Below are 72089 nucleotides of genomic sequence, written 5' to 3'. Positions count from 1 at the left end.
TATATAAATTTGGATCTAAACCATGACAACGTAACCAAAACCATAACGAATTCTAGACTCTTAACTTAACCATGTCAATCGCTTAAGGTGGTATGGATGTCTTTCGTTTTGGATTGTAAAAAACAGAGAATCTAAGGTCCATATTTTCTATCAAGTTTTTGCAAAATTTGCTGCAGGAATGCAGATTTTTAATGTGAATTTTCATTTTAAAGAACCAATTTATAAGAATATAATTTATAAATAGTAATATTTTTACAAGTGTAGATTATTTTTGGTTGTTTTTTTGAATATTTTCAAATTGGCAATTTAAGGGGAGGTAACTCTAAAACAGTGCATTTTCTGAAGGACTCTACATGAAATTTTCCTATTTTGTATTTTAGCCGGAAAAAACGTACGGTGACCCTATCTTTTCTTTTGATAATCTCAAAGCATTGTCTGAAAGCAATCTTTTCCTAATTTATTTTACAATTCTATCATTTTGTTTAGTTTCTATTCACAAAATGTTGTTTTTTTCCTGTATAATCCTTACAAAATTTGTCATTTTGTCACAACCTGTAGCTTGAGAAAATGCGCGGTGACCTATCATTTTATAACATTTTTGAACATGTATCAATAGATACTACATTTTGACAAAGTATGGACAAATGCTATCATTTTTATTTTAGACTCCCATACCACCTTAACCAAACTATACCAATTTGGATATTTAGGTTATCCTGCGTTAATTTCTTTAAAAAAACAATTTCAGTTTAGATAATTTAACTAACAATATAGGTTCAAACATTTAATTTGCTTTTTATTTGTTCATTTGAAGAGAACTGAGGCAATCGTTTTTGGAACTAACATAACGTATCCATGACCAACTGAACCAAACTATGACAACATAACTGTACTAAACGCTCCTCGATATGACAACCTTACTACCCGTATTCATGCTGATCTCTAATTCCTTGCCCAGCTTTGACTATACTTTTTTTTTTATTATAGATCTTCATCTTTTGAATAAGCTTTCGATGTTCAAGTATGTTTGACTCAATCATCACTGAGGAGACATTTATTGACAAAAAGCGCATCTGATGCAGAAACATTGGTACCGTTAATGTTATTCGGTATAATGTGAGAATGCGAGAACTTATATATAAAAAAATGTTGATGCTTGTTTGTATTATCATATCATCGATACTTGATAAGTGTTTAAAACATAAAGTCATTAACTTTACCTCTTTTGTCCGTTACATAGTCCCTTAGATGCATATCCAACATCATAGAATACGAAAAACAATAATAAATATGTGTTCATATCAAAATTATCGTTTATTGAAACAGGAATTATTTCAAAAAGTCAAAGTATGTGTAAATAAGGAAATTATTACCCAATACAATTACATTGTTTAGAAATAGAGTACATGGCAAATCATATTTCAAGTGGCTTCACTAGTGTAAAAAGATTTAGTATAAAAAAAGTAACTACACTAATATATAACCTTTTTGCTATGGTAACAATTTCACAACAACCGTCTTAATTTCCATTTATAGTTTTCCGTTATGAAATTTAGTGTTAGTTTAAACTCTTAGAATTTCTGGGCATATAAACATGATAAACGTTTAAAATATGTCACTCAGCCCTATGTTTTGACCTTTCAAGGAAATGATTTTTTTATAAACTTCATAGTAAAAGTTCAATTTTAGCAGTAAAAGTAATTCCTAAGGGAAATTGCAAATACATCGTTTTTTAGTGTTAATTTTAGGTTGCATTTCTGTAAATATTGACATTGCAATTTCCCAAAGGAACTCCTCATACGGCTATAACTGTATCACTTTTACTATGAAGTTTTGAAAAATCTTATCCTAGAATTGAAAGTTTATATGCACCACAATTTTTTTCAAAGGTCAAAATATAGGGCTGTGCAGCATATTTTCAACGTTTATATGCCCTGAACTCCTCAAAATTTAAACTAACCCAAAATTACTTGACTACCCCTACCTTGAATGAAAGGTTACCACAGATTCCAATGTTCACAATATACACATGTTTATTTACTGGTAACATTCCCATGTTATGTCTCTGTGAGATGGAACACAGAGAGCATAACTTGGAACCATTATGCTAACAAAATTAATTTTCTATGAATATTAATTATCTCCCCAAATGTAAACTTTTGAATGTCACAAGGAGTATTTTTAAATATACACATAGAAAAAAGTAAAATTCAAATTCAAATTAAAAGAAAACTAAAATTTTGTTGATACATAATTTGTTGAAATAGAACTATTTAAACACTATTTAAATATCACCTGAGTTTAATCATTAAATATCGACTCTATTAGTTCTTATCTGCAACTACTGTTCCCATAAACACTAAAACAGATGTTTAACCTCATTGTTTTCAACACTTTAATAACCACGTTTATAAATTGATGTGATTGACACCTTGTAATTGGTCATCCACAACTCATAACTTTAACAAGATGGCAGATAATCAGCATGCATATGAGGAAAGCAGGTATGTCGCTGTAACAATTGCACGTATTGTTGGTCATCACCATTCCACTATAAGTCGTTTTGAGAATAAAAATCAGTCAAGAAACGATGTTAAAGACCTTCCGAGGTCAAGAAGACCCCTTATAACATCTGCTTGGGAAAATCAAGCATAATGAAGGTTGGTCAGAAGGAAACCCATTGGAAACATAACAATTTTAAAAAGAGAGTGATGATCATACAGGAGCCTTTAAACCCGAACTGTTCGAGATCAACTCATCGCTACTAGTTATTGTGCGATAATACCATTTCAGGGACCTTTGTCTACGAACAGACACACAGATGCCCGTATCCAATATAGTGCAGAGTTTGCCAAAAGTGGACATTAGCGTCGTGGAGGAAGATCCATTGTTCCAGTGCAATTCGGTTTATTTTCCTTTGCCGGAATTTGAACCATATCGAGCATATTTTGGACACTTTTGGGCGAAAAGTGCACGAAAGAACACCCCAGTTCAAACACGTCATGAAATAAACAATACCCTTCGTCAAGAATGGTTGCTGCTTCCTTAGCAACAAATTAGTCGACTTATGGCAGGAATCAGAAGACGTTAAAATGCGGTTATTCGTTTGAATGGAGGCTGCACACAAAGTACTAGTTCTTTGGCGTATAACGATCAACCATGATGTGAACAATCAACTAAAGATTAATTTTGTAAAGTTCGACTACAGTAGAAGCTGTAAAATGCATTTTTTTTGTACAAAAAACACTTCATTTTGTTATAAAAATTTTGGTTGAAAAAAAAAATTTTTTCATACATTTTTTGTTCGTTTTAATGCCAATGTTATCAATAACTACGTTTCAATATTATTTTACAAATATTTTATCATATTCCATCCAAAATAAGAGACTGATTTTTAAAGTTTTAAAATATCAAGGTGTTGCAATACTTTTTTCAATGTGAATATATTAGTAAATTTAATTAATACCTTCTGACCTCTAGAATTTAGCTTGGGTCATTGCGGGCAAGTTGGAAGCTCCCATTTAAACTAAATAAAACATATTGATAAACAGACGCAATATTATTGTCGGTTATGGAAAATCTTCTTAGCTGTATACTTAAAACAAAAATATTGACTTTCCAAAAACGCAATAAGGATTTTACAAAGTATCATTTCCAAATAATTTGACATGTTTGTAATAATTTATACGAACTTTAAAAATGATGATAAATGAGATGAAAGCTTTATTATCAGACTTTAGTGATAGTATTATATCAAAAGCCTGTCAATACGTATCTAACGCATTAAACAACGAAAGTCAAAAGGTCTTGGGTGAATTAAAACGTAGTCGCAAGCAAGTTCCAATATCAACCAAAGCAAGCCGGGAACAAGACATTACTGTACCTAAGTTAGTCACGACAACCAAATTGCTGACCTAGATAATCAAATACATAATGATTTATCTGACTCGTTGGTTTACCTCTGTCTCACGCAAAATGAACCGATAGACATAGCATGGAAATTAGTCATTGCATCGACAATTCAGATGATTGCGTGACCGATTCACCTTTGCCAAGATCTTAATAAAACTCAAAAGCCTACCAAATCTAGCGGAGCCGACGAAATGGCTAAATGCATTTGCAACGCTTCTAAACTAGAGGCTATAAAGAGCCTGTGTCGCTCACCTTGGTCTATGTGAATATTAAACAAAGGATGCAGATGGATTCATGACAAAATTGTGTCTTGGTGATGTTGATGTGATTGTACATCTTACTTTACTGAACATTCTTGTTTGCTTACACTTATTTCTATCTATAATGAACTTGGCCAAGTAGTTTCAGTGGAAAATGTCAGTAAAAATTTACAAATTTTATGAAAATTGTTAAAAATTGACTATAAAGGACAATAACTCCTTAGGGAATTAATTGACCATTTTGGTCGAATTGACTTATTTTTAGGTCTAACTTTGCTGTACATTATTGCTGTTTATAATAATATTCAAGATAATAACAAACAACAGCAAATTCCTTAAAATTACCAATTCAGGGGCAACAACCAAATAAAGGGTTGTCCGATTCATCTGAAAATTTCAGGGCAGATAGATCTTGACCTGATAAACAATTGAATCCTGTCAAATTTGCTCTAAATGTTTTGGTGTTTGAGTTATAAGCCAAAAACTACATTTTACCCCTACGTTTTATTTTAAGCCATGGCGGCCATCTTGGTTGGTTGGCCGGGTCACGCTACACATTTTTTAAACTAGATACCCCAATGATGATTGTGGCCAAGTTTGGTTTAATTTGGCCCAGTAGTTTCAGAGGAGAAGATTTTTGTAAAAGTTTGTTAAGATTTATGAAAAATGGTTAAAAATTTACTATAAAGGACAATAACTCCTAAAGGGGTCAACTGACCATTTTGGTCATGTTGACTTATTTGTAAACCTTACTTTGCTGAACATTATTGCTGTTTATAGTTTATCTCTAACTATAATAATATTCACGATAATAACCAAAAACAGCAAAATTTCCCTAAAATTACCAATTCAGGGGCAGCAACCCAACAACGGGTTATCTGATTCATCTGAAAATAGATAGATCTTGACCTGATAAACAATTTAATCCTGAACAGATTTGCTCTAAATGCTTTTGTTTTTGAGTTATAAGCCAAAAACTGCATTTTACCCCCAATGTTCTGTTATTAGCCATGGCGGCCATCTTGGTTGGTTGGCCGGGTCACGCCACAAATTTTTGAACTAGATACCCCAATGATGATTGTGTCCAAGTTTGTCAATTTGACCCAGTAGTTTCAGAGGAGAAGATTTTTGTAAAAGTTAACGACGACGGACGACGGACGCCAAGTGATGAGAAAACTCACTTTGCCTTTTAGGCCAGATGAGCTAAAAAGGCAAGATGGTACGGTGCGACTGGTGCCGAGATTGGATTCATGAGAAATGCATGAACATAACAAAAAAAGAACGAACAGATTGGTTTCTGTGTTTGCTCGGTTTGAAGGACATCCCGATGTCGATCAAACGTATCGAGTACCAGTTAAACTCTGTAATTTTGAACAATATGGACTTTATCAGTGACGTAGCTTCCAGAATTACGCAGATTTTTGATAATGACCGCCTGCAGACCCTTTTGAAGGTCAAGTACATCCAAAGTTTCGACTGCCTAAGCGTGCTAACCGGCGTAAAGGTAAATCCAGAAAAACAAAGCAACTGCTTCGAAAGTCCCCGAAGAGAATTGACGAGAATATTATGAGTCGATTCAACAGTATTCTTACCAAAGAACCTGTGAGTGACAATGAGGACCTAGTGGAGATCTCCTGTGACGACCAACCTGGTTCATCGAAATCATCCAGATCGCTCAAACCAAAGGAATCAAAAAGATCGACAGGAACTTTACTGATAGGTAGGTCAATTATACGGGATAATAACAAGAATTTTTGTTATCCTAGATACTGATCCTATAAGTGTCCGTGGAGGTAAAATATAAACCATATTGCTGAACGTCTATTGGGGCTTCCTGAAGATACTGAGCTTAAAACATTATTATTCAAGTTGATAGTAATGATTGTTGTAGCCCCAACTTTGAAAGTGACACATTTAACGAAGACTATAAAATAATTGTGGCCACAGCAAAGTCTGTCTGTGAAAATGTAGTAATATCTGGTATGTGTCCTCGCTTAGATGATAGCCATGGAAACATTTTGAAAGGCATCGAACGTATAAAACAAATAGCTCATGACGAAAACTTTTTTATTTATAGATAATGAATTCAATTTTAGGTTACTGAATAGTGCTATTAAAATTTCTCTGTACAACAGAGCTAGGGTTCACTTGAACACGGTGGAATTTGAATATAGTCCCAAAGGAAAAACCTAAGATACAGGATGATTTGAGGAGAACTTCTGCCTATCAAAAACCGAGAAGACGAGAAAACACCAACTCAGGCTATGCTCATTCCCATCGTACTCAAAAACGAGTTTGGTAAACTCGTGGGCGGGTACATCCCCATTTCGGTGACAGCAAACCATCAATATCTCAAGGGTAAAGCAACAACTCAAATGTGTCAAACAATGTTAAACTATGTTGGTATTGTGGTGAGAAAAATCACCTTTCATCTGTGTGTCGGCCTGGGGCTCCTGTCATTTGTCACAGTTGTAATGGTGAAGGTAACAAAGATAAATCTTGTCAGATGCATTAGGGCATCGGGCAAGAAGTATGCGCCGTAACTGGCGATAATTCATGTGAAGCAAAGGTCGGTAAGAAAAAAAACCGTAAACATAAACGGGTTCAACTTGGTAAGTCCAAAGCTAAGCTAGTTTCTAAAATAGACTTTTTAAACATCAGAGGTGTTACCAGCAAAGTTCGTGAATTAAATATTCATCTTACTAAGGAAAATGTAAGTATATTTGGTATGGCTGAAACTTTAAAACTAATAAAAGACCTGCAAAGCTTGATGATACGTACACATGGATCGGAAAAGCAGGAACTCAGGTAAAGATAAAGTGGGTATAGGTATTTGCTTAAAATCAGACATTCCCGTTCTAGACGATTATGTTCTAAATAGTAAAGATGATAATCATGAGCGGATGTGGGTATTGTCTAGAATAGGCAATGCTTAAACTGCTATAAGAAGTGCATAATTTCCGAATGATGTTATTGATCGGGATACAACCGATATTGCTTAAAAACTGCTTCAAGTTAGCAATTTCCTGTTAAGAAATTTAACTTATGGATGACTTTAACGGAAAATGTATCGAGAAGTGTCAAATTACAAATTTTGATATCATGCGTGATTTGGCATCTTAAAATGGTAAAAAGCTTCACCAGTTTATAGAAGCAAGTGAGATAAATGATGTTAATTGCTTCGCGATTTGCAAAGGATTGTATACGCGTTTTCTTAACAACCAGAGGTCCGCGATAGACTATATTCTTCCTTAAGCAGCCATTAGTCGCAACGTTACACGTGTTATTATAGATGAAGATAGTATTTTCACAAATTTCACGTTACTACAATATCGTTCCCCTTTTACAAATGTGACCTACCGGATGAGAATTTGATCCAGGTTAGAAATAACACGAACAACACGCCGGGTGCTGCATGTGGAGCAGGATTTGCCTATCAATCCTCAGCATCAGAAACTAACCCCAGGTTTGGTGGGGTCGTGTTGTTTAGTCTTCAGGTAGCACTCCACAGCTAGAAAATAAAATTAAAATGAGCCCCAAAATGTTGTATCATCCCCTATTCCTTGATTTCTAATACATTAACCTAACTGTTTGTGTTGTACATGTGCATATGTATGTAATCAGTATCTTCCATAGATTCAATTTTCTAAAGTTAAAAGGATGAAAATTAATTCCTTTAATGCAACATTCTGCATTTATTTACCATAACATATTGCAAAAAGGGGGGTGAACATGTCATATATCCCCCAAAAATTTGGATCAAACTGGAATTTCAATGCCTTTGAGTGATACCTTTTTAAAAACTGTTTTCTTAAATCTTCCTAATGATAAAATAATAAATGGGTGTCTTTCGCCTCATTTTTTCGTAATATCCAATCACAAAGTTCGTGCGATAAAAAGTTGGAAAAAAACATTACAATAATTGCCGGAACAATGTATGGTATGGACATGCAAATACGGACTGGCATACAGAAAATAGCCTATATTACATACATTACATAACCTTGATGTTCATATAAACCCAATACAAAGGCTATTTTAATACTCAGCTATCCAAAAATGAATTTTATTGCACTCTAGCTCTCATATTTGAAAAATCCACAGGGGCCAAAATGCGAAACTACACACTTAACTGTAGAGTGCTACCTTAAGGTGAAAATTTTTCCCTTCTGTCTCAACTTTTTTAAGTTTTCTGTTTTTTACTAGCTGTTGCGCTGAAAATGGTACCTTAGTTTTTAAAATTGGTTCAGTAATAAGGATTTTATGAAGGTTTCAGTTGATGTTGAAACGCGACAAAAAGTGATTTAAAAATAAATGCTGGATCATAGTGAAGAACTTCAAGTCTGTCTCATTTTTGGGGTAAATTTCTAAAACTTTTACCTTTTTTTTATTTGAAATTATAAAATTACCTTAAAAGAGGACAAATTGTACAAGTTTTATGTGTTTGAAAGCACTTATAGGTAATTTTTGCTGTAAATAGAATACCTAACCTTGGTTTAGAAGCTCTCAAGCAGGGTATAAATTTCTCACAGTACTGGCATCATTAAATTTAATTAATGCCAAATTATAATATAAATCCTGCTAAAAATGTTCATTTGACTTATTTGCATTCAAAAATATAAAGCGATACATTCTGAGATTATCATATAAAGCGCAATCTTTGGTTACAAGGGCAAAGCTTATGGAGTACAAATTTATGCCCGCAACATGTCTAAGTGTCAAAATGTGTATATTTGGTTGCTTAGGAGAGTAAACAATAACATTAACATAAATTGCATTCCTAGCAGGTTTTTTTACCTTCAGAACTAAAACAAGAACATAAAAGACTAAGATTTGTGGTCAATTTTATCTTTAAAACTGCATTTCTGTGCTTTCTGATGTGCCATAAGGTAGCACTCCACAGTTAGAAAATAAAATAAAAAATGAGCCCCAAAATGTTTTATCATCTCCTATTCCTGGATTTCTAATACATTAACCTAACTGTTTGTGTTGTACATGTGCATATGTATGTTATCAGTATCTTCCATAGAATCAATTTTCAAAAGTTAAAAGGATGAAAATTAATTCCTTTAATGTGTATCCATGGCAATATTCTGCATTTATTTACCATAAAATATTGCAAAAAGGGGGTGAACATGTCATATATCCCCCCAAAATTTGGATCAAACTGGAATTTCAATGCCTTTGAGTGATACCTTTTTAGAAACTGTTTTCTTAAATCTTCCTAATGATCAAATAAAAATTGGGTGTCTTTCGCCTCATTTTTTCGTAAAATCCAATCACAAAGTTCGTGCGATAAAAAGTTGGAAAAAAACATTACAATAATTGCCGGACCAATGTATGGTATCCCATTTACAGATCAAATAAAATTTGGGATTCTGTAATTCCACGCCTATCGGCTCTAATCTATATGAACACGTTGTTAATCACTATCTTAGTAGTTTATCAAAAATAAGTATGGAATTTAAAGACCGGGAGCATAAAACAAATGGATTGTTACGCTGATGAAAAATGCAAGTCATTTATTTTCAAAATTTTCAAATAGGTTACGAGGACAGACGACAGATGACGACAGACGACAGACGACGACGACAGACGACGACGACAGACGACAGACGACGACGACAGACGACGACGACAGACGACGACAGACGACGACGACAGACGACGACGACGGACGACGGACGACGACGACAGACGACGGACGACGACGACAGACGACGGACGACGAACGACGCCAAGTGATGGCATTAGCTCACATGGGGATCTCCGGGACCCGATGAGCAACAAAAAGAAGACGTGGTATGATTGCAAATGAAACAATTCACCAAAAGAAATCAAATGACACGGGGATCAACAACTGTAAGTCACCGTATGGCCTATATTTAGAATAGCTGATTTCTTTTTTTTTTCTTACAACTAAAATTGTTTCTTCAAAATTGAGAATCAGGTCACAGTGTGAATTCTTATACGGTGTGGAACCAACTGATGTTAAACTATTGTTCTTTTTGATATGCCTTCACATGAATGTGCTTGCATTAGTGTTACTTAAGTGTTGCATTATAAATACTAACTCAAGCTATGTAGTTGAAATTATAGCGATGAATTGATTAAACTGGCAGTCGACTTTTTCATTTTGGTATATACATTTTTTCAACCTAAACAAAATAAAGGGAGTGATCATTTTTGCCTTCAAATAGTAAATAATGAGGTCAAGAATGTTTTGTAAAACCCAAATTGAACACTCAAGATGTTATTATATGTCAAATCAATATCTATAAATGTATTTTAAAACTGGTATTTAAATAATGCTGTCAATAAACGTACACATATTATCATTGTACGCGTTGACGGAAATAAGAACTTGGTAACGTCCTGGTTTTTTCCTTTAAAAGGAAAAGATTTGATCTACAAATAAAGTAAATGGGGTGCAAACAACAACTTTAAAATTAATACAATCGACTCAGTTGTCAAAGTTAAAATCAATAAGTGAGGCTACTAGAAGGGTTTCGTTTAAAAATAGTTAGTTTTCTTTTTTATCATGGTTTGGTATTGTCATTAAAAAAAATATCCGTTCTTTTTCATTTTACATTTTAATTAAACAGATATAAGGTTTGTTAGCTAATTAAACACTTTGTTTTACGTCGAGGATTCTTATCAACACACAACGATCACTCATTTAATATTTATATCGTATTGTATACTGGGTTAAGGTAATCAGTGACCCATTAAAATGTTGCAATGGAGACCTTTAAACGAGATAGCACAGCTGTGACGCAGTATTTTTGACGTGAAATATGTTTATGAAATAGTTAACTGATTTTATTGGATTTATCTCATTTTCTAGGAAATAGTTTAGTAGTTAGTGAAGTATATTGTGTATTCATTGTGAGTATAAATATTCAATAAATATATTTCAACTAGTTTATAAAATGTCGAAGATTTCACTTGACCTTTTTCAACATTTATTTTGTTGAAAGTAAAACCTTAGTAATAATTCTAGCTTCTGATGGATATTGATTTGAGATTCAATATTAACGTTTCTACAGCACGATATTTACAACTCTACAGGGAACTATACAGAATTTGACAACGAAAGTAGGCTAAAGATTGTACCACACAAATTCCGAAAAATAGGGGGTTATCTCAGAGTTACATTCTTCGTTGGTCTGGTTAGTTCAACTTTTAGGCCATATCCAGTTATAATTTGTGGAAGTTCCTCAAACATTCAAATTAACAGTTTCACTAAAGGAACTGATTTTCAAGTTTTTATATTGTTGAGAGGCGAATAATCTTTAGCATAAAAATTGTTCTTTTGCTGATGATATTAAATTTAAGTAACGAATCTTTTACGATAATTAAATATTGTTTTTATTGGTATAAATATTGATTTTATTATCAGTAAATTAAAAGCAAACTAAACATCGATTGTATGTTATATACATATACACATTCATGGATCTACAATCTGTCTATACCTGTATCTTGGCATTGCACAAGGTCATGTTTTTCTCTGACTGTTTATGACGTCTTGACACTAAATCCATTATATGTGGGATGTGTCGAATTGATAATTTAGTCTTAGAGGCATGATTTTTTTAATAGTTGTCAGTGGCTTTGAACTATCTGTCAGATAGCTGCGAGTACTCTCAGATATGAACATAGTGTCTTTTTGATGTTGAGATGTGCAAGTTCCCGGCCACGTCCACTTGTATTGTTGGCCATCTGATGAGTGAAACTTTTTTCAACTGATTTTAATAGTTCGTTCTTATGTTGTACCGTAATACACCTGTACCAGGTAAGGAGGAGGGTTGGTATCCCAATAACATGTTTCACCCCGCCACATCATGTATGTTTGTGCCTGTCAGGAGCCTGTTATCCAGTGGTTGTCGTTTGTTTATTGGTTACATATTTGTTTTTGGTTGGGTTTTTTTTATATACATAGGGCCGTTAGTTTTCTCGTTTGACTTGTTTAACATTGTCATTTCTTGGCCTTTTATAACTGACTATGCGGTATTGACTTTGCTCATTGTTGAAGGCCGTAAGGTGACCTATAGTTGTTAATTTCTGTGTCGTTTTGGTCTCTTGTGGTCATTTGTCCCAGTGGCGATCGTACCACATCTTCTTTTTTTATATCTTGTCGAAGTTTGTTTGTTCACCACTTTCACAGGTCAGGGAATGATTTGCCCCTTCAAACTTGTTTAACCCTTCCACATTCTGTATGTACCTATTACAAGCCAGCAGCCAGTAACATAGTGGTTGTAGTTTGTTGCTTTCAGGTTTTTTGTTATAAAAATTAATCATCAAGTAATTCATGGTATTATTTTTTATTATTATAGCAGTAGAGTCTGGTCAATAATCCACACTGAACAGCCTCTACTGCTATAATTTAAAATATAAAATACTTTGTCTTAAATAGTTATCAAAGGTAGTTTGAAATTACATACAAATCCTGCGCATACCATTCAAATACATTACCAATACAATGACATTTGATATCATGATAACGAATAACATGCAGTAAAATTATATCAGTCAGTGGCATTTCTTAACACAGGAATGAACTAGAATCTACAATAATGTTCATAACGTCAATAATATACGAAGCTGGAGAGCTTTTAGTAGCAAACATTCCACATATAGTGTTTTATAAATAGACAGTATAAAACAAAAATTGACAATCTAGCCTATGTGTAGTAAACAAAAAACAAAATATAAAACAATTTATTGAAATGAAATAAAAGAATGAATATGAAACAAGTTTAAAAATAAAATATTCGATACGATAAACACATTATAGATTTCAAATGTGGTAAAGTTCAAAATATCAGATTTCAAAATTAGGATTAAAGATACACTTCAAAAGCATAAGAGCAATACAAAGCAATTATTGTCCACCATACTAGTAAATAAAAGATTTCATCAATGATCTAAATAGCAAGATGAATAAATACAAAATTTCATACTGTCTATCTATAGACCGCTGCATGTGTAAATGATTGATGACGCTTACCACACTCTGATTGTATTGCTGAATCTATAATGTTTTGTTTTTCATATAATTCACAAAGGGAAACACAGTCGACTATTGATTTATTTATAGTATATTGCAAATCTACATATAGTATAATCTATTTCATTACAATGTATTATCAATGTTATATCATCCTTCGCTAATTAAGTTTGTCATTTAATCATTTTATTATGTTGATACAGTATGAATTGTAGCCTTGAATTTATCAAAATGGTGTTAGTGGGCTGTTATGACAAAAAACACAATAAATAAAATTGAGAATGGAAATGGTGAATGTGTCAAAGAGACAACAACCCGACCAAAGAAAAAACAACAACAGAAGGTCACCAACAGGTCTTCAATGTAGCGAGAAATTCCCGCACCTGGAGGCGTCCTTCAGCTTGCCCCGAAACAAATATATACTAGGTCAGTGATAATGAACGCCATACTAATTTCCAAATTGTACACAAGAAACCAAAATGCAAAATGCATTTTTCAAAGCTACAAGAATTATCTAGAAAGTAACACTACAAATTTTGACTTTTGCAAACAGTGTTTCTAATATGTTGTTGAACTTTTGAAATGTCAATAAAAAAATACATTAAAAGTATTTTCTCCAATTTTAAGGCATAACACTCGTCATTTATACCAGGATGAAATTTGTATATGCGCGAGACCCGCGTTTTGTCTACAAAAGACTCATCAGTGACACCCGAATAAAAAACTGTTACAAAAGCCAAACAAATATGCCAAAGCACTAACAATCCTCATCTTGCAACGCCTTTCCGAACTGTATTAGACAATTGGGAACTGCGGCACCATATGATTACAATGACAAAATTGATGGTATAGGTATTATATGTAGTCCGTCGTTTAGCTCGGGGAATGTGATGAATATTTTCAACTCTTCTCCTTGACGTAGACGCAATTATGGTCATCGTTAGTATACATCACTTACTCTGGATCTTGATGATGTCTATGAATGCTTGCTGTCATTTAAACAAAAAACGTTAGGTATTTCTTACATTTTACATACTTTATTCATTATCCCTTTTAAAACTTCATTTTCTGTTCAACTTATGTTTTGAAACCACTGTTACAAACCCTCATTCAAACCAAGGCAAACTTACAGCTATTTTTTCGGATATTACAAGTCACAGACTGATCAAACCAGTCAGAATCAGAAAAGATGAAAGAGAGAAACGATCTTTCCTTAATCTTTCTTTTGCAAACAAAGGTATCGATCGCGTCAATCTTAGGCAATATCCTTCATCATAAATTAGTTCAGTCAAAAATATTTCGAAGATCAGTCTGTACCAATTTCTTCTTATACCTATACTAAAACTCAAATTTTCAACTAAGCCCCGGTCACAAGAGATCGTACAATTTTTTGTCGTGGAAGATCTATTAAAAATTTGTCGTGCCTACGCCGTGGAAAATGTAAAACAAAACATTTTGAGTGGTCACATCAGTTACGACATGTCCATGATGGGCACACGACAGAGAAAAAACAATTGTAAGTTTACTGTCGTAGGTATGTCGCATGTCGGTCCTGCTACAGTATTACAACAGTCATGAGTTTAGGGCTATTTTCCAGGTCTTTATGTCATGGGATGCGCGTATTACTGTCGTGTCAATGTCGTGCCACTATCTTGAACCATGACAGGCTCCATCCTCATGAATCCAATGGAATGACCCGCAGATCCTTGCTCCAATTCTTGCATCAGTGTAAACTATTCTGCTCAAACATAAGACGCCGCTTTATCCATAGCCTTACCCACCAACGTCGGGTGTTTCGCTGGTTCCTTTGTTGTTCACAGGCTGCTAACAGGACCATATTTTGCTCTTGTTAAAGTCCTGCAAGGCGCCTATTTAGCAGGACGAAGCATAATCGTTCTGATTGAATAGTCATCCTCTTTAAACGGCAGACGGTATGTTTTTACAATTATTCATTCACGCCGAATTGTTTTCTCCTGAAAAAAACAAAAATATGCTGCACGACGAACGTACCACTGTCGTACGACAGACAATCAATGTAATGCGAGCATCGTACGAAGTTTTGTATTCGTGAGACAATCGTGCGACTGTATCACGAGTGTCTTGCGACAGTCGTTGGATTGTCGTACGACAGTCGTGCAACAGTTGTACGATTTTTCTTTTTTTTTTAAATGGTTGATGTTGGTGCCCACGACAATTTGTTTATTGCACGACAGTCACACGACAGTGGCAAGACACTATTACGACAGCCACAAGACATTGACACGATAAAAAAAAACGTAGAGCAAACAAAGGTGCATGTCAAATGTTCGTCCCACGACTCACGACAACGTCACGATGCTCAAAATATTGTGTGACTGTCGTACGATGATCACACATAACCCACGATTTGACTAGTTTTAATGTCGTGGCGCTGCATACATGTGTCGTGGGTTCGTTGTGACCAGGGCTTCAAATTTAAACTTCGTGATTGCACTTGTGCTAGTTTCCAATTCACATATAATTCGGCTGGCCACGTTATTATCGTTGACCAATGACACTTCACTGCGAAATATATCCGGAATATATATCTAGAGCCTAAATCCAACAACTGAAAACACCACTTCAAAATTGTGATTGATTCAGTCAATGTTTTGCAAGGTAATGGGCTAACCGCGAGAAAAGAAAACGAAGACACTCTTTCCGAATGGATAAAGGCTGTGAGGTCGTTGATAAAAGTCAGAATTTAGAATCTGAATGGGTCTATCAATGCCCTTGTTCCGTCAATCTTTAACGACCAAAATGTTGCAAAACAATTATCCTACCTCCATAACAAATCTGTTGTTGTCCCCGCAGATAAAGACCCAAACCTCATCGTTTTTTGTGTGAATCTCATTACATTAAATGCTTGATAAACGAATTAGGTATTGACAATTTACTTAGAAACTCAACATATTCCCTCACGACACTTACCAAAATGGTAAATCTGGATAATCATTGGTCTGTTCTCTATGGCTGACCCAGGTTGTTCTATGTTCCTTCGGCATTTCAACCAAAGATGAAAAACTGTCATCACTGTATTTGATACCTTAGCTACATAAGTGTTTTTACAAACAACGGTATATTGCTAGGTCTTCCAAGTGCTCCACGAAACCTCTTTCGAAATATTCAACATCTATGTTATTAGAAATGAAAGTCGGGCTTCAAAGTTATTCTGAACCAAACTTCTAGAGGTGGGGTAAAAAAATTCTAGAGGTGGGGTAAAAAAATTCTAGAGGTGGGGTAAATCAGATGTGAAACTATAAAACTCTAAAGATCTTTTAAATAACATACAATCTAACTCTCTTTCATTTTGCAGTAGTAATAAAACATTTGACTTTTCTACACTTAACACAAGTATTCTACATTCCAACATAAAAGACAAATTGAAAGAGTTGGTATTGCTTTGTTTCATAAAAAAAAGAATGGCCAACATAGATACAAGTATCTTGTCTTAGGGAGGGATAAATCAAACTTTGTAAAGAATGACTTTGATTCAAAACTGACTGTATCAAGTTGCTTGATTTCTTGATTGACAACATATGTGTAACGTTCGGACGACGTGTTTTCATCAGTCTGTCGGCATTTCAATGGGAACCAATTGTGCTACTCTTCTTGCCGATTTGTTTCTTTCTTATTATGAGGCTGACTTCATACTGGAATTTCTTAGGGAGAAAGATAAGAAGTTAGCAAAATCATTTAATTTTACTTTCCGCTTTAAAGATGATGTTCTCTCACTTGATAATTCAAAATTTGTCGACTATGTTGAAAGAATCTATCCCATCAAACTAGAGATAAAGAATACAACATATACAGTTAATTCCGCCTCATATCTTGACCTACATCTAGAAATTGAGGGTCGTTTGAAAACAAAAGAAAAGAGATGATTTCAGCTTTCGAAGTAGCAATATTCCAGCAGCATCTGCATACGAGATATATATCTCCCAATCCATGCGATATTCTCGTGTTTGTATTTCCTATCATGATCTTCTTGATAGAGGGTTGCTGCTCACAAGAAAGCTATTACACAAAGAGTTCCAAATGGTGGAGTTTAAATCATTAAATTTCCATTACGAGTTTGTTGACCGTTGTAGAATAACCGTTTCACATATGATGTCGGATATGTCCTTACGTCATTACTACAATCACCTTCCATTTCATGAATTTGACCGGATTTGTTATTACATGAACAACATGACGGGTGCCACATATGAAGCAGAATCTACTAACCCTTCCGGAGCACCTGAGATCATTCCTAGGTTATAGTGACGTTGTTTATTCTTTAGTTTTCTATGTTGTGTCTTGTGTACTATTGATTGTCTGTTTGTTTTTTTATTATTTTAGCCATGGTGTTGTCAGTTCATTTTCGATTTAAGGGTTTAACTGGTATGTGTAAAGCCAAGATGACACTATGACTAAAATCAATAAAATGATTGTAACTCATGTTGTTGACAAACTTTGTGCAACGATCAATTTTGTATAGAACTTACACGTGTGTTCTTGTGCTATTATCATTTGTTTGTATTCGTGTCCTTTTCATATTTGCTAAGGTCATTTTTCTCAAGAGTGTCATTACGCTTTTTTACTTATTGTTGTTGACAACTTTATAGTGATTAAGATTATATCACAGTAGTTTACTGCTGTTACTCAATTGTTGACATTTGTACCAAATATGTGTGAGTTGTTCTCGCGCATTTTTATCAATTTATCGAATTCAATACGACTGTCATACATAAGTGAAAGGTTTATCCACCATTTTCTATATAAGGAAATGTCTGTACCAAGTCAGGAATATGACAGGTGTTCAATGTGTGTGCTTGTGCTTTTTCGGTGTGAAATCGGATGAGTTGCGCTTATATTCAATTTGATGTTCTATATAAAAAAAATTATATGTATATATTTATAGCATACACAACACAAAGTTTAACACATTTATTGATGTGCTATAATTTGTATTAATTTCTATTCAAGATTATTGTTTTGATTTGTTTTTAAATCTTAAAATATGTTGTTAATTGTTATGTGCTTACGAATTGGGTTTCAATGTTGGAGACTGTGCATCACTTACAATTTTACCTTCCGCATAGTTTATAACCTTCTTTTTTCCATTTCTCCTGTTTTGGTAATTTAGATGTTACTAGAATATCTGAAAGTTTTTTTGATGTGCAGTAAAAGAGGGACGAAAGATACCAAAGGGACAGTCAAACTACTAAATCTTAAACAAACTGACAACGCCATGGCTAAAAATGAAAAAGACAAACAGAAAAACAATAGTACACATGACACAACATAGAAAACTGAAGAATAAAAACACGAACCCCACCAAAAACTAGGGGTGATCTTAGGTGCTCCGAAAGGGTAAGCAGATCCTTCCCCTACATGTGGCACCCGTCGTGTTGCTTATGTGATTACAAATCCGGTAAATAGTCTAATTCGGTAGGTCACATTCATGAAAGGGAAGCGGATTGTAGTTACGACGTAAGGAACATATCCGATATCATTTGTGAAACGGTTATTCCATAACGATCAACCAACTCATGATGGCGACCGTAAAATTTACGAAGGGATGATTTCAACTTCACCATTTGGAACTCTTGATTTAATAGCTTCCTTGTGAGCAGCAACATTCTATCAAGAAAATCATGATATGAAATGCATCACGGGGAGATATATACCCCGTATGCAGGTGCTGCTGAAATGTTGCTACTTAGAAATGGAAAGTTCAAAATTGGAAAGGTGAAATCATCTCTTTTGTCGTAACGTTTTGTTTTCAACCGACTATCATTGTCAATTCCTAGATGTAAATCAAGATATGAAGCCAACTTAACTGTATCTGTACTATCCTTTATCTCTAGTTCGATGGAATAGATGCGTTCCACATAGTCACCAAATTTTGAATTCTTTAATGAAAGAACATCATCTATTTATATATTATTAGCGGAAAGTAGAGTTAAAGGATATTTCTAACTTCTTATCTTTCTTCCTAAGAAGTTCCTGCGTGAATTCAGCCTCATAATAATAAAGAAACAAGTCGGCAAGTTGAGGGGCACAGTTTGTTCCCATTGGAATGCCGGCAGTCTGTTGAAAAACACGTCTTCCGAACGTAACAAATATGTTGTCAATCAAGAAATGAGGCATCTTGATAATATCAGTTTCAGAGAATTTTTTGTTTGAATCAAAGTTATTCTTTACAAAGTAGGATTGATCCCTCCCTAAGACAAGATACTTGTATCTACGTTGGTCATTCTTTTTTATGAAGCAAAGTAATACCAACTCTTTCGATTTGTCTTTTAGTTTGGAATGTGGCATACTTGTGTAAAGAGTAGAAAAAGTCAAATGTTTTAATACTGTTACAAGATGAAAGAGAGTTAGATTGTATGTACTCTAAAAGATCTTTGGAATTTTTAAGTATCCACATCTGATTCACGCCACCTCTAGAATAGGCAGTTTCACAATAACTACTTTACAGCCCGTCTTTGATTGCTGATAAAATAGATGTTAATAATTTAGACAGGTTTCGTGGAGCACTTGGAAGACCCAGCAATATACCGTCGTTTGTAAGGACACTTATGTAGTTTAGGTATTCAATACAGTGATGGAAGATCTATCTATGACGGAAGGTGGTGGAAAGATCAATTTTAATGAAGTTCAATTCAATAAGATGCCACTGTTTGTGGACATTACATGAACTATTTGTCAGGTCAGGAGAAAAGCTGACAAGAGAAGAAAGTTTATTTGTCTGGGCCGTTTTCTCTTTGTATTTCAGTAACTGTTTCTGTCTTTTTCGTTTGCTTTACCATTAGCTTTTGAAAAGATTTTGTTCTTATAACCTCTTGATTTAAGTTGCTGTTTGAGTTGCCTTAAATGGTTGTTTAATTTTCATAACGATGAGCAAATCCGTTTTAAATTGAAAACTTGACTGGACTTGATACTTTGGGGGCAGTTTTTGTTAGTGACAAATCTTCGGAGAGAAAAAATGTCGTTTCTTAGTTTTTTGGTGTAAAGATCGAATGTCATGACTCTATTTTCTACCTAAAAAATGACATCTCTACGACAGACATCGTTGGCCGAGTGGTTTAAGTAGTTACTACGTATACTGTAATCACTAGCCAGTCAACCCTGAGGTTGTGATCTCGAAGCCCGCTCCCGTTGTAGCACTTGACTCAAATTTTAATTCAGAAGATTGTCGATAGGTTTTTTTCCTGGCACTCCGGATTCCATTACTATTAAAATCTTGCCTCCACAAAATAGCACAAAAGTGGCGTTAAAAACTCAAAAAATCAAATCAAAATCTATGACAGATCCACCGTCAGTTTTAAATAATTTTAACAATACTATTGTGTCTAATAGCTCAATAATATTGCTTTCGCATGAAATCTAACGAATTTACATCATCCAAACAACATCAATAAGAAATACAAGCATAATTTCTTTTAAATTTTCACTCATTTTGAAATTTTAGGGTTTATATATAGAGAATAATACATGGCAAAATCCGTATCATATGTCGTATCATCCCGAGACATCAATATCAGCCCGAGGGCCTTTAGGCCCGAGGGATGATATTGGTCGAGGGTGATACGGCATGTGATACGGATTTTGCCATGTATTATACGCTTTATCATATATTTCAACAGAAGAGTTTTATATTATATGAACTGTTTTATGATCCATAGCAATGGGTTACCTTCAGTTCTGCTTTTGTCTTGTTTCTAAGCTTTAAAATAACTGCTCAATTATTTATACGAAGCACCTAGGTTACCTTACAATCTGTTGTTTTGAAAATATTTTGTTTATTATTGTATATATTTGAGTGTTTTGTATTTTTCATAGTTGCATTTAGTGTGCCAAAAAAATTGTTGTAAAAACTTGATGTTCGTGACGTCACATACAATATGAAAACTTGGTGTTCGTGACGTTACATACCAAACAATGACGCCATTCAAAAAATTGACCTATTTTTAGAGAAAAAAAATCTTTAAAGCAAAAAAAACAAAAAAACCTGACTTAAGTTAAAAAAAAAAAAAAAAAAAAAAAAAAATATGCAATACGGATTTTACCATGCGATACGGGGTATGCGATACAGGGTAGGTGATACAGACTGGAAAAAAGAACCTTTATTAGATATACAAAATAGCTGTATTTTGTACTAAATATATGATAAATATAAATATATATATATACACCGTCAAGTCTTTTTAGAATTCAGTGTTGCGTATTGAGATTTGGTTTATTTTATGAAGTTCAAGGTTTATGATTTGAACAATCGATATTATTGAGCTACTCTAAAAATTTTGACAAGGCTATGTATTAGGCTGAAATATTTGTCAAATCGATTTTTAAACAATGCCTGTGTTTATATAACTATCTTCAATTATAAACGTTGTGTGAATCGTTAGACAAATATCATATAATGATATGTTTTATATATCTTTTCAAAGGAAATTGTTTTAACAAGAAAATGAAAACATTCATCTGGCATTACTTTGTTCAGGTAAATATGAGTATGTCAAGTATGGTTGTTAAGATAATGTTCTCTTTTCAGATGTATGTCATTTCTTCTTACTTGCTTAAACAAAAATACTATGATTCATACACCAACTAGTATATTTTACAGCAAAAAACCCAAGAATGAATCATCATCCGTTAATGTCTTCATCACAGGCTTTTCACCACTCTATAGAATACCACATGTATATAGATATGACTGCTTTTATTCACACACGTTGTGTATTATAGAAAATTTGGTAAGAGCCATATCGTTATTCATTGATTTCATTTGTAGGGAGAACAGTTGTACACGTTAATAAATATATAATTGCACAACCTTTCTTTTAAACGAAATCAAAAATCCTAAATGTATTCTTTCATTTTTTAACATTTAAAATCCTTAACTAACATTTTTTGACCAATTGACCAAGTGGGTTATAATAACGCAAATATGATATACTTATAGATCTACTGTGGAAGTAAATGTTGTTTTTTCGTAATTCTAGTGAAAAATCACATAGTTGTAACAACTTTTGGGAGACATATTTACTGAATAACGAAGCTGTTTTTCAGAAAGATTAATCTAGCATTTTTTCCCTTCTTTGGTAAAGTTGCAACTTCAATTTTTTGAACGAAACAAATTTTTGTTCAGTTTTATGGACTTTACTTTTGAGTTCTGTTTTATTTATTTTTCCAATATTTTTGCAAGATTCATATTAAACACCTTGCTCAGTAAATCCATAGATTACTATCATACCCCAGTAACAGATTTTTGATATTAAATATATAGGTAATCGTTACTTACTTGTTTTAGTCAGTCTCACTACTTGCCAAACTATTAGAAAGCACCTAGTTACATGAGTGTCGAAAATTTAATTAAGAACACATTTTACTTAATACTATGTACAAAATGGTATAAAACCAAAATACCGAATTCCGAGGAACATTTTATAAGGAAGGTACATAAGCAACATTCAAAACCTAAAGCTCATACACATCAATCAAATGGATAACTGTCCCATTCTTGCTTTAGGACAGGCATTTTCGTATGTAGAAAAGGATGGATCAAACCTAGTTTGATAGCTAGCTAAACTTGTATGACAGTCGTATACTTGGCACATTATGTATGACACACTGATTATGTGCTCAAGGAAACCAATGATGAAATATAAAAAGTACTGTTTACAGCATCACCGTAAAATGTATTTATATTGCTTCGTTTTTTTATTCTGCCTCGAAGACCACAAACAACAACTTTATAATCGGAAAAAACTTTAACATCTTGTACAATGCCTTAACGGCATATGATGCGGTAGCAACGGCAGATTATTTTGCAAAAACAAAGAAAGTGTTGTTTTATCCACGTTACTAAAAATGGGCATCCACTATTCTCTAGGAAAAACATTTGTGCGTCATTGAATTGATTGATTGACTTTGAAAGTGTGTGCAATGGGAAACTAATATTTTGTACTTAATCACTCTAAATCTACTAAAGGGGCAAATATTTCGAGGTTCAGCCTTTCTATTTGTAGCTTGAAAATAAGCATATGAAAGGCCATTTTTTTTTTCCATTTACAATCGACTATACCATTTGAATTAGATAATATCGAAATTTAAAGATAAAATCAACGAAAGGATTTTTCAAAAAAAAATTTTTTTGGTGTCATGCTTTTCCTTCATTCTTATTAAACAACTAATCGACATAGTCAAAATGAAGCTGATTTACACAACTTTAGGTCACCGTACTGCCTTCTGTTTATAATTATTTTAATTTCTAACCTTATATATGTGCTGGTAGCATATAGTATTGTTCTTAAGTTCATAATTTGTTTAGTTTCTGTTTTACTACGTGTTACAAAACTCTACAATATGATCCATTTTCCAGGTATTAATACTTGGAATTATAATTTCTGTAACAAGTGGTTTTGATTTGACCTGCCCACATCCATCCCAAAGGGCACCGCGCATTCGAAGTGTATGTACTGGTTTTGCCAACTTATATACCTGCTTATATGATACAAGGAAGGAAGGCTATACCGAATTATGTTCTACCAAAAACGACTATGTTAGATCAGGTACGTATATATTATTTCAACTGAATCTTGAAATATGATTTTGAACTGGATGATTGGATTTCGAGACATTGATTTAGGTGAAGTGAACGCTCATTTTAGAAAATGTGTCATCATGGGAGAAACTGTTGGTAAAGACAAACTTTTGCTGAGACAGTAAGCCTTCCGCAAAAAATAACAAACATATAGCTGGGAATAAATATACAATCTGCAACAAGAGAAAAAAAGACAATTATTTAGTACAATGTTTCTGGCTAGAAAAACTGGTTCACTTTGTTAGTTATTGAGTCATGCATTTCTGGTATTGAATATTGCACTCAAGTTTTCCAATTGCTCCTTTGTTTTCCTCCTTTAGTTCATGGGCTTCCTATGGTTTTAGTTTATATCCCGGATTTGATTTATATCAATCAATTTATGACTTTTGAACATTTATACACAGTTGTCGGTTTAAGTCCCTTATCAATAAGTCCCTATTTGATGAGAGACTTTCCGATTTGAATTTGCTTCGGAGTTTATTATGTTTTTTTTAAATGTAATGGTATTGTTTTGAGTACCAAGGAAAACTCAAATTGAACTTGATAGCTAAAGTATCATAAGACCAAACACACAAAAAAATAAATGTATAACAGAAACCTGAAATGACTAAATAAATATTTATTTTGGTATAAATATCTTTTTGTCAACAAAGCAAAATGAAAATTAATGATCAACGACTTTTTTTTCAACTAAAGTTTCCCTACTTCTTTTTAAGGACTCAAATACGTAATCACTGAGACTTTCAGGAACGTCCTATGTTCAGATGGAAGGTATCAACCAATCCGTTTTTGGTCCAATAAAGACACTGATTGTTTGTTTTCAAAATCGAAATGTACTGATGTTGGACAAATTATGCATGAAAACAGTTCAACTGAGAATGATGCCACTTGTAGATGTGATTACACAAGAGGATATGAATTTCTTACTCAGCCGAAGAATCCTTGTTTCTGTGAACCGCAAGAGGAAGACTGTAGCTGTATTATTAAAACATGTCAAATAAATTCTACATTGTCTCAAGGTATGGATCCTTTTTTTTAAACGTTTTATCAATGTACAGTTGTGACAGATTTTCAGCGTTTTAGTCTTTTTTTAAACATATGTTTAAGCTTATTCTATTCACTTACAAAAGGCAATATAACAGAATAAATTAATAGTGGTTCATGATATGGAAATTGACCTTAGGCTAAAGCACTTACTAGTATATATTTTCATGTAAGGGACTTTGGTTGGATTTGGAAATTTCAAATTCGAAAAAAAAACGAGAAAGGTTAATAGACGTTTTAATATTCTTTTGCATAAGCTCCATTTTTATCCGAAGTAGTTAATGTGTTGAACAAGACTTTAAACAAACATTATCATGTTGTTAGGTAATGGCAACATTAGTATACCCCTGATAAAAGGGAAGAGAGTTAATAGGAGCGGACAGTCTGAATAGTATATCAGTGAATTAAATGTTCGGTTACTGGAACCAATGCAAGAAGGAATTATTAATTCATACTCATCAACCAAACCTTCAAACAAATACAAACATATTTCAACCTTCGATATGTTTGAAAGTTATAAGAACCAAAGTTGACAGCTCACTTAGCTAGAGTTATCTAATTGACAAAAAATAATTGTTCTTATAAATCATGCAGATAATACCTTTCTTAAATAAAGAAATATTTATACATCATTTATTGGAAAACATTTTACATGCTACGTCAATCTTTAAAGACCCAAATTTGCAAAACACCTATCCGACCCCCATGACAAAGCCCCAAATAACATCGTTTTTATGTGTAAAAGTCATTACATAAACTACTTGATAAACGAATTAGGTATTGACAATTCACTTGGAAACTCAACATATACCATCACGACACTTACCAAAGATGAAATCCTCGATATGCATAGGTCTGTTCTTTGTTCTTTTGGAATTTCAACCAAAGATGAAGAACCGGATCTTCCATCACTGTATTGGATACCTAAATTACATAAGTGTCCTTACAAACAACGGTATATTGCTGGGTCTTCCAAGTGTTCCACGAAACCTCTTTCTAAATTATTAACATTAATTTTATCAGCAATCAAAGACGGGCTGTAAAGTAGTTATTGTGAAACTGCCTATTCTAGAGGTGGCGTGAATCAGATGTGGATACTTAAAATTTCCAAAGATCTTTTAGAGTACATACAATCTAACTCTCTTTCATCTTGTAACAGTATTAAAACATTTGACTTTTCTACTCTTTACACAAGTATTTCACATTCCAAACTAAAAGACAAATTGAAAGAGTTGGTATTGCTTTGCTTCATAAAAAAGAATGGTCAACGTAGATAAAAGTATCTTGTCTTAGGGAGGAATAAATCCTACTTTGTAAAGGACCACTCTGATTCAAACAAAAATTTCTTTGAAACTGATATTATCAAGATGCTTGATTTCTTGATTGACAACATATTTGTTACGTTCGGAGAACGTGTTTTTCAACAGACTGTTATCATTCCAATGGGAACAAACTGTGCACCTCTACTTGCCGACTTATTTCTTTATTATTATGAGGCTGACTTCATGCAGGAACTTCTTAGGAAGAAAGATAAAAAGTTAGCAATATCCTTTAACTCTTTTATCCGCTATATAGATTATGTTCTTTCACTAAATAGTTCAAAAGGTGACTATGTGGTACTCATCTATCCCATTGAACTAGAGATAAAGCATACTACAGATACAGTTAAGTCGGCTTCATATCTTAAATTACATCTAGACATTGAAAATAAGGGTCGATTGAAAACAAAACTTTACGACAAAAGAGATGATTTCAGCTTCCCAATTGTGAACTTTTCATTTCTAAGTAGCAACATTCCAGCAGCACCTGCATACAGGGTACATATCTCCCAATTGATACGAAATTCCCATGCTTGCATTTCCTTGATCATGATTTTCTTGATAGAGGGTTGCTGCTCACAAGCTTTAAGGAAGCTATTAAACCAAGAGTTCCAAATGGTGAAGTTGAAATCATCCCTTCGTAAATTTTACAGACGCTATCACCAGTTGGTTGACCGTTATGGAATAACCGTTTCACAAATGATATCGGATATGTTCCTTACGTCGTTACTAAAATCCCCTTCCCTTTCATGAATGTGACTTACTAAATTAGACTATTTACCGGATTTGTTATCACATAAGCAACACGACGGGTGCTACATGTGAAGCAGGATCTGCTTACCCGTCCGGAGCACCTGAGATCACCCCTAGTTTTTGTGGGGTTCGTGTTGTTTATTCTTTAGTTTTCTAGGTTGTGTTATGTGTACTATTGTTTGTCTTTTTGTCTTTTTCATTTTTAGCCATGGCGTTGTCAGTTTGTTTAAGATTTATGAGTTTGACTGTACGTTTGGTATATTTCGTCCCTCTTTGACAAAATAAGTTAAATCACAAAAATATTGAACTGTGAGGAATATTTCAAAGAGAAAAGTCCCTAATCAAATGACAAAATCAAAAGCTCAAACACATCAAATAACAACTGCCATATTCCAGACTTGGTACAGGCATTTTCTTATTTAAAAATGATTGATTAAACCTTGTCTAATAGCTAGCTAAACCGCTCACTTGTTTGACAGTCACATAAAATTCCATTATATTGACAACGATGTGTGAATACAAAAACAGACGCAATAGGTAAACATGTCAATAATAGAGGTGCAGCAGTCAACGTTTTGTCATATATAGTTATCATCTCAATCACTGTAGATACAAACAAATATATTAACAAACATTAAAGATGGCAAAATAACACAATGACGGGAAGCCTAAGTACAAAACCAAGACATATATAAGAAAGAAACACAAAAAAGGCATAAAGACATTGAATATTATATGTCCCTAATTTTCTACTGCTATATGTTGTATTAAATGTAAAAATTAACGAATGACATGAATATTTAAACTTCAAGTACAGGACGAATATTATACGTTTTTTTGTTGTTGTTGTTTTTAGACATATCTTTCTAGCAAAAAGTAAAATCACAAAAATACTGAACACCATTCAAAACGGAAAGTCTATAATCAATGCTTGGTGAAAGCCGATAGACGTATCAGAATAATAGGCTTGAGTCGAGTAGCAAACAGATGTTTAAGGGCATACGATACAGTTTTGATCCTGTATTTACAAGTTCGTGAACATTCGCATATAGGCTATTTTTTACCTGATTAAATCAAATATGTAATAAAAAATATAGCTTCATGTGCTACTTTTTGAGTAAAATGAGGTCGAAATTTTGTATTTTTGCTCAAAATTCAGATTTGTGAACGTAATTTCTTTTTCGAAAGACAGACACAACTTTTTTTTTATAAAAGATAAACACAAATTGTATTTTGTTAAATAATCGGTAACCCCTGTATTTTATAAGTATCCTAACAAATTATGCATTTTTTATTCAGAAATTACTCATTTTTATCAAATGTTCATGAATTGAGGGAAATACGTCATTTTTTCCTGCATGTTTCTCAAAATTAAAACAAATCCTCTATTTACAGTTTTATAAAATTTTGGTCACATAATCTCCCTGCAAAATGAAACAAATTGCTGTTTTGAAAAATAGGGGTCCATGAACTCGTTTTCAAATTAAATCAGTTTGAATGATAAAAAAAGGCAACAGTAGTATACCGCTGTTCAAAACTCATAAATCCATGGACAAAAAAACAAAATCGGGGTAACAAACTAAAACCGAGGAAACGCATTAGATATCAGAGGAGAACAACGACATAACACCGAAACGGACCAAGCATCAGACAAAACACCACGAGAATAACAAATATAACATGAAAACCAAATACATGAATTTGGGATAGAAAAGTACCGTGCCACGTCTTATCTCAATATCTCAAAAATAAGAGAAAACACAAACGACTCAACGTTAAAATGCAACACACACATAAACGAACAATAATATAACAATGGCCATCTTCCTGACTTGGTACAGGACACTTTTAAAGGGGAATAAAAGTGGTGGGTTGAACCTGGTTTTGTGGAAGCCAAACCTCGCACTTTAATGGCAAAGTTAAATATAACATTGAGATGACAACTTAATATTACAGGACTACAATACAAATAAATAGGAGAACATATTAGACAAAGAAAAACATGATTTATAGATAACAAAAAGCATCAGCTTAAAAATTCAATACGCCAAAAACGCGCCTAATATACACAAAAATCAACAGTGACGCCCAGATATAAAAGATCGAAAGTGAAAAAGGTACAAAGTTGTACAGCACTGAAGATCAAAAGTTGAAAAGGTTTTGCCAAATACGGCATTGTTTTTATGCCCGGGATAAGAACATCCTTATTATATAGAACAATTCATGCTATTGCAAACAGTAAATTTTAACAAATGAATATGAAAGAGATATACATAATGAAACTGAAGTATTAACTAATTACAGAAAACTGAACCCGAATACATAATGCTATTAAAGTTTAACACAGAATAGACACAACCGAATCAGTCCAGGCGTCAACGTAATTTAAAAAAATGTGACGTCACATACGATGGCGAAACGGCACAAACGTTATGCCACATTTGAATTTATGAAATTTAGAAACAGCATGACGTCACATATGAAAAACTATCAAAGTGAGATAGAATTAGGATTGATTTAAGATTATATTAGAACTAAATACTGATAATTCATTTAAACAAAATGCATATTGCAATACTTATTAATAGAAATTAACTGTAATATATATATATGTCCAGTTTGTTATGAATCCAACTTCAAACGTAAATAATCGTTCAAATTTAATATAATTAAAAAAGGCGGTGATTAATTTATCTATTCGTAACACCTAAATATAATAAAAAAGACGTCAACACATTTGACAAAATCCGATGAGAATTACAAATATAACATTAATTATGTAAACTAAATACATGAATTTGGGATAAACAAGTACAGAAACACGTCTTATAGTAAAGCGAATTCACATTCAGCAAAACAGTCACAATCGGGAATAAGTCACGTTTGGTAATTAAAAGGTTAGACGACATAATGACAAACCACAATCTACCATGTGGTAAAAATGTCCTTAGCTAGTTTGGTTAAAGAGACATCATATGGATCCACCAATTCGTGATGGTGTCCATAAAATTTATGGAGTGTCAATTTTAATCTGCCCTCCTCATAACTTTGTTGGAGCAGTTTCTGCGTAAGGAGCACACTCCTGTATATGAAGTCCGTATAGTGTGAACAAGCACGTGAATAACGTATCAATTGTGATACGTAAACACCATACAAAGGGGCAGAGGGTATGTTACTGCTGAGTAATGGGAAATTGATAATTGGGAAGTTAAAATCGTCCCGTTTATCATATATTTTCGTGTGAAGTCGTCCATCTACGTCAATATTGAGCAAAAGATCAAGGTATGAAGCAGTCATTCTAGTATCAGTAGTATCCTTAATTTCAAGTTCACTGGGATATATGAGATGTAAGTATTGGCTGAAGTATGGGTTGTTCAATAATAAAACATCATCAATATATCGTCAATATATATGATAAAACATCATCAATATATCGTCAATATATATGATAAAACATCATCAATATATAAAAATCAGTCGAAAATGCATCTTTATAACATTTTACGTTAGCAACTTCATTACCGCCCCTGTAACTGTATCGTATGCCCTTAAGTAGGTCTTTGGAATTTTTAAGAAATAGTTATTTTTGTCGTTTGGTTTCTAACTTGGTCAAGTTTACCAAATTGTTTGGTTTAGGTATGTTGACAATTTACAATTGCCAAACAAAAATATTTAAAAATATTAGACTTTTAAAATCATCTTATTTTGTTTTCAGACTATAAGTGCATATCAAAGAATTTAACAGATCAAAAGTATAACTGCAAACCAATTATTGAGAAGTAAGTAACGGGGTATCGATTTTGCATTTCTGTTACATTTAGAGTGAACAAACTAATTGAATTTATCTTTATACGTGACCTTGTTTTTGTGCCTATAATAGTGAATTAAATATGCAAATCGATAGTGTAATAGTTCTTTTCTGGTCTATTTTTGGACAAAACAAAGGGAAAAAAGCAGGGCAGACAAATTGGAAAAATTCAACGAAAAGTCATGATCAAAATTATCTTGCAAAAATATGTTGGCGTTAACAATAAAGGAACACGCTACAGACGTTTGAAGAACAGAAAACGATACTAATTGTTTTAGGGAGAAAAAGCACCACTATGGTTTGGAATTTTTTATCTAGCTTGTGAAACTCGTCATATTTATGTCGGTGTGGTAGAAAATAATACATCATTCTTTGTAACCTTAAACATAAGAAAACTGAAAATAAATTAACGTCTAGTAAATAAAAATTGTAATAATTTTTCATATTTCAGTCAACTAAACGCTACTGGACATGGGATTTATGTTGGGACAGGTAAGCTTGACTCCATCTATATATATACTCTCTATGTTAAATGTTACTTATAGGTGAACATGTCAAAAGAAATTGCCTTTTCAATGCGTCTGTAGTATGAATTATCAATTATAAATCTGTTTTGATTAAGCTGTTAAATATTGGATGGAAAGAAAACTTTATTTATTTATTTATTTTATTCGGTTTTTGCATTGCATTATTGATTCATTTTTATACTTTCATGGTTTTTTAAACATTTTTGAACATTTATGAGTTTTGAACAGCGGTATACTACTGTTGCCTTTATCTAATTGTTACGTATTTGTATGTTGAAACCTTTTACAGATAATGAGCGTTATAAAACCGAGATGATGTCTGGACGAGGCGATCTATTTATAGTGACAATATTAGTGAATTGTGTCATAGCAGGTAAATTATATATTACTTTAAGTTTGCTATATTTGAAGAGATTGCTTAGAACCTTTTAACCCCGCCACATTATGTATGTATGTGCCTGTCCCAAGTCAGGAGCCTGTAATTCAGTGGTTGTCGTTTTTTTATGTGTTACATATTTGTTTTTCGTTAATTTTTTACATAAATAAGGCCGTTAGTTTTCTCGTTTGAATTGTTTTACATTGTCTTATCTGGGCCTTTTATAGCTGACTATGCGGTATAGGCTTTACTCATTGTTGAAGGCCATGCGGTAACCTATAGTTGTTTATTTTTGTGTCATTTTGGTCTTTTGTGGATAGTTGTCTCATTGGCATTCATACCACATCTTCATTTTTATACTTAATCAGTTGGTTATTTGTTATAGACATTTGTAGGTAATACATTTTGAAATAGTGACTAAATGAAAACTTTTGTGTGCACGGCTTATCTGTCTTACACTAGTTACAAAACGTGTCTTCATATCTTTTTCGATTGAAAACTCCAGAAAACGATTACACGCGATACAAGTTGTCTATCAGAGCGCTTTATCTGTTTGAATCAATACTATAATAATCTGTACTAAGAATTGCATTAAAAAAACAACATATAACCAGGACGTTTCTGTTAGATATCTTTCTGTTTTGCATTCAACTGATAATCATAGGTTTTTTTTCTCATGTTGTAGTAATGCACCACTGTCACATTGTAGGAGAGTGCCAGCACCCTCAAAATAGTTTAACCTCAACAAATTCTATTGATGCCTGTTCCAAGTCCATAGCTTTAAATTCAGTGGTTGTCGTTTTCTGCTGTATATCATATTTAGTATACGTATTCTTAATTCAAGTAAATACACCAAGCCTTTAGATTTCTCTTTTGAATTGTTTTACTTCTCTCATTTCGGGGCATTTAGTAGCTGACAATATGGTATAGGTTTTGCTCATCGTAAAATAATCTTCAGCTGTTATTGTATTGCATTCAGTATCTGTTCAAAGTTTTCCTATTTGTACAAATTCGCTTCTTATAATTATTTCAAGAAATCCGCTGAACGGACTATTTATCTTTTCAATATGCTAATGTTTGTGTTGTTAGAGAAGAACGAAAACAAGCCTTATCAAGAAACAAGAACTTTTTAGAAATTTTTGACCCTCAATGCTCTTCAACTTTGAAATTGTTAGGCTTAATAAATACATTTGTATTTTGATATGAGCGTCACTGATGAGTCTTAAACGAAACGCGCGTCTTGCGTTCTAAATTATGTCGGTTAAAAGCTCATTAGAGCTTATGTTTGTCTATGTTTTATATACCATGCCGACTCTCAATAAAGCTTATTTATTATTTATTATTTATCATAATCCTGGTACCTTTGATAACTATTTATAACATTGTTTGTTTTGGATAATTGTTCTGTAGAATGTGTACTTCAAAATTGAAGCAAAAGAAGTTAAAAACTTGTGAATGTCTTAATTCATTCAAGAACAATTAAGTCAAAGTTCACAAATAGCATCTAAGGGATTACGATATACCTCAAACGGATCCATATCTAGGTGTTTGAGTATATCATATGATACGTTACTCTAATAAATTTCATAATAAACAACTCCGTAAAAAGGGATTTGCTCTTGACACAATAACTATTCAAACAAAAGTATGTGAAAGAACAAGTGATATAACTAAAGTTTTACGGACACCATAACGTAATACTTGTATTTAGGGGAGCATTTTGTTACATCTTGCCACTTTATTAACAGTGACATCAACATCCTGTAAAAAGGGTAATCCAAAGGTCCGAAATATCGTTAGCCTGAATCCATCAATTAGAAAAACAATTTCAAAATATTGATGGATTCAGTCAAGGATTATGCAAGGAAATTGGCAAATCGCGCGAATGAAGACGTAGATATTCTTTCCGAAAGGATTAAGGCTGTGAGGTCTTGTATCTACGTCGGTCTTTCATTTGTTTGGTTTTAAACCTTCTTTGAACTGAGCGTCCCTAATGAGTCTTATGTAGACGAAACACGCGTCTGGCGTAATAAATTATAATCCTAGTATCTTTGATAACTATTGGGGAGAAATCCCACTTGTAAAGAATCACTCTGATTCAAACAAAAATAGTCTCTAAAAGTGACTTTATCAAAATGCTTGATTCCCTAATTGACAACCTATTTGTCACGGCTGGAGGGCGTGCTTTTCAACAAGCTATCGGCATTCCCATGGAAATCAATTGTGTCCCACTCCCGCCTTTATCATTTATTCTTTTGAGGCTGACTTCATACATAAACTTCTTACGAAGAAACAACAGAAGTTAGCAATGTCCTTTGACATTACTTACCGCTATATAGATGTTGTTCTCTCACTAAATAATTCAAAATTTTGTGACGATGTTGAACGCATCTATCTCGTCGAACTAGAGATAAAGGATACCACAGATACAGTGAAGTCTGTTTCATATATTGACTTATATCTAGAAATTGACAATGAGGGTCGGTTGAAAGCAAAACTGTACGACAAAAGTGATGATTGAATGCGACTGTCATACTAGTGAAAGGTATAGATAGCTATAAAACAAGGTTCAATTCACCATTAACTTCATAAGGAAATGCCTATACCAAATCAGGAATATGACAGTTGTTATCCATTCGTTTGATATTTTTGACCATTTGAATTTGCCATTTGATAAGGGACTTTTCTTTATGAATTTTCCTCGGAGTTCAGTATTTTTGTGAATTTTTTTTTATACGATATTACCGGGTTTTTATATTTTGATTTCATTGGCAGAGGGTTGCTGCTCTCAAGGATGCTATAAAATCAAGAGTTCCAAATGAGGAAGTTGAAATCATCCCTTTGTAAATTTTATGGACGCCATCACGAGTTGGTTGTCCGAAATGTATTATGCGTTGCACAGATGATATCGGATATGTTTCTTATGTCGTTACTACAATCCCACTACCTTTTCACCTATGTGACCTACCGAATAAGACTATTTACCGGGTTTGAGCAATACGACGGATGCCACATGTGGAGAAGGATGTACTTACCCTTTCAAAGCACATAAGATCACTCAAAGTTTTTGATGGGATTCGTGTGGCTTAGTCTTGAGTTTTCTATGTTGCGTCTTGTGTACTATTATTTGTCTGTTAATCTTTTTCTTTTTAAGCCATTGCGTTGTCAATTTATTTTTGATCTATGAATTTGAAAGTCACTCTGGTATATTTCGCAATTCTTTTTTTAGTCTGTATTAACGACCAGTTCTTACACACATGGAAAAGTACTAAGTGCCCAATTTATAATGTATGTTATGTCACTGATTGATAATGGTTGATATTCGACAGTTATACCCGAAACCATATTACTTCTATCAACGTATTTTAATTATCTGTTATAATGTTGTTGGTTTTTTTTTATACATTTCAGGAATGTTTGTATTTTTGTTCTTGTATATTCATGATATTGGTAAGTTGAGTATGACTATATCTTCATTTTCAATATGATATTATCATCATTAATATATCGATAATAACTGTTGAATGCGAAAATCAATTAGTGGAATTCTTCATCATATAATGACACATATAGGGACACATAATAAATATATGAATGAACAATCCTTCTCTAAAGTAAACATTCAAGAGAAATTAAGAAAATGGCAGTTGTCCTGTCTTTTGTATACCTAGTACTTATAATTGAAACCAATAAAAGAGGAATTCTGAAATGACCCTCATCAAATTAGTAAAGATTCGTAGATGATTGTTGATTGTTAATCCCCTACCGAAGGGTACTTAAGGTTTGCACAACGTCCGTGTGTCTGTATGTGTCTGTCTGTCATCTGTCAGTCAGGAACATTAGTTTTCCAGATTTTTTTTTCGTCATGCTTAAATATATTGATTAGATATATGGTGTATTGTTTTATCATAACAAATTATAGATCAAGTTTTAATTTTGTTCCGGTCTGATGATCTTGTGCTGAGTTATGGTGCTTGCAATTAAAATATTCACTCAAATAATCAGTTTTCCACACTTTTTATTCATACTTTCGCAAATTGGTATACCGTTTTATCATGACAATTTACTGCTCAAGATCGAATTTTGTTACTGTCCAATGATTATGTGCAGAGTTATGGTTTTTGAGACTTATTGGGAAAATAGACCTAACTATTCAGTTTTAAACACTTTTTTTTAGTTATGATTGAATATATTGACATGATATATATTGATCATAGATTTTACACCTTCTCAAGTTATAGATCAAGTTAGAATTTTGTTCCAATTCAATTATTCTTTTAACCGGTAGGGGAATATGTATCGCCATTTAATACTTACAGAAAGCTTGCTATGGATTTTAACTACGGTTACCTTCTTAAATTAAATTTTGAACAACATAATTAATTATGAAAAAATGAAAAAATTACAACAAATATATATGACCTGAGTCGGGTAAAAATCGACATTATGTATGTAAAATTGAGAATAGAAATGGGGAATGTGTCAAAGAGACAACAACCCGACCATATAAAAAAAACAACAGCAGAAGGTCACCAACAGGTCTTCAATGTAGCTAGAAATTCCCGCACCCGGAGTTGTCCTTCAGCTGGCCCCTAAACAAATATATACTAGTTCAGTGATAATGAATCTAAAATTAAAAAAATACAAGACTAACAAAGGCCAGAGGCTCCTGACTTGGGACAGGTGCAAAAATGCGGCGGGGTTAAACATGTGTATGAGATCTCAACCCTCCCCTATACCTCTAGCCAATGTAGAAAAGTAAATGTGCATATTTACATGTACATTTATAAGCCTTTAAATATCTTTGAACTTTCAAATAAGAAATGTAAAATTTTGGTTTGTTTTGTAGGGTTTTTATATAACAATGCAATTTTCAAACACATGCAGACTTTCGATCACTTTCTGTAGAGGCTTATTTCACCCAAAATAAGTTAACAGACGTATAGATAGCTTTTTGCATAAGGGTGATTTCTATCCTACGAAGCGCAAATTATAAGCATACACACACTTAACAGTATGTCTTCATTCAACTCTTTTCATCCTATATGCACGAATCAAATTGTGTCCAACGAAATTATTTTGGAAAAGAGACTAAACGAACTAAAGGTTTTCCTACAATGTATGTTGTATCCAGTCAGTTTAATTCATTTTTGAATCCCACATTTGTTTATTGATGAGTAATGACATAATGATGTCATACCGTTTGTCAACACTGAGGTTGTGAGCTCGAGCCCAGTCAGTACAAGTGCACTCGAATCCAGTCTTAATTGAATAGGAGTGTTAGCTTTCCTACCGAAGGTAGGTAGTTTTCCCGTTGGGGAAGACTTCTACCAATACAAATTAACCGCCACGAAATAGCACACTAGTGTTGAGAGTGGCGTTAACAACTAAAGTTAAAACTAGTACTAGTATCTCAAACTTGACAACAACAATGAAATATTCTTGAAACGCTTTCAAAAACCATAAGCAGTATATATTTATAATCCAAATTGTACCTTTATTCATTTGTGGACCTACATTTCCATGACTTTGTTGTGTTTGTTGCTCTTCAGTGTTTCTGTAGTCTTTAGCGTGTAACCTGAATTTGTTTTTCTCTCAATCGATTTATGACTTTCGAACTGCGGTATACTACTGTTGCCCTTATATATAATCTGAATATTCTTAAAATCTACGTGAAGTGAATTTTTCTTTTTTTTCTTTTACTATGCGTAAGTCCAGAATATTTGTATAAATAGATAAGGACTCATGATCAGTAATTACATTATAAAAATATATAATGAGAGATCCATATGATTATGATATTTGAATGTAGTCGTTTCATAGAGTCACTTCTCTATATACTTATACGCTTCTTAGTTTATAAATTGAAGATTATATTATGTTAATTTGATATTAATATATGTGGATGTGTATAACTTGGTATTGAACAGTCGCATACTATGCAGGATTCTAATTACAATCCAACATAACACATTGGTCAGATTGTATATTTTGCTTTCCAAAATTTTTTTATCTCTAGCACTGAACCTGAAACTCAAAAATATGAAGTCACACCGCAATCGCCAGATCACCTGTGCGCTAAAACACATTGCTTTATAAATAATTCATTAATTTAGATGCGTGTAAATGTTCCTCTTTGGTCTCTTGTCATTCGAGGAAATTGTTTTTCCTTCTCTTGTTGTATTTTAAAATTGATTTTCAAACATTGTAGAATAAAAGTCCTGCTCATTTCATTCCACCAATCCTTCAACTTTTGTATACACTAATGGTACAAATTTAACTGCATAGTGAAAATATTATAGCAATTAGGTGAATGTATATAGTGTTCTATTATACATATTATACACAAGTTTTTTCGCGAATAATAAAAAAAGATTAAAAAGATTTATCAAACATGAAAGTGGTCTCTATCTGACTATCCTTCTGTTCTATAAACAGGTAGTAGCAGGCAATGCAGCAAGGAGAAACTAGAACAAATGAAACTTCAATCTAAAAATAAAAGGTTTCGGAAAGAAATTGCAGCTACTCCTCTCATTGAAGTATGTGTCCATGATAACTTGAATGATGTGACATATCTTGTCAAAAATGATGATCATATGTTACAGATGAATAAAGATGGTGGCAATCTTATCATTAATGCATGTACTGAGAGACATTTGTCAATATTAAAACAACTACTTGCTAAAGGAGATGGCATGACAGATTATACCGATGATGAAGGACGATCGCCGTTATATTGGTCATGTGTTCATGGTTACACAGATATAGTACAATTACTGATGGATAAAAGGTGTGATGTAGATAAACCTAACCACAGTGGAAAAACACCATTGATGGAGGCTTGTACAAGAGGACATCTTGAAATAGCAAATTTACTAATTCATAAAGGTGCAAACATAAACATAACTGATAACGAACAACAGTCAGCACTACATTGGTCTTGTATCAGTGGTAAAATTAATGTGGCACGATCACTGGTGGATAACGGATTCGATATTCGAACACATAACACAAATGGAAAAAATCCTCTGGTGGAGGTTTGTGCTCATGGACTCCTACAAATAGTACAATTATTAATCAAAAAGGGTGCTAACATAAACGCAACTGATAAGGAACAACAAACTCCAATTTATTGGTCCTGTATCGGTGGTAACTTTCATATAGTTTACTTACTGACTGAGGCTCTTTGCGATGTAAATATACCTAACAATGAAGGGAGAACACCATTGATGGAAGCTTGTGGTCAAGGACTTCTGTCAATTGTAAAATTACTTGTGACAAATGGTGCTAAATTGCATATAACTGACAAGAAACAACAAACTCCTTTGTATTGGTCCTGTATTGGAGGTAACATTGATATAGTACGCTTATTGATTGATAAAGGATGCGATATCAACACATCTAACAATATTGGAAGTACACCTCTTGTTGTTGCTTGTAAAAAACGACATATGTTGATAGCAAAAGTTCTAATCGAGAGAGGGCATGATTTACACAAAACCGACATAGATGGACAATCGCCGTTTTTTGTGTCTTGTGTTAGTGGTAATATTGATATTGTTAACCTATTGATTCATGCAGGATGTGATATAAATTTACCTGACAATAACGGTAAAACACCACTGATGGTTGCCTGTGGTGAAGGACATATGTCGATAGTAAAAGTTCTAATCGAGAGAGAGTATGATTTATACAAAACTGACATAGAGGGACAATCGCCGTTTTTTTGGTCTTGTGTTGGTGGTAATATTGATATTGTTTACCTGTTGATTCATGAAGGATGTGATATAAATATACCTGACAATAACGGTAAAACACCACTGATGGTTGCCTGTTGTGAAGGACATATGTCGATAGTAAAAGTTCTAATCGAGAGAGGGCATAACTTATACAAAACTGACATAGAGGGACAATCGCCGTTATTTTGGTCTTGTTTTGGTGGTAATGTTGATATTGTTGACCTGTTGATTGATAAAGTAGGTGATATCAATATACTAGACAATAACGGCAAAACACCACTGATGGTTGCTTGTATTAGAGGACATATATCAATTGTAAAACTTCTTATCGAGAAACGTTCTGACATTAACATAACTGATAATGAAGGACAATCGTCGTGTTATTGGTCTTGTGTCGGTAATAATGCTGATATAGTTAACCTTTTGATTGATAAAGAATGTGATATACACAAACCGAACAATTATGGATTGACACCTATTATTGTGGCTTGTAGTGAAGGACATCTGTCAGTAGTCAAATTACTTATCGAGAAAGGTGCTAACATTAACATTACCGACAAGAAAGGACAGACCCCATTGTATTGGTCCTGCATCGTAGGTTGCACCAAAAAGATACAATTACTGATTGATAAAGGATCTGATATACATAAACCTAACAATAAAGGGTACACACCTCTCATTGTTGCTTGTAATAAAGGATATCTGTCGATAGTAAAGTTACTCATTGAAAACGGTGCTGACATAAATATTTTCGACAAGGAAGGACACACCCCTTTGAGTTTGTCCTGTATCGTAGGAAACGCTAATATAGTAAACTTACTGGTCGTTAAAGGATCTGATATACAGAAATCTAACAATAAGGGGCACACACCTCTCATTGTGGCTTGTATTAATGGACAAATGTCAATAGTAAAACTACTTATTGAAAAGGGTGCGGACATTGATATTGTAGACAAGGAAGGACAAACAGCATTGTACTGGTCATGTTTATATAATCATATTGATATGGTAAGCTTACTGATAGATAAAGGATGTGATGTCAGTAAACCTAACATTCATGGATGCACACCTCTTATTGTGGCTGCTAGTAATGGACATATTTCAATAGTTGAACTACTCATTCAAAGAGGTACGGCCATTAACATTACCGATTATGAAGGACAAACGCCTTTTTATTGGGCTTGTGTCCGTGGTGACATTGGTTTAGCAAAATTACTGATAACCAAAAGTTGTAATGTGCATAAACCTAACAATAATGGGAAAACCCCTCTTATGGAGGCGTGTAGTCAGGGACATCTACAAATAGTAACTCTTCTGATTGAGAAAAATAATTCCATTAACATGACTGATAAAGACGGACAAACGCTTTTCTATTGGGCTTGTTTTGGTGGAAATATTGATATAGTAAAATTATTAATAGATAAAGGAAGTGATGTACAAACGCCTAACAAAAAGGGGAAAACGCCTCTAATGGTGGCTATGGATCAACGACATCGGTCAATAGAACAATATTTTGCTGTGAGAGGGGTGTATACAAACATAAGGAATAAAAACACACATACAGAACATGCCGATTATCCATTTAAAACAGTAAACGCAATAGAAGATAAAAGCTTGAATCTACATAATCCTGAAAAAGTAGAAGGTAGGTGACAAATAAGTATTCAAATAACAAATCAAGTTGAACAAGATAGCATCAAAATTTAAATGAATATCATTCATAATGGCTGTACATATCCGTGTTTAAAGGGACACTAGCTATCAAAATCATGATCACCGATTGACTAAAATTTTCATATTTGATTAGTTTTAGTTTAAACATATTTATTTATAGTGGATTGGGAAACAAGTTTTGCAACTTATATTAATCCCTTTCCACTTTGCGGGTGCGAGTGCTGCATATTTGATTAAACATTGATTCTCAGCAAATCGGGACAATTTGCGAGAATTATACTTGGGAAATAAATTTCTGTTAACCAACTTTTAATAATGCTCAAATGATTTGTATATAAATGATTTGAAAGATTCAAACGCGGCGGATCTGAGCTCTTACTGTGAAAATAATATCGTGGTCAGGACTATGGGGAACTGTTTTCCACATAACAGATACGTTACCGTCATGTTATATTTCCTTAGCAAAAACATGTTCATACAAAGTGTCATTGCTTAGACATTTCCCTCCAGAAATATTCTAGAGGTTCTTTAGATGCTATTAATAGTCATAAATCTTTAGTTATAGACTCTGAAAAGTAAATGAATTGTTCTTGAATGCATATCTTGATTAAATCTAAAAGACATAAAAAAAAACATAACAATTAGTTGTTCTTGATAAAATATGTAGCAAGGTATTACTCAAAATATGTTTTAATATCATTTATCAACAACTGCTCATATTAATTTCATATGTTTTTTTACATCTTTTTTTAAATATTATCGGTTTTTTAACTTGGAAACGGATAGATTAACTTATTATAGATACCAACCAAAATTTTATATTAACTCCAGACTTGTGTTTTGTCTACAACAGACTCATCAGTGACGCATGAATCAAACAATATTTTGAAAGGAAAAATAAAGTACGAAGTAGAAGAGCATTGAGGACCAAAGATTCCTCAAAGTTATTCCAAATACGGCTAAAGTAATGTACCTTACCTCCTATATATTTCCAGGAATATGATTGGTTAAAAGCGTCCGCGTGCAAACCGTGTTTATTTGATATTAGGTTAGTAGGAAGGTGGGGCTTATCTCATACACGGTTAGTAGTGGAGTTAAGTCCCTTCATATTTCATATAAGTAAGACGGAGGCGGGGCTTATTTCATACACGGTTAGTAATGGTGGTATGTCCCTTCATAAAAACAAAACGGTACTGAGAAAAAAAAATAAAAGTTACAATAAACGAAGAAATTGATGATTAAGATTGAAATAAATTCATAAACACATTTAAACCTTACAAGTCGTTATTGTTGGCATCTGTTTAAGTAAGATCAATGGAAGTATTTTCTTACTTCTAACAGTATTGAAGACATAACTTATTTTGAGAGTTCCTAGTCTTTATTGCACACGTTGAGATAGTCAGTAAGATACATCCTTACATAGTGTGTTAGTGACGTAATGCGGTACATATGGAATTTACTGACCCCATATATACCGTATTAGGTCACTAGCACACTATGTAACTAATACTTTTCCTGAAAATTCTGTTATATTGGTTATCGAATTTTTAATTATAAATTATCTTTAAATATATAATATCTAAAATCAAAGAAGTGAGCGTAACGCTTCAAACTTGAATGAAAAAATAGAATATACGATGTAACGTATCTGATCAAAGCATGCAACACATACGTTACAATAGGAAACAAATACGTTTCTTAATGTTTGCACCCTAAATACTTTATCACTAATTACTACCGCTGGGCCGATTGCTCTGCTGTTGGACTGTTAGTCCCCGAGGGTATCACCAGCCCAGTAGCCAGTTCTTCGGTACTGTCTTGAAATTCGGATTTTTTTGTGTCATTCAAATTTGCAGGTGCGAAATGTTAAAAATTATTATAAATTAAGGAATGTAGCTCTGATTCCTTACTGGATTTTGGCTATATTTTTTTGAAGATTTGGATTAGAGCTGTTCATTTTTTATATAAGCTTTGAATTTTACATATTTTGGCCACGAACATCACTGTTGAGACATATATTGTCGAAATGCGCATCTGGTGCAGGAAAATTAGTACTGTTAATGTTATTCATTCTGTAGGCACAAAATAAAGATGTCTAATTCGTATTTTCTTCTTCTTCCCTGGATTTTTAGAATCTTTATATTGTAAACATACTTTCGTATGTCGAACAGTTCCACTACCAAAAATAAATGAAGAATAAATTAACAATCGTAACACAACAACATTATATAAACTATTTACATTTTTTTTAACTTTAAGTCTTTATGTGTTTTCACAAGGGAGGTTTACAGGTTTTATTTTAACTTTACATGGGAAATTTACAGTTTTTAAGACTTTTTACAAAGGAAGTTTAGTTTTAAGACTTTTTACAAGCAAAGTTAGATTTTTTTATGATTTTTTACTTTTTCTACTGATTTTTTGTGTGATAACATATACAGATTAGGTCACATATCAATTTGTTAAAATATCTAAATAAATATATTAAAATATCAAAGTAAAAGCAATACAATTACAAAAATTGACGTTGTTCTATCATATGACTTCGCAAAATGCAGCTAATAATTTCTTGTTATGATGATATCATTCATTGATCATTAAACAAAACAAAAATGATTAAGGCAGGTATCCCATATGTCTGAAGTTCGAAATTATATCGATACTTCATCCTTTTTCGAAACATTGTAACGTATCTGTTGGTACCGTATAAGTTTCTGATACAAGGACAATTTTTCACTTTTGAAAAGTAAGATCAGATATTTGAAAACATATGTTTTTAGTTAAATAGATCCCATGCAAGTGGTCAATGTTTGTTTAAATGATTCCATAGTAACATATCTGTTACAAATTAATGTACAGAAGCCTTTTTCTAGTTTTGGAGCATACTAATTTTCTTAACCATCAAAGATACACATCATATAATTTTGTTTTGGTTATAACTATGAACTAACACTTCGAAAGCTACATACTCATTAGTTCAATTGACCTTTAGAGGAATGTTTGGTCTAGTTAAAAGTTAGTAACGTATCTGGTCAAAGAAAAAGCGACATATATTCTCAAAACTGTGTTGGTTTTTTTTATGACAAACTATTGAAAATAACACGAAGTTTTATTGGCTAAATGGTGATAGATCGGAAAAGGCAACAGAAGTACATGCTTTACAAGTTTCTTAAGTCAACTTCTCAACAGAAAAAATATCTATACCATCAGAGACATTCGTTTTACTCAAAATAGTATGTTTAAGTGTAAGGCTGGAGTTTTTCTACGTAACAATTGTGTTCGGTGTAGCTAGATATCTTACTTGACCTTAAAAAAACAAATTTGTTTAGACATTTTAAAGCATATGAGGCTTCAAATATCTACGTATGATATCCACAATTCACATATTTGACCCGATAATCTGAGAATGAGTGTAAAACAATATTAAACATTTATCCAAATTATTAAAAGTCTAAAATAAACAATTAACAGAGCATTTGCTCGATAATGTGTAGCTTCGTGTATTTTAGTCTAGACCCCATATAAAGTATTTAAACATAAATATAGATATAAATTCATTACGCGATCACGTGCAATTGAATTTTTCTAAGTCTGTTTCATTTCATATTATAGATTAAAAATATATGTTAATTATCGTCCTAACCTGTACATGCTGTATAAGAAGGTTTTTTGTTGATCGAATCGGTCAATCAAATGATTTACATTTGTTTCACTATCAATGATATCATTTTTTTACCTTTAAATGACGATTTATGCGATATCCATCCCTAGGTAACGGTTGTAGTTCACATGAATAATTAATTTCAATGTTTTTCTATGTTGTGATGTTATGCTATTGTTTCAGAAAAAGGGAGAAGGTTTGAATCCATTAAAACGTTTAATCCCGCTGCAAATGTTTGCACCTGTCCTAAGTCAGGAATCTGATGTACAGTAGTTGTCGTTTGTTTATGTAATATATACGTGTTTCTCGTTTTGTTTACATAGATTAGACCGTTGGTTTTCCCGTTTGAATGGGGCCCTTTATAGCTTGTTGTTCGGTGTGAGCCAAGGCTCCGTGTTGAAGGCCGTACTTTAACCTATAATGGTTTACTTTTTAAATTGTTACTCGGATGGAGAGTTGTCTCATTGGCACTCAAACCACATCTTCCTATATCTATTCTTAGCTTATTTGGTCAAAATTGAACCATAATTGCTAATAAAAACGAATTATTATTTCACTATTTTTCTTTCATTAATGATTGAACAAAAAAGTTGTAGTTTAGATTTTTTTAATTTATCTTGTAGCTAGTGGCCCTGCACTTAAAAACACAACTATTGAATGAGATCAAAAGGGTTCCGTCGTAGGTTCACACTTTCCATAGAAAATACATTTGTGTTACTACTGTCTTTCAAAGTTTTCGACGGCTCCATATACGTTGACATTATAACATAAAAAAATAATGGGAATGTTAATTTTGAAAATCTAATTGATTACAGATGTTCGTCCCTTAATTATCTCGTTTAGAGGATCACATATTACGCAAAATATATTTCTACTTTCTCCAATAGTTCCAATGATCCATTGTCACTAGAGCAGATGGTAATATAAAACGTTTACATTTAACATGTTTAATAAAGTTATTATTTATTATTCAATTGAACTAATGGATGATCTTAATATATCTGACCACATTGGGAAAATTCAACTTCAGGTAAAGTATTAATAAGTCGATGAAATATATAAATATTCTGAGGTTAAGTTGTGACATCAATTTTTTCCAAATTACTTAGTTTTGAGTTTGTTTAGGTTATTTTTTTAACATAAGTGAACAAAGAATCAGTTCCTTATTTCGTAAAAAAAATCCAGTTAAGATTTAAACAGGACCTGCATACTTTGTAGATAAAAACACAATCTTAATCTGAGTCTAATATATCATATATCTTTTTAATGTAGGCAGACCAAAAAGAAAAAAAGAATCATTTAGCCCGTTTGGAGTGGACAACAAAATCAAAATAAAAGAATCAGAAATCTATGGAGTAGTTAGTCCTAAAAATCTAAATGAAGGTGATAATCTATCAAATGATAAATTACCAGTAGAAACATATCAACTTCCGGTTTCAAACAAAGGTCAGTCATATAAAATTAGCCATACTCATTTAATGGACGCATGTTTACAAGGCAACACGGTCGTTGTCGGATTTCTGATCAGAAAAGGTACGAATGTGAATGAGATGGATGATTATGGTTGCAGTCCAATCATGGGCGCTTGTGGTAAGGGACATTTTTTAATAGTTAAACTGCTGATTGAGAGCGGGGCTGACATTAACATTACCGATAAAAAAGGACAAACGCCGTATTATTGGTCTTGTTTTGGTGGTAATCTTGAAATAGTACAGTTACTGATGGACAAAGGAAGTGATGTAGATAAACCTAACAATATTGGAAAAACACCATTGATGGAGGCGTGTACAAAAGGACATTTACATATAGTAGAATTCATTATGAAAAGAGGTACTGACATTAACATAACCGACTATAATGGGCATACAGCATTAGATTGGTCTGACAAAGATAACATTGCAATAGTAACCTTACTAAAATAATTTTGAAGCAATATTCATAAATGTATTAATAAAAGAATGATACTGGTGCCTTGAGGTCAAACACATTTGCCATTAGTAAAACTTTTTTGATGAAGCTGAAGTCCAATCAACTTGAACCTTAGTACACATGTTCCTTATGATATGATCTTTCGTATTTTAAAACTAAATTAGCCTTTTGACCCCATTTTCATGGTCCACTGAACATGGAAATTCAAAGTGTGAGTTTCAGACTAAAGTTTTTGGTCAAGGTAGTTTTTTATGAAGTCCAATCAACTTGAAACTTAGTACACATGTTCCCTATTGGTTGATCTTTTGACTTTTAAGGCCAAATTAGATTTTTTACCCAATTTCACGGTCCATTGAACATGGAAAATGATAATGCGAGTGGGGCATCCGTGTACTTTGGACACATTATTGTTGTCTATGTAATGGAACTATAAACATTTATCATACAAGTGGGATGTGTATCTAGCTAAAAAATCAGATTTAACCCAGATTTTCTGTGGAAAAAGTCTGTACCAAATCTGGAATATGACAGTTGTTTTTTGAATGTGCCGTTATGTAATTTAGGAAATATTGATTTTTTTGTGCAAAAGATATTTTACTTTGCTTTTTTAGTATTTTTGTGGTTTTCCATATACTATTTAAAGAAATCAGAAACTCGTACCCGTCAAATGTTGAATCTTCGTGAGATATTTAAATGTAATAGTGATTGATTGGTTGGTAGTGTTTTGATTCTTATGTAGACGAAACGCGCGTCTGGCGTATAAAATTATAATCCTGGTACTTTTGATAACTATTTACACCACTGGGTCGATGCCACTGCTGGTGGACGTTTCGTCCCCGATGGTATCACCAGCCCAGTAGTCAGCACTTCGGTGTTGACATGAATATCAATTATATGGTCATTTTTATAAATTTTCTGTTTACAAAACTTTGAATTTTTCAAAAACCTAAGGACTTTCTTACCCCAGGAGTAGATTACCTTAGCCGTATTTGGCACAACTTCACTTTCGATCTTGTATATCTGGGCGTTATGTATTCGGGTTCAGTTTTCTGTAATTAGTTTTTACTTCAGTTTCATTATGTATATCTCTTTCATATTCATTTGTTAAAATTTACTGTTTGCAATAGTGTAAATTGTTTTATATAATATGAATGTTCTTATCCTGGGCATACAAACAATGCCGTATTTGGCAAAATCTTTTCAACTTTTGATCTGCAGTGCTGTACAATTTTGTATTTTTTTCGTCACTGGTGAGTCTCGTGTGGACTATAATATTTTGTTTTCCTTTCTATGTTATAATTAACTGTGCCATTAAAGTGCGAGGTTTTGGCATGCCTTAAAACCAGGTTCAACCCACCACTTTTATTCCCCTTTAAAAGTGTCATGTACCAAGTCAGGAAGATGGCCATTGTTATATTATTGTTCGTTTATGTGTGTGTTGCATTTTAACGTTGAGTCGTTTGTGTTATCTTATTTTTGAGATAAGACGTGGCACGGTACTTGTCTATCCCATATTCATGTATTTGGTTTTGATGTTATATTTGTTATTCTCGTGGTGTATTGTCTGTTGCTTGGTCCTTTTCTGTGTGCTGTTGCGTTTCGGTGTTGTGTCGTTGTTCTCCTCTTATATTTAATGCGTTTCCCTCGGTTTTGGTTTGTTGCCCCGATTTTGTTTTTTGTCCATGGATTTATGAGTTTTGAACAGCGGTATACTACTGTTGCCTTTATTTGGAATTTTGGTTCCTCAATGCTCTTCAACTTTGTATTTGTTTGGCTTTTTAACATTTTTGATCTGAGCGTCACTGATGAGTCTTATGTAGACGTAACGCGCGTCTGGCGTATAAAATTATAATCCTGGTACTTTTGATAACTATTTACACCACTGGGTCGATGCCACTGCTGGTGGACGTTTCGTCCCCGAGGGTATCACCAGCCCAGTAGTCAGCACTTCGGTGTTGACATGAATATCAATTATATGGTCATTTTTATAAATTTTCTGTTTACAAAACTTTGAATTTTTCAAAAACCTAAGGACTTTCTTACCCCAGGAGTAGATTACCTTAGCCGTATTTGGCACAACTTTTTGGAATTTTGGTTCCTCAATGCTCTTCAACTTTGTATTTGTTTGGCTTTTTAACATTTTTGATCTGAGCGTCACTGATGAGTCTTATGTAGACGAAACGCGCGTCTGGCGTATAAAATTATAATCCTGGTACTTTTGATAACTATTTACACCACTGGGTCGATGCCACTGCTGGTGGACGTTTCGTTCCCGAGGGTATCACCAGCCCAGTAGTCAGCACTTCGGTGTTGATATGAATATCAATTATATGGTCATTTTTATAAATTTTCTGTTTACAAAACTTTGAATTTTTCAAAAACCTAAGGACTTTCTTATCCCAGGAGTAGATTACCTTAGCCGTATTTGGCACAACTTTTTGGAATTTTGGTTCCTCAATGCTCTTCAACTTTGTATTTGTTTGGCTTTTTAACATTTTTGATCTGAGCGTCACTGATGAGTCTTCTGTAAACGTAACGCGCGTCTGGCGTATAAAATTATAATCCTGGTACTTTTGATAACTATTTACACCACTGGGTCGATGCCAGTGCTGGTGGACGTTTCTTCCCCGAGGGTATCACCAGCCCAGTAGTCAGCACTTCGGTGTTGACATGAATATCAATTATATGGTCATTTTTATAAATTTTCTGTTTACAAAACTTTGAATTTTTCAAAAACCTAAGGACTTTCTTACCCCAGGAGTAGATTACCTTAGCCGTATTTGGCACAACTTTTTTGGAATTTTGGTTCCTCAATGCTCTTCAACTTTGTATTTGTTTGGCTTTTTAACATTTTTGATCTGAGCGTCACTGATGAGTCTTATGTAGACGTAACGTGCGTCTGGCGTATAAAATTATAATCCTGGTACTTTTGATAACTATTAACACCACTGGGTCGATGCCACTGCTGGTGGACGTTTCGTCCCCGAGGGTATCACCAGCCCAGTAGTCAGCACTTCGGTGTTGACATGAATATCAATTATATGGTAATTTTTATAAATTTTCTGTTTACAAAACTTTGATTTTTTCAAAAACCTAAGGACTTTCTTACCCCAGGAGTAGATTACCTTAGCCGTATTTGGCACAACTTTTTTGAATTTTGGTTCCTCAATGCTCTTCAACTTTGTATTTGTTTGGCTTTTTATCATTTTTGATCTGAGCGTCACTGAAGAGTCTTATGTAGACGAAACGCGCGTCTGGCGTATAAAATTATAATCCTGGTACTTTTGATAACTATTAACGCCACTTTTAAATACCGCATTTAGGCTATTTCGTGGCGGCCAGTTTTATAGGTGGAGGAAGCTTTAAATGTTTCATATTATGCATCTAATGTATGCTGATTTACTTATATCATAACTGCAACATACAATGTTGAATTACAAATTAGAATTTTTCTTAACTCTGATTGATATGATTGAATGTATATCTTGTCTATCGGAAACGTGACGATTATATTTCAATTGAATGTTGCATACGTTTATTAATTTGTTTTTGTTTTACTCGGGTTCTTTTTATACTTAATAAAATAATCATAACTTTGAAATCTGTGGCTTTTCTTTTATAATAATCAAGTGGAGTTGATAAGAATATTTTTAAATAATGCCGATAATTTAAATACCAGTTCTGAGTCTGAAATTCCACCCTTTTACAGTTGTTTTGAATTTCTCGAAAAATCATTAATAATGCATGCAAATCATACAGAGGTTTCTCATCCAAAATAAAAAGTAGTTGGCATAACCCTCGGACTCCATGTTCTGAAATGAATATGAATATGTTGTCCTTGCTCTGACTATTTTAAAGGCTTAAATCTATCCAGATGAATTTCAACTAAAAGATGCCAAATGATTTAAAGTAAACACTGTCATATTACTTTTCACGCCTTTTTAAAGCTGAAAATACTGCATGTGTTTTGTTCAATGTTGAAGGTCGAATGATACTTATAATGATTGAATCGACATTCGTTGAACTCTTGTGGATAGTTGTCTCTTTTGCAATCATTCTACATCTTATAAAACTTGGTTGTTTTGGCATTATATAGTCATTCACTATCAAACTGTTTGACAAAAAAACAACAAATATGTATATGTAAAAATGTAGCAATATTAAAACCAAAAATTTAAGCATGAAATAACAATAATGATAAACTGCAAAAAAGGTTTGAGCGGATCTATTATTCATGATAAACTAAGAGAAATAGATGAATCAAACATTAATATAATCTACTTACGTACACCGCAAACTTGTTCAGCAAAGATAGGGTTAAGAAAAACTTTTTTGAAGGTAGTGAAGTCGGTTCTCCACAAAATGTAAAAAATAAAACTTCACACCAATTTTTTAAGGTAATAAACATTGCTCTTTTTAAATAAAATTCACTTAACAAAAAACAAAAAAGAATCTTAGACATGGAAAAATATTAAATACTAAACTCGTTCAAAGGGTATCAACACGTCTCAATCTTCAAAATCGCTAATCTAAAAATACTACCATCGCTAACATTATTAACAATAAAGATCGTTGTTACCCTTCTTTCGATAAGTTTCATGCCAACAAATGATTTACACATCCCCGTTGGGATTTTTAAACTAAGGACACCTACGGGTGTGGGAGTTAATTGCTACATTGAAGACCCATTTGTGGCCTTCGGCTGTTGTCTGCTCTATGGTCGGGTTGTTGTCGCTTTGACATATTCCCCATTTCCTCTCTCAATTCTATTAACAGGTTGGTAACGCATGGTTCCATATTGCATGTCATTAATAACAATGACAATGACTTGGTTTAGTAAATTTAACGACTGTATTGTCCTTCCGGAGCACCTGTGATCATCCAAAGTTATTGGTGGGGTTCGTGTTTCTTATTCTTTAGTTTTCTATGTTGTGTTTTCATTTTAAGCTATGGCGTTGTCAGTTTATTTTCGATTTAGGAGTTTGACTGTTCCTCTGGTATCTTTCGTCTCTGAATTTTTACACAACATGTATGATGCCCGTGTTTGTTGTGATGTTTTAGATTCTAACAAAGGTAATCTATATAGTATTGGTCAGGAATTTCGTTACCACAAATTACTATAAACCTTTAAGTTACTTATCTCTTCCATAGCTATAAAGATTTGATTATGAAGTTTAGTTTTACCTGTACAAAACTTATTTTAAATCGGATAGCACATCTTCATTTTACGGAGATGTTTGTGTACCATGCCCGTAAACTAATAAACGATCCTGGTAAACTTATCGATCCTTTGAATACACTTTTTTTTAAATTTAAAGGTTACAAATTTACCACTGTAATTAGATTATGGAATATCGTTTTATTGGTAATAATTTTAATTTTAGAATCAAGAAATCAAAAATAAACTGTACTGTTATACCACTGTCCCAGGTTAGGGGGGGTTGGAATCCCGCTAACATGTTTAACCCCGTCACATTATTCATGTATGTGCCTGTCCCAAGTCAGGAGCCTGTAATTCAGTGGTTTTCGTTTGTTTATGTGTTACATATTTGTTTTTCGTTCATTTTTTTACATAAATAAGGCCGTTAGTTTTCTCGTTTAAATGGTTTTACATTGTCTTATCGGGGCCTTTTATAGCTGACTATGCGGTATGGGCTTTGCTCATTGTTGAAGGCCGTACTGTGATCTATAATTGTTAATATTTGTGTAATTTTGGTCTTTTGTAGATAGTTGTCTCATTGGCAATCTTACCACATCTTCTTTTTTATATATTAATACTATTGTTATGCACATTCGGGGATATACTATCTGTCGTTACCTGTATCTTGGCATCGCACAAGGTCATGTTTATTTTTGACTGTTTAAACGTCTTTGATTTTAGTCTAAGATGCATGTCTTTTTTTATATTAGTTGTTAGTGGCTTTGAACTAGCTGTAAGTGACTGGTTTTTATAGTTCGTTCTTGTGTTGTGCTGATGCACCATTGTCCCAGGTTAGGGGATGGTTGGATCACGCTAACATGTTAACCACGCCACATTCTGTATGTATGTTGCTGTCTAAAGTCAGGAGCCTCTAACTCAGTGGTTGTCGTTTGTTGGTGAGTTATATATTTGTTTTTCGTGCATCTAATTGTCATTAAATTAATTTCTCGTTTGAATTGTTTTACCTTTGTCATTTTGGGACCTATTATAACTGACTATGCGGTATGTGCTTTGTTCATTGTTGAAAGCCGTACGGTGACCTATAGTAGTTAATTTCGGTGTCATTTGGTCTCTTGTGGAGAGTTGTCTCATCTGCAATCAAATACCACATCTTCTTTATAATATATACATCTGCTGTTATATGTTGAATCAGTCGATGAAGAAACTAGTGTGAAGCTAGCCGTCAATAGCAGCCGGTGTTTATATTGAGGCCAGTCGTCAATAATATTCATAAACGTTCGATGAAGTGTAGTTAGAAATTATGAACGATTATTATGATTAAATTACTTTTCTTGTTTATTTGTGAAATTGATTCAAACAGTAAAATAAAATTGAGAATGGAAATGGGGAATATGTCAAAGAGACAACAACCCGACCAAAGAAAAAAAACAACAGCAGAAGATCACCAACAGGTCTTCAATGTAGCGAGCAATTCCCGGACCCGGAAGCGTCCTTCAGATGGCCCCTTAACACATATATACTAAATCAAAGGGTGTCTTCTTCGAGGTCCACGTTTACTTAATCACAAAAAAACTATTGGTATTTTTAAAATAAAAGGAAGACAAGTTAATGCTTCTGTAAATACAGAACCGAGAACTGATCTATTCCAAATTCTGTGATTAGTAAAATAGTGTAAACTAAAGCAACACAACTAAAAGGATGAATAAAATATAGAAACTTAAAGATAACTATCAATAAAGGAATTGAACGAAAGACATGAAATGTGCTTAATTATGAATCTTGAAAACGGGAAAATTCACTGGACAAACAAAATAGGACAGTATTAATAAATAATTTTGACTTCTCAAAGTATTTATATAATTAACACTTATACATTACACGTTAGCTAAAAGAAGTAAAAAGGGGTTAATTGCCATATGGGTATTCTATAATCTGTTCATTGTCTCCAATTATAGTCCCATCTTAAAAGTACTGTAACGAGCACACAGGGTAAACGTATCTATTTCTATTTAGAATGAGTTCGTTACCAGTTTGATACTGGATCCAAAATTTTTCTATTTACAAAATATGTAACAAGTAAACTTTATTCATAAATTAACGTCAATAAACTATTGCCGACTAGCCAAACAAAGAGACTATCCACGTTTGCCATGATAGCAGAGGTAGAGGTGGATATTCCCTTAAAAATTGCCAATAACAACTGTACTCTAGACCCGTAAGAGTTTGTCAGCAAAGGATTTGAAGGGAATGTGGTATCCTGGTTTAAAACAAAGTCGAAATGAACCATAGTCGGATGGCCAAACTAAGAGATTCTCCACAACGGCCATTATACCAGAGGTAAAGTAAGGTTTTGCCTCTAAAATGGTCAATAGCACTTATTCCCTAGACCCGTCAGAGTTATATAGAAAAGGGTAAGGGGGTATCCTGGTAAATCAAAATATTCGAAATGAATTATTGCCGGCTGGCCAAACTAAGAGATTCTCCAAGTGGGCCATGATACTAGAAGTAGAATTAATATCGCATATAAACTTAAATCCTAGACCCGCACGAGTTTGTCAGGAGAGGGTTTAAAGGGGAGTGTGGTATTCTGGTTTACAACGACGAGGGACTATTGCCGATTTGCCAAACAGGTGGATATTGCATTTAAATGGTTCATAGCACTTATGTCCTGGACCCGTACGAGTTTGTCAGTAAAAAGTTAAATGGGTAGGTAGAACTTCTGTTTACAGTCAAAATAATTTATTGCCGGCTAGCCAAACTAAAGGATTCTCCACGTGGTCCATTAATAGAGGCAGAGGTGGGCATTGCCTCTAAAATGGCTCATAACTCTTATGTCCTAGACCCGTACCACTTAGTCAGCAAAGGGTAAAGGGGGTACCCTGGTATATCACCAAGTCAAAAAGAACTATTGCCGGCTGGCCAAACTATCAGATTCTCCACGTGGGTCATTATGCAAGAGGTAGAGGTTGATATTGCCTTTTAAATGGTCCATATGCATAGCACTTATGACTTTGACTCGTACGAGTTTGTCACAGTTAAAAGGGGAATGTGACACCTTTGTTTACAACGAAGTCGAAATAAACTATTAAATTTTACACCCCAAATTCATAAACCGGCGAAATTGTGTCCCCGGCGAATATGAGCCCACCACTCTAGACTAATGTGACCTTAATTTCTAGAAGTAGGTGACTTTCATTACTGTTTATTATATACCTATATGGAGTTATTTTCTGTCAGAACGACAGGTCATTTTTTTTCAGAATCAACCCGGACGATACCATGTTTCAATGAAAAATGCTCAAAGGCATAAAATAATGACCTGTGTGAGGCTGAAATATAAACAGCGGCCATTTTTGTTTACCGCTTCGAAAAACGACGATGTAAATGATTTTTAAAAATTGATGTTAACTAGTGAAACTGAACAATTAAAAGTAAATATAATGCACTTACCCATTTAAGCTTGAAAATCATCCAGACTAGAAATTAGTGTGTTTGTTATTTCGTTTAGTACTCTTGGTTTTTTAGATGTAGGTTGTGGTACACTGACGATGATAGTTTCAGTCGTAATCAAGGCTTGTTTTTGTTTTTCCGGATTATACACTTTTTTGATAAGGTTAATAAATGCTATGAAAGGGTCGTCAGAGCCAATAATATATTTTTTTCGTACACAATATTGACTGAAATAAGTGCCATAAAGAGATTTTACTGTGCAGTATTTTGGAACTGATTTTTTAAGTGCTCGCCAAGTACTTTCAATCGTATTTGTATGCGCTCCTGTTTCAGTGTCTACAAAATTTACAGAATGGTTGACTTTTTTAAAGTGTTCAAATCCCTCAGATCCTAAACAATCATTTGCCTTCCAACAGTCGCTGATGACTGTGGTTCCTGGTTTTATGTTGTCTTTTATTAATTTCAACAATGTTTCTTTTGTCCGATGTTCAACTGATGCAAAAAAACTTTTTTTTTGTGTCTCTTTCTATACTTCCAAAGACCCACTGTCCTTCTACTCGACGCCCTTTATGGTATTTTCTTTTTCCAAATTTACTTTCGTCAATTTCTACAATAACGTTCTCTCCTCCAATTGTTTCACTGTCTATTTCCAAAATTTCTATGCAAACTTCACGGCAATAATTGTACCAATCTACGATTGTTTGATTACAAAAAGAGAGTTCATGTTTACACTTCCAATAAAAAATGTCGTTTGAAAAAGAACTGTCTTTTCTTAAACCGAAATTACATGGCTACACTTTGTACATACCTCTCCAGATAAATCTAGAATTAATCCTAGAGGAAACAACATTAAATAATTTTCTCAACACTTTCACAAATAATGAACAAATCTTTTAACTTGATCGTAATTTCCGTATTTACATTGTAACAGTGTTTGTAACCACACCTGATTTTACGTTACTGTTGACTATGACGTCACTTATTCAAGAATATTCATGACGTAGAGGTCACATATAATGAGATTTTTATCACTTGATAAACCTACCTGAGTTACGGAAGCTTAGACATTTTGTACACTTACCAAGACGTATTTCTGCTAGATTTTGTAATTTTCATTTAAAAAACTGTTGAGAACAACAGGTTTTTAAACAAAACTTTACCTTGGGAGTTCGATTTTAAATTTCTTTTTTTTATTTCTGGCCTATTTTCGTTTTTAACTTTTGGCGGGACCAATTCCTATATACTAATATTTACTATAGTTTCCCGTACTTTTTATGGGGTCCGCTAAAGTAGAGGTACTCCCAAAGTTTGACTGGTTACCATTCTGTCTGAAGACGTTATGTATACAAAGACGTACTAATCATGTGACGTTAACATACGTTACGTTAACACCAATTAAGTGTCTCTGTGTTACACTCAAATTTCAAATTTCAAATATTCACAATGATTGAAAATCACTTTAAAGTCCATGTATGTAGAAAGTAATATCAATTGGAAAATTAAAGTCTGTATAGGTTCAAATTCAATCAAATTTTTCATGTTTGTATACGGATACGGTACACATCTTATTCTCCGGCCACAAAGAAGATGAAAAGCTTAAGGTGTCAATGGTTCAAGTTCGTTGACATCTGATGACACGTTCATGATTGGTCTGTCGTTCAATATAAATTCGATCTCAGTGATGACTGTCTGTAATATTTACATGCATATAAATTTACTCCCTAAATCTTTCTTTGAAGATTTTGTGGTGAGTCTGATCATTCGTTCCCAGAATCTTCCGTAACAAGGTGCTCTTTTTAGAATAAATTTCCATTTTGCTCCTTGATTTTTAAAAAAAGTCTTGTAAAGATTGTGAAATTGTTAGCCGTTTAATATCAGTACTGACGGCTATATATGTTGATGCATTGTCCGAAATCATTGATTTTGGTAACTTTTTGCGACTTACAAATTGTCTGAATGATAAAATAAAATACTCTTCAGTCAAGATTGAAACGATCTCTAAATGTACGGCTCTACTAGAGGCGCAAGTAAATAAACAGATGTAAACTTTGCAAAATCTACGCCTGTCACAGTAAATGGAAATGTATTTTGAACTCTATCTTCTGATAGTGGTTGCGGGTCCGTTTTTGATCAGCCTTTTCTGTACTTTACGACAAATCACACTTTTCCGTAAACTATACTGTTCTTACACATTGTCTAATCATTGGTATTCAATAGCTTTGGCGTAAAAATGTTACTGAACTGATCAGTCCTGGATGTAGTTGGTTTACATACACATCCCTAATCACAAGATCTGTAAAATTGTGTTTCGCGGGTAACAAGTACAGAAATATCGTACTTTCACTCAACGAAGCATTGTGTATCTTTCCTCAGCACATGAATATTTCATTGTCGTCTTTGAAAAGTTTAAACTGTAACAGTAGACGATCGTTTATTTGGTTTATCGTAAAAATTAAACGTAGTGTTCTGTGATGTAAGTAATTATAAGTTTGACTCAATGTCATATTCAACATTTGTTAGCAATGCCGTTGTGTTTCCAATTCAAAATGGGCCATTAAGTTTCGTTGATAATCCACTTTGGTCCATGTGTCTATAATTCATTGTTTATAAATTTATCTGCAGAAGTTCCTCTAGTTTGTAAATCTGCTGGACTCATGTCCGTCGAACAATATTTCTATTGCTGATTTTTAACAAGTTCTTTGATGTCACTCGGTTAGCAATAAATTTCTTTAGGTGTTTTATCGACGTAATCCATGCTAAAACATTTGACTATCGGAACAAACTGTTACTTCAATGTCTCCTATATTCTCTTGTTAATGATTAGCTAGTCTCTCACCAGTTAATGCTTGATTTAAAGGGGCCACTCTGTTTTCTCGCCATAACCCGCGTTGATTGATCTCCGTTCACTATGTATGCGCTTGATCCATGTGCACTTTGACTAACATCGGTATATACATGTAATCTCCTTACTTTGATGTTGATATCTGTAGATGATTCATTGGCGAAATAAAATGTCCGTACTTCAAGTGTGACTGCCTTTTGTAAATCCTCCAAGAAATCGTACTATTTACTCTTTATATCATTGGTAAGGATTGATCCCAGTCAAATTTCCTTTCCCATATAGTCTGCATAAAAATCTTAGCTCGTACTGTGATAGGAATCAATACTCCTAACGGGTCAAATATCCTTGACCATTGTTGAAGAATTTCTCTCTTGGTAACAAATTTACGCTTTTCAATGTTAATGCTGCTTTGAAACATATCGTGTAATATACAGTGTTCCAACGAAATCCCAAAATCTGAATAGTTGTATCTTTATCCATGCAGTCCTCCGACTCTACCATATAAAAGGTCTCTCTTCATTACTCTAGCTGTATCTGACAAATTATTTTTCAGATATTTCAAGATTGTGGCATTCAACATGAATGGGAAACAAGTTGTTCCAAATAGAAATACTCGGAAACGATAAGTGACTAGTGGACTAGTAGGGTCGCTTGGATCGCCCAACCAAAGAAATCTTGTTACGTCTCGGCCTTCTTCGTATAACTCTTTCGGTAAAAACGTCTTCCCAATATCCGTTGTTACTGCAATCGGAATCTTGTGATAATTCCTGTCAAGTCATTAATAAGTGGTGGTATTGACATGAAACAATCATTCAAGCTGGCTTTGTCTGATGAATCTATACAGTTACAATTGTAAATGTTGCGTATTGGGGTTGTTGATGAGTCGTTTATCAAAGCATGATGCGGAATGTAGTGTATTTTTGTACGTTTCTCTCTTTCCTCATTGACCTTTTCAACGAAGCGAAGTTGTTCTTGATCTTTAATTATACTTCCGTATATTTTCAGCATGTATAGGTCCTTACTGAGCATGTTAATTAAATTTTCCGTAAGACGTTTTGTTACATTGCAGATTGTTCCAATGATGTTTATTTCCGAGCGGTTACCTATAATTGCTGACATCCACTTTATTTGATATTTGGTAGATATTTGTCTTATTATCAGTCATACCTTATCTCTCTTTTTTCTACAGTATATACTGGTATATTGTGATTTTGTATTTTGATAAAAAAAAAAAAAAAAAAAAAAAAAAAGATATGGTTTGAATGGGATTATCTTCCTTTTACCATACTTTATATACCTATATGGAGTTATTTTCTTTCAGAACGACAGGTCATTCTTTTTCAGAATCAACCCAGACGATACCATGTTTCAAAGATATATGCTCCAAGGCATAAAATAATGATCTATGTGAGGTCATTATTTTCCTTGATAAACATGCAATCTATGATTTATACTTCGAAACTTTATTCGTTTTATAGTTTTTTGTTGCCGATTTGGAAATTTATTTTTCAAGGTTAAATCGATGATAGGTGTAAAAAAAAACGCATTGTGGTCCCGCATTTTAATTTTAGAAACAAATAACGTGAAGTTTTGTTAATTCATCGCTACAATAAAGAAACATTATCGTATATGTCAGATGAATTTTAATGTAGACTTTCATAAAATAACTATTTAAAAATTATTTATAAAATAAGATTTAACATATTCGTGTGTAAGAATCTTCTTGAGTCAAACTGAATAGGTTGATTGATTTCTGGTTGCTTGCTTAACGTCCAGTGGCAAATATGTCATGCATGTTCAGAACGATACACACTGAATAAGAAATCATACTGTATCCTACATGTATTTATATTCGTCTTCGTGTCAGTTCTTAACTTTTTAAAATATATGTATACCTTTTACTAATACTATAATCTTATATTCTATTAAATAACATTAACGTAACTCACGACAGGGTCGAGTGCGGAGGGTATATAATGATATCCTGATTATCTTTTAATGAAATGTATTGCTATTCAAAAGACAATCTTTCTGAATTTTTATTCGATTCGAGTAAAATTGTAAAAAAAAAAAACTTTTCCAATAGCTTCCCCCTTTTCCATTAGCTTAGTAGTACAATAAATTACTTACAATGTGTCTTGTATTTGTCATACACCATTATCGGATGGTAACAATACATTTGTGTCTTACTTCATGCAGTTACAGTAATATTTTTATTGTGTATGGATAATAATTTTTAAAAGGTTTATATCTAAATTATTTAGTGAGTTTTATTTCACATTCTAAATGAGCCGCAGGGCGTAATAAAACCTGAACGCATTAGAAAGGAATATCCCACCTTAGTGTTGTCGGTAAAATAGGATACTAAATTTTACAAGTCTTTATAAAATTAATATTTTTGACGGTATATAAGTCAGATAATGCATATTTTAAGGTAGATCATAAGTAAATGTTTTTTGAGACAGAATTTTTTTATAATTTGACAAAATGAAGATTTTCCTATGCTTTTTTTCAAAAATATAATAAAAAGTAAAGGTCACCGTGCTATTTTTCAAGCTATGATTCGTTGAAAATTGCCTAAATTTGGTTAGTTTGTTCATGAAAAAACACATAACAGTGCATAAAAAAAATTCTATGAGATAGAATTTTGAAATAAATTGTGAGAAGGTAGGTTTTATAAAATGCTTTAAGAAAATAAAAAGAAAACATGGTGTCACCGAACTTGTTTTCTTGCCACAAGTAAAAATAAAAAATTTCCCTATTAGCCCAGTATAAATTTTGTGCTAAAAGAGTTATCTCCCCTTAAATGGCTCATTTGAAAAAAATGATTTTAAAAACCAAAAAGGTTGATATTTGTTAAAATATTTTGAATAATACAATAAAAAGCAAGTTTTCTTTAAATAAATAAACAGTCTAACCATTAAATTGCAAATCTGTTTCCAAATTTGATGATTTGGGCAAATAACTAGACCGATTTTGTACTGTGATTGTACAATCCAAGACGGCGGTATACCATGAATCTACCTTAAGGTTTTTCTTGTCGTAGAACACACCTCGGGGTGTTCTACGACAAGAAAAACCTTAAAATATGCATTATCTATAACTTATCGAACGTACTTTTGAGTTATTGTCTGGTATTTCCTTTCAGATAGTTTGTCCGTAAAATATGCCAACCATGTAGACGTCCTCAGTCTAAGTTATGTTTTTCCTCGTATATTTGTCCTGATATTGAGAGATATACATGAACATCAGTATACTACCGCAATATTTTACTTGAAAAAGAGTTTTTTACACTAACTTAAAAGCAAACAGCTCTGACTTTTGTTTTCATTGGAAATTTTCAAGCATTAAGCGAAATTAGTATCCAAATCAATTTGCAGTGCAATCATTTAAATGAAGTATTGATTGATGCATATCAGCTGTATAAACATCAGTGTAAATCGAATCCATCTCAATTAAAAGTCTTAGACTGTAATTCCTTCATTAAATCAGAGATGGTTCATCAAAATGTAATGATGTTTGCATTTGACGAACGTAAATCTATTTTTGATTGAATATGTTTGTTAGACATAATGTTTTTGTTTCATATTATAGGAAATAAAGACTAAAACATTAAAAGATACAGCATTGATAAGGCTTTTAACAATTTTCATAGGGAGCAAAATGTTTCTTTAACAGAAATATATTTTAGAAAATGTGTGATTACCAAATTTTTCCTTTTTTTTTCAAATTTGATTTTGAGGTTATGTTAGAAAGTCCTACAGCATGTACAAAAGTTGGTTAAACAAATAAAAATGAACAAGACATTATAGTTTAGCTCTTCTGTTTATTGTAAAAAGAATGCTATGGGATGAAGTATTAATTATTAGCAGTTTATAATTCGTTAAGATAACAAAGATTGTGCTAATGATATGATGTTTCTAATTCTTTAGTAACCAATAGATTACAAAGTTTTTTATGGGATTTGTACACATGTTGCACAGTCTTTTGTTTGATATGTTGTGTTTTGAGCACTTTTGTTCGCTCTTATGTAGCCATAGCGATGTCAGTTTATTTTCGACTTCAGTGAGTGAGTTTGAATGTCCCTCTGGTATCTTTCGCTCCATTTCTGGAATCCGTCATAACATAGTTTTCTTATAACCAACAACCATAAAAAAAAAACTCAGTGTTTTTTTTTTCGTTTTGTTGTTTTCCACTTGTGGTTGATGTGTTTCCCTCGATTGTGGTTTTTAGCCCGGATTTTTGTCTCTATGTCGATCTTTAACTGGTGAACGGCTGTCTTTATAAACCATTTATAGGCAACTGTATGGCTTTTAACAACGAAAACAACTCAAACAGTATAGTCGCCTATAAAAGCCAGTGACATGCAATAATATGAAACAATTCAGTTGAAAAAATAACAAAGGTCATCATGATCACACTTTGGAATTCGTTCCATATTTGCTCAATATTATGGCTCGGCTGAAATTTTGCTTCATAAAAATGAAAGTTCGCAACTTTTCAGCTGAAATCATCTCTGTTGTCGTAAAATGTTGTCTGCAACCGACTATGTTGACATTTTCCCCTCAAATATAGATAAAATTAATTGGAAAATAATTTGCCTTTATAACAATCAAATGATTTATCTATTTAAACAAAGAAAATAGTGAAACATAACTGTGTTTCTTTACGTTGTAGAATTCGGCATGTGTTTCTGACAACACACAAATCCAATGGTGCAAAGTAAAACATCCTATGTTTATCAGATTTGTTGAGGGCAACATGGATTGCCTGCTCTGTATCATCATCGTTTTTTTTAATAGCAATTTTAAGATTTAAATGCCGCATACTGTAAACCAACTTATTTTCGCGTGCGATTTTTTTTCGCGGCTTTCGCGAGTAGAAAAATAACGCGAATTTAAACGTCGCAAATATGTATCACTTGGATCTTTTCTTATTTAAACACCTCAAGTAAATTAGAAAATCGCAAAATTAAATAGCCGCGAAGTGGCCTAGATAGGACCAAACGCGAAATTAAGTATCCGCGAAAATAAGTTGGTTTACAGTATATATTTCCCACGATTATTGAAGATACTCTTCCCTTTCAATTCATCTGATACTTAATGACATTTATACAAGAAAAATATGTCAAAGGAATAGAAAATACTTTAAATCAATATGTTTCTGAGATATTAACACCACAAAAACACTTTTAGGCAGTACAAAAACATTACATTTGCTAAAATGGAGAATATCAGTTTAGTGGAATACCTTCTTGTTTAACCATTTGTCCTCAGTACAGGTATAATTAAAGTTATTTATCTCTGTCTATATACTAGTAACCCTTTGATGTTCCATTTGAATCTTTTCAGCAGGCAACAAAGGATTAGTGATATTAATACTATAAAATGATAAGGATTGATTCTAGATAATCCAGAGAATTCAATTTGTTATTCGTCATCTCTTGATTTTTTTTCCACTTGTACTTTTGCTTTTCAAGTAAAATTGATATTTTTGTATTTTCATTGCATGGTTCCATAACAATCTACAAGATACGATAAAAGTGCAGTGTATCATCATTTCACGTTTTGTGGCGGTAATTCGTTAAAAAAGGGGCGAAAATACAGAATAAACGAAAGACAACGATAATAAAAACATTAACACAAAACCCTACATAACTAATTAGACTCATCATAGATACCAGGACTAAAATATTACACTTACGCCAGACGCCCGTTTCGTCTACGAAAGACTCATCAGTGACGCTCGTCATCAATTAAGTCGAATGATGTGTTGAAATATATGTCGGTATTCCTCTTCTAATATGACTAGACAATTGATTTGCGACTATTCGATTTTATCTTATTTTAATGTAAGTGGCAAATAATTTCTAATCCGATTGAATTCTTTATTGATTGTGCAATATCTATGTTATATATGGTGTGTCTGATGCTCAATCATTTTCATATCTTAAAGTCATAAGAAACGAGTGACCGGTGAAAAATTATGTTCTTCCAATTCTTGAACCAATGCATACAAACATCATAAACTTAGTCTTCTGTGCACTAATTTATCATTTTTTAGGTGTAAATTTCGTATAATCGTTAATTTTTTTTCAATCGGTCAGTGTTGTTGTGAAAATATGGCAGGTAATTAAAGATCGTGTTTTGAAGCCGAAGTTTAACGATGGTCACCTGTTTGTCAACAATCGACAAAAAATAAACAAAAAAGCATGGAAAGAGAGCACGTGTTTAACATGTAAATTCAGATAATAGTTTATTTTAAGGACATCCATGCGTATTGTGATCACCGGATTTTTACGAGATGGGTCACACTAAGGTCACTTTGCATACGGAAAATATGTCGGGGGAATTGGTTGCTGGAAGCAAGCAATTAAAATAAAGTAAACTTCTTCTAAATATGAATAAATTAAAGAATTTTCTTCAGAAAAAAGTATATGTACATAAGTTTTATAATGAAAACTATCCATTGAGTTAAAAAAAAACATGTGCATTATTTTTTTTTATTTGAGGTTTCTTATGACTTTAATGAATAAAACATGTTAAAAATAAAATGTTTGAAACAGTAATGATGTTTATCATTTAATAAGCTGTAGTTATTTAGAGTACCTGGTTTCTTATTAATATATAATACAATAGTAAATTAATGCTCTAGCTGGCATTGTATGTCTGATCTCTGATATAAAAATAAAGAGTTTTGTATACAAACTTATGGAATCACATGGATAATCAATTTAACTGGATACAATAACATTTCTAGAAAAATGCAAATAAGCTGATACTGAATCAAATATTTCATAAGCTTCTATAGATATATGGGTATTGATTCATATCAGTTTAATAGCTTATTGATAAAATTACAGTGTTGATGATAATTCAACAAACTTTGCTTCCTGTGACGGGAATATCAAGATCGTAGAATCATTGAAACTTTAAGTAGAAAGATTGCAATGCAATTATGATTTTGAATAATTATTATTGAAGATACCCTTCGCTTTCAATTCATCTGATATATGTCGAAAGAATAGAAAATACTTAAAATCAATATGTTTTCTGGACATTTCTGAAATACTTATTTACGAGATCTGGTTTAAGACAAATTATTTGATATGACAGCCAATTGCGATGATGTTTAGTTGGTTGTGCTTACATATTTTGTATTTGGTTTAATATTCATGTTTATAGTTATCAAAGGTATCATGATTATAATTTAGTACGCCAGACGCGCGTTTCGTCTACATAAGACTCATCAGTGACGCTCGTATCAAAATATTAATGAAGCCAAACAAGTACGAAGTTGAAGAGAATTGAGGATCTAATATTCCAAAAAGTTGTGCCAAATACGGCTAAGGTAATCTATGTCTGAGATAAGAAAATACTTAGTTTTTCGAAAATTTTAAAGTTTTGTAAACAGGAACGTTATAGAAATGACCACTTTATTGATATTCCTGTCAACATCGAAGTGTTGACTACTGGGCTAGTGATACCCTCGGGGACGAAACGTTCACCAGCAGTGGCATCGACCCAGTGGTGTAAATAGTTATCAAATGCACCAGGTGACGTCTTTCATTCAGACAAAAAAAAAAAATTTGTTTTTAAAAATTAATTTATTCGGAATTTTTAAAAGATGTGTTATTATAAGTAGTAAATTTTATCCGACTGTCGTACAAGAGGTGCAGGAGATGCCAAAGGGACATTTTAACTCATAGATCGAAAACCCAATGACAATCATTGGCTAAAACAGAAAAAGACCCAAAGAAAAACAATATGACACAAGACACAACATAGTCTAACAAAAGAGGGACGAAAGATACCAAAGGGACAGTCAAGAGGTATACCTAGATATAAACCAGGTTTAGTCCACATTATATGACAACATGATTGTACCAATTCAGAAATATGACAGTTGTTGTATATTCGTTCCATGATTATTTTTTTTAATCTAGAACATATACACGAAATCAACAAGCCCAGAAAAATCAGAGTTTTACCAATGCAACAGGGATATTGCTATCATAAGTAGAATCATTATTTTTTAAATTCTAAAACTTTTACATAACAAATGTGATGAATAAATCATTTGAAAAGGTTATGTTGTTATGGAAACTGTCCATTCACAAGTATTAAGTAATTTTAAACATAATTTATTAATAATCAAAAGAGGAGAAAGAAAATCAGGGGAAAAACTCACATTATACATAATTAACATCTATCTATCTAATTTATTACCCTCTCTCTTTATACAAAAGTCAATGTAATTATTATATATCTATATATATGTATACATCACATCATACAAAATCATTTGAATAAAGAATTCATTCTATCTCTATATTTTTTTTTGCTCACAAGAGCTAGCTGTATCTTTTAAGCAGTTTCAATTTATAGCAATGCACCCCGTTCATATCATATGTTAATTTCAATGACAAATGTTGATTATATATTTTACCTCGACATCTGTCTTATATCTAAAACTACATTACTTTTAATTGACAATGAAATGTGAGCGAAAATATGGTGTGTGGGTTTTGATATATCGCAGTTTACATTTCTTAATTCTGAAATAGTTTTATTATCATAAACCTCAATTTAAATATATTTTTATGTGGTTTTTTTCAATAAGAAAATGTATGCTAAGCTAGATATAGAAAACATTGATGAATTGCATAATGTTTTATGATATATTTTAAAAAAATCTTTGTGGTTTATTCGAAAACGTGCCCATAAAAAATAAAAAGGGTCTTCTCTTTAGTGGGTTAATGTCTTTTCAATTTAATTGTCAACTTTTTAAATATGTCTATGTCATGTTTGTTTACCTTCTTTCTTCACAACGTATCTGTAGATCGTGGTTGAGATGCAAATTCAGTAAATCTTCATATTAGTATGACCTCTTGCCTCCATGAAAATCAATTTCTACCATTGTTTAGGGGAAATTTCAAATACTTACTTATTAAATAGAACAGCCAAACAATGTCTGACTTAAGAAAATATTACCGTATCATGAATTTGAAACTTCATTTAGTCTTGAAGCTCTTTTCTCAGCTTAATATTTTGGTATGTACTTTTTAAAAGTAATATCTCTATGTATTTTAAAAGTAATATTTCTATATATATGTGATATAGAGAAGAAAGTCTTCTAATAGTAAAATATTAACTAAAATGTTATAAAATTGAAGTTTTATGAGAGGAATTGATTTTGTTTTATAAATAAGGCTGTATATCTATAAAAGTATAAGAAAAATGTAAAATATTTAATTCCGTGGAAAATATTAAACGAAAAATTCTTTATCAAATGGCAATATTAAAACTTCAAATACATCAAATAAATCGAAAACAACTGTCATATTCCTAACTTGATACACACAATTCCTTAAGAAGAAAAGAAAGATTGCTGATTAGTTACAGGTCAGCAGTTACTTATTTTTTAAAGATGATATTTATATAAAAACAGGTATATTCTTTAAAACAAAAAAAGGGCATCATCTTGCTACTAGGTGTGATAATTTGCCGTAAATTTAAGAAAAGGATATTTCAAAATTATTGAACTTATTATGTTCATATAAACCAGCCTCAGGCATTACTCTTCGAAATGGAATCAAAACGGAAATAACAAAAAAAGGAACTCTAGGGAAAATACAAAACGTAGAGTCCCTTCTTAAATGACGAAAGCAAAAACTTAAACATATCAAACACATGGAAAAACAACTGTTATATTCCAGACTTGGTACAGGCATTTTTATTTTTTTTATGTAGAAAATGTTGGATAATCTGGTTTTATCGCTAGTTAAACCTCTCACTTATATGACAGTTGCAAAAAATTCCATTATATTTACAACGGTGTGTGAACAAAACACCATACATAATAGGTAAAAATGTACAAAATTGGGGTACAGCAGTCAACATTGTGTGGAATCTTTATTTAAGTTCAGTAAATAAAAGCAATAGTAGAAGATCGCTGTAAGTAGGGTTTAAAAATATGAGGTTTTATAAAATAAAGATAAAGATGATTATAACATTGGTTACGATGAATAAGATTGATTTCCAATTGTAATAAAAACGGATAATTTCACATCTCTAGTATCATTAACAAAAGGACTTGTCAAGACATTGTCGCTGAAGTTTGATAAAAACGAATTGTCAATGCGTAAAAAAAAGATATAGTTCCTAACGGGTTGGGATCCCGCTAACATGCTTTACCCCGCCACATTGTTTATGTATGTGCCTGTCCCAAGTCAGGAGCCTGTAATTCAGTGGTTGTCGTTTGTTTATGTGTTACATATTTGTTTTTCGTTCATTTTTTTACATGAATAAGGCCGTTAGTTTCTCATTTGAATTGTTTTACATTGTCTTATCGGGGCCTTTTATAGCTGACTATGCGGTATTGGCTTTGCTCATTGTTGAAGGCCGTACGGTGACCTATAGTTGTTAATGTTTGTGTCATTTTGGTCTTTTGTGGATAGTTGGCTCATTTGCAATCATACCACATCTTCTTTTTTATATTGAGTTGTTCTGTCACTCGTTGATTTTTTTTCCTTTTTAAATGCTTCGTTTAGTTATTCTATAACTATAGAGACTAGTGGATTTTAGCTAAAACTACGTTACAGATGGTAAATAATTGGAACATTTAAATTAAATATTGGATAAATGATTATGCCCTTTTCATCCTACAATGTGCCATACATTCATTTTCATTTAAAATTGTTTATGTGCACATGGAACATAAAATAGTTTGACATAATGTACAGTTTTTAATCTGTGTACACTGGATGTCGCACCAAATATGTTCATACGTGCACTGCAGTATACATAAGTCTCCTTTACACAATAAATAATTCTTTTTTTAGATATTCATTTGAAGTGACACTGTGGTTACGTAAAACCACATACTTTGAACGGCAAAATTATTTCATTTATTGATATTACTTTTACTTAAGGATCTTGACATACTATGAATGACTAAACTATTTTATTCAATAAGACTACTTTTTCTGTTTAGTCTGTTTTTTATGATATACATTTGACGTGAAACTGTACTAATGTATCCCGTCATACTTTGAACCACACCATTATTTTATTTATTATTATTACTTTTACTGTTAAATCTGTTTTTTTGTTATATCTACTTTACGTGAGTCTGCATTTATGTATGCCGTCATACGACAAAATTATTTTTATGTCTACCTGTGCGAATTTCATACGCGCAATTTTACACCAGTAATGAAAACCTTCTATCATTTATGGGTAGACTTTACATAGATAAATTCAGCCGTATTTGACGTGAAACTGTACTTATGTGTCCCGTCATACTTTGAACCACACCATTATTTTATTTATTATTTTTACTGTAAGTCTGTTTTTTGTTATATCTACTTTACGTGAGTCTGCATTTATGTATGCCGTCATACGACAAAATTATTTTTATGTCTACCTGTGCGAATTTCAAACGCGCAATTTTACACCAGTAATGAAAACCTTCTTTCATTTATGGGTAAACTTTACATAGATAAATTCAGCCGTATAAGAAAAGCAAAATGAGAATGTTAAATTTGATGTTTGCCTTTTTGTGCTACTTTGTTACATTTGTTGTTTATGTAGTGATATTAAGATGATAACACAATATTGACTGTTGTACCCCTATTTTTGACATTTTTACTCTTTGAGTATGTTTGTTTTGTTCATGCATCGTTGACAATGTAATGGAACATTGCACTACAAAATCCATTTACTACAGACGTTATCAATTTGAATCAAATCAATTATATGATATGTTTTATTCATATATTAATATCTAGATGCTAGTTGGAAATTGATTCATGCACAAAAATACCAATAAAATTGTTCGATCTAGGTCAGCAGAACATTGTTTTCATGTCAGGAATGTTAATAAACCGAATATTTTAGATAATTCAACAAAATGTTTATAGTCTTTAATATTTATAGGTAAAATTAAAAAAACATATTAGTTTGTACCGTCTAATTTGTCATTATTTGCGCTTTTGATGATGGTTCCTCCGAAACTAAAGAGTTTTAATCTGCGATAGATGTTCTTTTTATGAATCACAGATGAACAGTGTTCTTCTTTTCTTTAAAAACTGCAGATAAAAATGATAGGTGGTGGAAAAATAACACAGCATTTGTTAAAATACTCTTGTCTTGAGAAACAGACGACGGAAAATACTGAACTCCGAGGAAAATTCAAAACGGAAAGTCCCTCACCAAATGGTTGAATCAAAAACTCACATCAAATATTCTGTTAAAGGTAAAGGGTAAAATTGTTCAGAATGTTTACCTCTACAAATTTACCATATACGTCAAAACTGTCAGATGATTTCCTGTATGTGTAATTGCCCTTCAATGATAAATTTTACCCCTTTTATTTTATTCTTGTCTATTATCTTGAAAACTATTAAAGTTAGAAAGAAAAATTCTAAATTGCAAAAATAATCAAAAGGACAAGTTCTACAAATGCGGCTTAAGATTGAAATCATCAGTTGACTCCTTGTGAGGGGAAATTGACCTTTGATGTCGATTTGAAGATCAAACAAATTAAACGAATAGATAACAACTGTCATATTCCTGAATTAATTATTTTGAGAAAAAAATCACTGACTTGATTTCATCTTTGATTAGTTTTTATCCCATTAAATGAAATGTTTTCTTATATTTTGTAATGTAAAATTTAAATTGAAGAAGGTTTAATGTGAAATAACATGTTTACTTACTTTGTAATAATATTGAACCTTGTAAGGCGTTTAATGTTAATTTTTCTTCTACAGTGGTAAATGATTTATATTCAATTAAAAGCCCATGAGTGATTATATAAGAACTTTTACAGATGAAATTTAATATGTTTTAACAATGGCGATATAAATATAGTTATAAAACGTATGCAAATCTTATTTTCACAAATGAAATGCATAATGTTCAAGTTTTATGAATTCATGGTTCATATTCTAAGTGTCAGTTCTAAAAGATATCAATGGTTTTAGATTCCTTTAAAGCATTTGATTTATTCCTTAGTAACATTACATAACACAAATACTGAACTCCAAGCTAAATAAAAAAAAAATAACGGTAATTTGACAAATATGTCCGTTATATGGCAAAAATCTGTGAGCAACCCAATTGCAAACATACATTAGTTTATGTGACAATTATTGGAATCTAGCAGCCTAAAGAGTGACGAAAGATACCAGAGGGACAGTCACACTGCATAATCATATATCGCAAATACACAACATAATAGACATAAAAAATGAAAATATAGTCAACCTCAAACCAAGGTTTCTGAACAAAGAACACTCTTAAAGATCACTTTACGATACTGTCGTTTTGTGTTCTTAGTTGTAACCATTTTTGTTTGTACTGAGGTCATTTTCCTTAATACATAAATACCTAAACTATGAAACTTTTTACAGCATGATTTTGTTATTTGTTTTTTTCCGTAATGTGGAAAGGGCATATCTGACAGTCAACATTACGATGCTACGATACAAAAGGCAGTAATCCCTTTAACAAATGTTATTCTATTATAGATTTGTAATACAAATTGTGGTACATTCCCTATAAAATTGAAAGGCAAATTTATCTATAATTATAAATCTAATATTTATCGTGTATTAAAATGTGTTGATGCATTCGTTGTTTTCAATGATATATTGTTTCTTTGTTTATAGTTGATGTGTTTCCCTCGGTTTTATATTGTGAGTCGGAATTGTTTTCTCTCAATCGATTTATGACTATCGAATAGCGATATACTACTGTTGCCTTTATTTAAGACAAAAATTCTCAATATCCATAATATAATTGGAAAAATGTTTCAACAAAAATGCGTAGATGATTATCGCTTGTTGATATGCATTCAAACCTGACATTACACTCGTTATGACAAGAAGGTATGACAACACGTTCATCCTCCAAGTTTTTATTTTCTTCCCTTTTCGTGCATACGAATTACTAACAATCAGTAGTAAACAAATAACATAACAGATACATAGCTGGTCAAAAACAAAA

The 72089-nt window shown here is 32.7% G+C and overlaps 1 protein-coding gene and 1 pseudogene across 1 annotated transcript; one reads left to right on the top strand and one right to left on the bottom strand.

Annotated features, from left to right (window-relative positions):
• The first annotated feature begins 37328 nt into the window (after positions 1 to 37328).
• Positions 37329 to 46617, top strand: LOC139486674 (serine/threonine-protein phosphatase 6 regulatory ankyrin repeat subunit B-like). Its single transcript, XM_071271596.1, has 3 exons — positions 37329 to 37332; positions 38063 to 41008; positions 45968 to 46617. Exons 1-3 carry the CDS (start codon positions 37329 to 37331, stop codon positions 46615 to 46617), a joined length of 3600 nt encoding a protein of 1199 aa, XP_071127697.1.
• An 8622-nt stretch (positions 46618 to 55239) lies between these two features.
• Positions 55240 to 58495, bottom strand: LOC139486673 (uncharacterized; annotated as a pseudogene).
• Between the last annotated feature and the right edge of the window lie 13594 nt (positions 58496 to 72089).

Source organism: Mytilus edulis, chromosome 8, assembly GCF_963676685.1.
Source record: "Mytilus edulis chromosome 8, xbMytEdul2.2, whole genome shotgun sequence".
In the NCBI taxonomy this organism is placed as follows: domain Eukaryota; kingdom Metazoa; phylum Mollusca; class Bivalvia; order Mytilida; family Mytilidae; genus Mytilus; species Mytilus edulis.
Note: the sequence above shows the minus strand (reverse complement) of the source record. Positions and strands in the feature narration are given on the sequence as shown.

What these genes read in the sequence shown, in the direction of transcription:
- LOC139486674 (XM_071271596.1), top strand. An exon ending in TAATCCTGAAAAAGTAGAAG is followed by an intron (nt 41,009 to 45,967) that starts GTAGGTGACAAA and finishes TTTTTAATGTAG; the next exon opens with GCAGACCAAAAAGAAAAAAA.